We start from the raw sequence: 60948 nt of genomic DNA on the forward strand, positions 1-60948 counted from the left end.
AGTCTATATTAATGCAGAGATTGAGTTTGGAAAAGTGATTTGCTTTGTGGTTTGTTTGCACACTGCACTCTTTACCCACTGCACTGTATTTTCTGCCTGACTAATACATGTCTCACTCCATAACAGTTTGCCTTAGAGTTTCTTGCAGCTGTGTTGGAAGTGGTTTTCGGAGTTGTGTTGTGAGTGTAATTCAATCCAGTGATGGGCCGTGTCTTCTTTATTACCACAGTGAATTACCTGCTCTCGCCCTTTTCCTCCAACATTCAATCAGCTCTGCTGTATAGGTGTTATCTCACCGAGGCACAATAGAACTACGGACACTCATCGGATGTGTGCCCGTGTACCACCACGAGCACATTATGTATGCTCTGAAAAGCATTCAGATTTATTCAGGCAAGTGTGATTTTGAACAAATCGACGATAGAATGCAAAGGTTTGAGTGAGGTGGACCAGTCGCTGTTCTGCTGTAAACAATCGTTTTGGTTTCGTTTTGAGTCCTGAAACTATTCTCATATTAGTAATTAGGCCATTCCACCTTGTCAGCCTGATCCCGTCAGATCTTGGAAGCAGGGTAGGGCCTGGTTGGTACTTGGATGGATGAATGCAGTGTGCGTGTGAGTGAGTGGTTGGTGGTGGTGGTTGATGGTGCAGATTGGCAGCCTAGTTTCTGTCAGTCTATTCCAGGGCAGCTGTGGTTAAATACAGAACTAACCACCACTGAGTATGTGTGAATGAATAATGCACAAAAAATTGTAAAGCAACTTTCTGGAATCTATCTGGAAAAACACTATATGACTCTAATACATTAACTTTCTTTATCATTGTAATTAAAGGTGCATTATGCAACTTTTCATGCAGAAAAAAAGAGTCGATATTTGTGCATATTTGACCTTGTAATAACCCAGTGGCTGTATGTGTGGTCAGCATGTCGACTTTACTTTCGATCACAGTGGTCTCTACAACGCTCCAGGATCAATTGCTTGTAGGTTTTCTGGTGAGAGTCAGTAGCGAAAACCTTCCAAACAATTGATCCTGGAGCGTCCAAGAGACCACTGTGATGGAAAGTAAAGGCACCATGCTGACCGCTCATACAGCCGCTGAGTCATGGTCAAATACACACAAATATTAACTTTTTTTTTCACATAAAAAGTTGTGTAATGCACCTTAAATGTTGGACTACTTAAGAAAATGTGCCTAGATACCAGAGATGTAAAACAATGAGATCACTGACCACTCATTTTCGTTGTCATTGTCTAATATACAGTGTTATTAGATTAGGCTTCATGCTTCACAGACGTATATCTTGCAATCAAGCATATGCTTTAGTATGCAATAACCACCCACACTTTATATTAACATCCCTCGAGTCTTTTTTCTTCTTCTTCCTCTTCTTGCTAAAAGTAGCTGAGTTATTCATATCTCATCTCAAACTTTTTTTTTTTTTAAACCATTCTTTTATCAGTGGAAACTTTGCTCTAATTGCATAAAACATGAGGCATGTTACACGTAGCATTTGGACAAAGTTGGTTTCGGGAAAGTTAAAGCCACGTTTGATCTTCGGACTAGCATAGACACAGACAGAGCTCCCCCTCTGCTTTGCAATGAGTCATGCGGTACATTGAAATTCTATTCACCGCAGTGGCTCTGTAATACAACTGATGAACTGACTGCAGATCCACAAAATGATGGCTTTGACATGTTTAAACCATAACCCTGCAAAAAAAAGGCTCCGAGACCGTACTTCAGCAAGGGCACAGACAAGGATTCACCCACTTCGCAAAGACATTTTCTGTACTCCGGCGGTCAAATCATGTTCTTCTTCTCATCTTAGTCAAATGAACAAAGGCATGAATCCTCTGAAATTATAGTGCTGCGTGTGGTCAGCACATCTTGGCTGCATGGAAATATTATCCCAGAAAGCCATCAAATTAAACAATTCCTAAAATATTCATCACCACCAGCTTACTCTTCATAGTATTATTCATTACCAAGAACGACAACAGTGACAGAAGCAAATTGATGTTTGAAGGCGAACATTGAGGTCATACTGTATATGGGGTTTCAAAGGAGACAACAAGCTGTCAGGCTTTCATCCCTCCATACCTAAAAGATAGAATGAATGGGAAAGAAATGTGCGTGGGCGGGGCACATAAGCAAGAACGCCGAGGAGATGCTGAGGAGAGGGACCCGGAGGTATTTAAAACAGTACTTAAGTAACTTGTTTACCATAGTAAATCCTTTTCGTAGTCCCTCTGGGGGTAATACAAGTGTTAATGGGATTTCTTTCTCTCCCCCTGGTGTCTCTGGCCAGAAAACCACTATTGAACCACCAATAGAATCATGAAGAAGCTAACAGGCTAACGAGCAAAGCTAACTGTGGGCTTGCACCACTTAAACAATATTTACAGCCAAGTTTGTGAGGAAAAAAATATCTCCATTGTTTAATTGGATGTACAATATCCCTCTCTCCCTTTGTCTTTTCTATCAGTGTAGTATTTACTGTCACGGACAAATAATGAGTAAAAAACCACAACATGCTACGACACCTGCAGTGGTGCTTTTGGCCTCTAGGGGCAAGAGTTACTTAGTACTGCTTTTATTTATATTTATAGGAAACAGATCGGAAAGGGCATACATGAGATGGGGTCCTGCTCCCAAACTAAAGATAACACGCAGCTATAGGTCTGTTTTAGACAATATTAGACCTGGTTGGTTCATATCAGCTCTGGAGGTCATGCATACAAAACAATTACCTATGGCCATGCTTTTATGCTTATGGTATGCATTCCAACACACTTCATAATGTATATGCTTGAAAGCACAAGGTCATGAAAAGGTTGTGTCAGATGCTCTTTCAGAAATTCACCGTCTTGTTCTCCTTTGATCTTCAGTAACTACTGGCACCATTTTATATCACCTTTGTTGCATTGAATGTCTCAACGTTGGGAAATAACATTCAAGTGAAGTTCAAAGTGTGCTTTCTGTATAGTGTGTCGGAGCGTACGGTGTGCAGAATAAGCTGAATAGACCAGATGCCAGCTTTAGCTTGAATTACCCTCTCTCTGTTGCATCTCTCCCTTCTGTCCCATTCGAGCAGGTATAAGGCAAGAGAAGAGCAGCGAGCAACAGGCAAATTGAGTTTTGTGCCGCAAACATAGGAGTATACAGTGGCAGTCTGTTTGTCCCCATAAATCCCGCTGATCCGCCGCAAAATCCAGTCCCCAGCACACGGGCCGGGCCCAAGGCGAGCCCTGACAGGTGGTGCCGTCCCCAGTATTGGCAAGGTGACTGTCTGGAACACAGCGGCTGGGGAGCGGGAGAGTGGGAGGGGAGGGGGGGAACTCCTAAAAATATTACTCTAGAGATCTGCTGCGTGGAATACTGAAAGAGTTCTGTGTCCTCAGCTTTTTTTTTTTTGCCAGATGGAGAGTATAGAATGAGATTGGGTAAGAAAGGATACGCAGCGCAAGTGCAAGGAAATTCACTGTGAAAACTTCTTCTGCGACACACAAAGGCTTTTAAGATACATTTCTCATAACTGAGTTGGCGATGTGACGGCAATGTGCATTTGGGCGGCACTTGTGTTGTTATGGTACAGCACTTTAGGCTTCGACACATTTGGGAAGCACAAAAAGAAATGCAAAAACCAACACAAACATGCAGTGACATTTAAACAAGCAGGAAAAAAAGAAAACCCTCCCAAAACGAACACACTACATTACAGACGTGTTCACAGCTGCGGAGCCTGACCTTTTCTTATTGAGGAGGACCGTTTTAGAGCACAGATACTAGCAGTAGACACACGTGTTTTTCTTAAGTTGCTCAGTTGGTGAGCCGGTTTTACATGAGATCATTTGTTCCCTTATTGACCTTTTAAGGCAGTGTTAAAATATATCCAGCAAAAACAGCAAAAGTTGTGAATAAATAAGCATCTCCTTGATTGGGCCGCGACAAAAGGCACATTGAAGAATGTCATCTATTGTTTGGAATTCACATTTCCAAGGTGGCGTTCATGTGCCGTCATAACCTTCTGAAGACTGCATGGTTGTAAAATTAAGATGGAGGACAGTTAACATTTCTTGGACTTTTAACTCACATTGAAGAGGTTTTGAGCTAAGTAACTCATGCCCCTAGAGGCCAAAAGCACAACTGCAGGTGTCGTAGCATCTTGCGGTTTTTTACTCATTAATTGTCCGTGAGAGTAAATATTACGCTGACAGAAAAGACAAAGGTAGAGAGGGATATTGTACATCCAATTACACAATAGAGACACTTTTTTCACTCAAACTTGGCTATAAATACTGTTTAAGTGGAGCTAGCCCACAGTTAGCATTGCTCGTTAGCCTGTTAGCTTCTTCTTCGTGATTCCATTAGTGTGTTTTGGGGCCTCCGACCCAGTGCAGGGAAAGTTTTGTGGTTTTCTGGCCAGAGACACCGGGGGAGATGAAAGACCCCCCAATCATCCCAATAACACTTGTATTAACCTCAGAGGGACTACGGAAAGGATTTATTAAGGTAAACAAGTTACTTAGTACTGCTTTAATATTACTGATCTACATTAAGCACAAACTGGGATAAACTTCAACGTCTTCATGTCTTTTTGTATGCCACCTAAATGAAGCAAGGTGACTTTTTTCACTATTAAAAAGTAAGACCCAATCACCAATAATAAATAAATAAAGGTTCAACTGTGGGTTTTCTGGATACTGGTTTCCACTTTATGTGTGAGGAGCTGTGACCTGCTTTGACTGCCTGTCTACCTGCTCTGACATGAAGCCTTACAGTGTTTTTTATGGCTTCGTCATTAAACTGCATATAACTCAGAGCCACCTCATCTAAAAGTGTCAGGTGAGGAATACATCATCCTCAACGCTTTCATGTTTATGAAATGATCAAACTGCCCCACAGGAAAATGCGGCGTGTTTTCACTAAATCTTGACACAGCAAAAAAAAAAGTCATATCGCCAAGGCAAGGCTCAGTAACTTGTGCATGTGTGTACCCAATGGCAATGCGCCTTTGACAAGCTTCTGAGAATGGAATATTTCCGCGAGCAGCACCAAAGTTGTACCGATGACGGTGCGTTGTTCCGGTGTGATTCTATGATGATGAATACAATTATTGGAGTCTGTATGTTCTGACAAACTGAATAGTTGTCAATGTCACCTCTGCACCCTGTCCCTCCCTCCATCTCCCCGATCTTGACTTTGCATTGCATGATGGGCTGTCCTGGTTTAAAGTAGAGGAAATAGTTGCCTGCAGTCTTATATTGTTCTGCAAAAATGTTTACTGACCAGTGAAAGGCATGGTTTAAATACCCGACTGGCTTCACGGTGTGATTTTACACCTCCATTGCCGAGGACAAATGCTCTGAAGAGAACTGTTCTGTGCGGAGGTATGGTTCTGTGGAATACGCTACCTGATTCTCTAACAGCATTGGAGTTCAAAAGCTGTTAATAATGGTAAAATAATGGTAAAAAAAAAAAAAAAAAACATTTCCTGAATCATGGGATATAATGTAGAAAACAATAATCTCTGAGGTTAGGTGTATTGAAACATTGTATTATGTATGGGATTTTAAAGGTACTAAATGGAGTTTAAACATGTTAAAATGTTAAAAAGTATTTTCCTCCCCCTACATGTTCCAGCAATGTCCTAATGTGTAGAATGAGCTCAGACCTGTTCACCACAACTGCCTCTAAAATCCTGCACTGTCACTCAAAAAGCTGTTAATTTCGGGTCCAAAGTGCCATCATGCACAAGCTTAATATAGAAACTGCAGTTATGTGTAAGACCTGAGGTGGCAGTAGTGAGTATACAAATTACCAACTTGCAACTAGTCCCTTTAATTGATGTATTTGTATATGTAATAATGATGTTTTGTGATGTTTTAACCTCTTAAAACCCCGCCTAAACCAAGTGCGTATTCTCCAGTTCAGCTTTACCCAAATCGAAAGGTTTACAGCCTATAGGCCAGTGTAACACCTCATTTGAAAGGTAAGACCTACAAAAGCTGATCTTTTTCCTCGCGCTGTTGTCACTTTTTTGGCATTTTTTCGTTGCATTTTCAGCCATTTTTCCCCCCACATTTTCATCGCTCTTTGTCATTTTTCTGTTGCTCTTTTGTGGCATTTTCATCACTTTTTTTAGTCACATATTTGTCACCTTTTCCTCGTTGCATTTTCATCCTTGTTTTTGTCCCATTTGTGTCGCCATTTGGACACTTTTTTCCACAAAGCTTTCTTAGATTTGGGTGAAGCCAAACTGGAGAAAATGTGCTTGGTTCAGGTGTGGGGTTAAGAGGTTAAATGAAGCATTTTCATAGACCCCAGGAAGAAAAGTCTTTACTAATCCATTAATAAACAATAAAACAATAAACAATTGCAATGCTCATTAAAATGCAGTTGCCATGAAGATGTTATGCTTTTACCATACCGTTTGTGTTTCTGATCTGGCCTATAAGAGTGCACTTGGGAGTTCTTCGTTCTGATGACTGGATGTTGCAAACAGTCACTATGTTTTTCTCTGTTCAGACGTGTTGCTTCACAATTCCTTTCAAAAAGCCTCATCACTGACTGAAAAATAAACACTATTAGAAACGTCATAAATACTCAATACCATGTTATGCTTAAATGATTGATAATAATGAACTCATTAATCTCATGGAATACAACAACAAATGCTTACATTACCAGACTTTCACTGTTGTAATGCCTGCCTGTTCTTTCTCTTCACTAGTTCAGTGTAGCAGAAATGTGGTGCAGTCGCCGGCATTAGTCATTATCGCAGTAGAACGACTCTGGCTGCGTCAAGTGTGATAACAGCGACACCCACAGGATAAGGGAGGTACTGACTTCCGTGCAACAAATGCCACCACTGATTACACCCACCGTGCAAGACAGTCCCGGCAAGGTCGAAAATATAAAGGCCCATATTATTCTCAAATAGGCCTCAAGGAAACTTCTCCAACTGACTTTGCTCTGATGTGCGATATTTTGTGACATGAATTCGAAAACACAGCAGTTAATCATAATTTGGATTCAGGGAATATGTTTGAAGGGTACATTATAAAAGAAGTGCATTGTGGGATCGCAGCGTAGCATAATATTTGGTTGTGTTTATATATTGCAGCTGTCTGGGGGGAAAAAACATATTTTTTAGGAGGTCTGTGTGGGAAGCTTGCGCTACTCTCTGGAGACTTGTGCCATCTTTTTAGCATGGAGAAAAATGAAACCAATATGTTGGAGATGCACAAACTTTTTTTGTATGGAGAAGTTCGTATAAATATTAATTACCAGATTATGGCTGATGGCACCACAACTTCTCCATAAGACAATATTTTGCTATTTCACATGAAGCTATAATAATGCTCCTTTTGTTAAAGATGCTCAAACCTTTCTTTTTTCCTCACTATGCCAAGGAAATGTGTATTTAGAATGAAAATTGAGTAATAATTAGATGTGTTATATACATATGTACCTTGATGGTAATAAAACCAATAGTAAAAATCCACAAATGTTTTCTATAGGCTTAATGGGCAAACTATAAGGATGTATTTTGTCTTTGTGCACCTACTTTACTGATTGATTTAAATGCAACTTAGTTAGAGTACAAGTTACTTTATTATTTACATCCAGCAGCCGCCAACCACACCTCCACTGCCACAACACACAATTCAACTGGGTTTTGTTGTTTAAGTTTGTGTCGTGAGTTGTCCTCATGCTGAACTTGTCACATACATTATGTCATTCAGATGCAAGAAGAAAGCAAATATATCTTTTTACTAAGGAAAATGTCACAATAACTTGGATAAGTCATTTGAACCATGGTTTGGAAATAGGGATTAGATTATATGTTATTGAAAAAAGTATAGTTAGATAACTACTGGCATCACTGCTTAAATATCCACAAAGCAGAAGACACTCTCAGACACATATTGTTAAAGTACTTCACTGGGCGAAAGGTTGGAAAAAACTCCCCTACCAAAGCAATAAATATTGGACTTTCTGGATGAAAAGTTAAGCCTAAATAGTGAAGTGAAAAATGGCATTGTGATACACAAACGTTTTACACCCAAATGCCTTCAATGGACTGCAATTTTTGGCACAATATTTGGTGTGTGCTATTTCAGAGTGATGTCTCCCACAGCCCAACAAAACAGAATAAATGAATCACCACTACATGTCCCGGGATCCATCAGTCCACTGCCTACCATTCAGAAAGCACTTTTCAGGTAGCACGCTGTCCCTGTGTCTACCCCATTACAGACATTTGGATTTGACACATCACACAAAAGCAGCACTCTCCCTTTCCCATCATGCCTCTCAATTACCCATGCAGAAAGTGTTGTTGTGTGGCAAATGCCCACCGATGCCAGATATTACTACCACATCTCGCCCGTGCCTGTAGTCCAGCTGCCGCTGGCTTGGCAGGACATGGGGCTTAACTGGTTAAATGGCCGTGTTGTTTGTCGAATCAGATTGGTAAACAACAAGCTTAGGCTCTGTGTTTCTTATTGCACGGCCGAAAGCCTTCTAATGTATAATAAACACTGCTCTATCAGGCTTGAGTTTAATGTTTTTTTATTTGCTGCATTCATTCATATGGCAACAAGGACACATTTTCTGTATTTTAAGTTAAACCAGAACAAGTATTTTAGGAGATCAAAATAAAACTAAATAGACCGGGATACATTAAAGGCTCTGTACCTGATATTGTGTAGCTGTCGAATGAAATAAATTTTGCCTTCCTCCAGTCTCCTGTAAAAGCAGACAGTGTTTTTGTGGACAAAAGAACACTGTGAGCTGTTCACCTAATCCTAAAGCACTATGATTGATTGTGAATTAGCTCGCTGTTGTTAGCATTACCATGACAGTGCGGCTCTGCTTTAGCTATAGGGCCTTCAACATGATTGCACAAACTCATAAACAAAATACAAGAGTGAACAGTAATGTGGACATCGCTCAGTTGGATCAAATAACAAAATATAACATGACATAGTGATGAGTTTTACAAAACATCCCAGTTGACATTTTAACAAAACAATATAAACCAACGCCCAAACTGTTTTCTCTTTGTGTTTCAAGGCCTAACAGAAGGGAAACTTAAATGCTACAAAAAAGGAGTTTGTCAGCTGCAAGTGTCTGTTGTTGCACCTGGATTGGGACCCCTCTTATCTGCACCTCATCATTGCTGTTGGGGCAAGCACCAACTGAAAGCCTGAGGTCACAGCCTTTACCTCAGTGCACACACGACCAGTGTGCCACCTGGGGGTATCAAGAGCTGCGAGCCCATCTGTGATTTCACTTTCTGTGGAAGTCATATGCCAACGTTGGGATCAAATGGTGCAAATGTGAAATTGGCCATTTTTAGGGGGAACTAGAAAACATGTAGGTAAATTGTAGGGCTGGGAGATGAATCAAAATTCTATCGAAGTTGCAATCTTTACTTTGGCCAATCTCAATAATCATCATGAGACTTTATAATTGTTAGGTTTACAGGCATGTCTGTGGCAGGAACAGCACCTAGTTTGGGAGTTTGGACGAGACAAGACTTGTATGGGTTAAATGATAAAGGAGCATTTGTTTATGTTTGAGCTGATCGTTTGTATAAAAGGTGTGGCCAAGTTCATGAATCAGCTACTATAAGCCGACTATAAGTCACACTTTTTTTCATAGTTTGGCTTGGGGTGCGACTTATATATCAAAATATATAATTTCACATGTTTGACATTTTCACACTGACGGCCGCTAGAGGGCGCTTTAGGCTTGTCTACCAGTATCTGCTACTCCTGCACGGTTGTACAATGATAAACAAAGCACTTACTTGTTTACTTACTGTACCATTGAAAATGAAAAAAAAAAAGGAATGTTTGGAGTGAGCGAGAAACTTGTGAGGGAGGTTACTCTTACTGAAATGAAGAAAACAAAAATAAAGCTAGTTGCGGGCTAAAAGCTAGAGCCACAGCTAGAGGAACGAGTTTGCAAATGGGTGCTTGAACAACGTGCTGCCGGGAGAGGCTTGACAATGGTGCACTTACGCCTCCATGCCCAGGTAGTTGCCATGGTTGGTGCGACTTATACTCCGGAGCGACTTACAGTCTGGAAAATACGGTACTTTTATTGTGGAAAAATAAAATCAAAATCGATCTATTTGAGAAGAAAAACACTGTGTGATTATCCTTTTTTGCAATATCGTCCAGCCCTAGTAAATAGTGTTTGTAGTATGCTTAAAAAACTACGGTGTAAAGGTACAGTGTGTCTCTTAAATTGAACACACTTTCCATGCAGTGACAAATGACGTCATCTTACTTTGTTTGTACAAATCGGAGGTGTTTTTCTGAGTTTCATCTGTCTGATTAGTGAGGCACAACATACTAACGTACTGATTGTCTTCACACAGAGACCGACATCTCTGAAACAGCAACACGAGCCCCGCTGTGCTCCACGCATGTGCGAGAACATGTCACATCCATTTGATGAAGTAACTGAGGCTGCCACATGAGGAGATTTAATTGCCTCCAGACAGGCAAAAATGTGCAGAGACAAAACCATTAAGTCTTTCCAGCATTTCCCCATCTTCCAGTTGGATGCGCCGGTGGATTGGCCTGATTCGGAATGACAGCGTGTCCTACCTGAATGCATAAACTCTCCCCAACATTCAACACTCAAAGAAGTCCGGCACTCCACTCTGCACAATTATCCCCTCGCCTTTTGTTTTCTGTGATGATCAAATGCAATTCCGGGGTGTGACAATCACATTAGTGCAAATGAGAGCTGACTTGCTGTTCAATTAAAATGAAACGCCACTTGTTGACAAAGGGCTGGCCTGTCAGCGCGAGCGACTTGCATCGAGATTAAATCATGCAGACAAATGAGTGTTTGTGAAGTGATTATTGTAGTTCTGTGAATATTCATGTACGAAATAACTGTAGACAAAAAAAAGACATCAAAGGAGCGGGGAATAGACGCATGGCGAGACGCTTGGGACATTATGTTCTAAATAAAACATATGTTACATGAAATACATATTCACAATTGTGGTTCTTACTTTTGAATATAGGAGAAAAAAATTTTTTCCAGCATATAGCTCCTGAGTGAAAGAAAACACAGGCTTCTGAAGCAGCCAGTGCCAGAGAGCTCAGCGAGAATTGCATCAAAATGAAAAGGCCTTATTAGCTGTGTCAAATACCAACTTTCACGGAGGGAAAAGTGCGCTGAATACAGATCGTGGCAAAAAGGCAAAGAGAGTGGCATAACAAGAGCTGCAGAAAAGGGCCCAGACAATGAGTGAACAAAAGCATCACTCAAGATGTCTTATCAATGGTAAAGACATTTGTTGCTTTATGAAAATGATTGTACAATGTGCTAACAAAAAAAAAAGAGAGAGAAAGTGACTTGTGATGATCAGAAAGACAAAGTTATCAGATGTTTCGAATTGATTGATTTCTTCCACATGGTCAGAAGGAAGATATAACATTGTGCTGTATGTTGTGAATTCATTTATTTTATTTGATAGGAACAAACACTTAGATAGATAGATAGATAGATAGATAGATAGATAGATAGATAGATAGATAGATAGATAGATAGATAGATAGATAGATAGATAGATAGATAGATAGATAGATAGATAGATAGATAGATAGATAGATAGATAGATAGATAGATAGATAGATAGTTTCTGAATAGTAATCACTTCACATAGTTAGTGCCACATTACTTTATGCACTCTGCTGTGTTTGTAAAGATTTCAATCAGCTTGACAGAGAAAACTGCCTTCAATATTGACAGTGTCTGCCGTCGCTGGTTGAACCCTTGCGTCTCTTTATTTTGGAAATCACAGATCTGATGTTGATCATAATTAAACATGCAGCCCCGAGTTCTCTGAGCTCCTGTTTGTGTTGTTAATCAGGTTAGTAAAATTATCCTCTCCTCAAGATAAAGGAGACTGCTGAGGATGTCACTGCAGTTCGTAAACTAACACGGCACGTCTTTAAATCAGTGGGAGGAGGGAGTTCAAGATGGCAAACTCAGTCTGAAGTGAATCATACAGCTAACCTCCTTGATACATTGTACCAAACCAAGCTTAAATTTAGTACTATGTAATCTGCTATGTCACAATGTGTATACACAATGGAATAATGTGTTTTGTACACAACAGCCAGGGTTAGGGCTTAAGGTTATAGTCATTATGCTATTGCATAGAACATTACATTGTAAGTATGGCAGGTGCAGTGTATCAAGGGTAAAATAAAGTGTTACCCTCAACGTATCTAAAGGAGGCTACACAGAGGTTATTGGTTTTTTTCAGCTTGACGGGTGCTTGCTACTGATAAGGGAGTGTTACATTTCAGTTTATATCAGTCTTCAGATGCCCTAAACCCATTCAAAATAATATTGTAAAATTATTTTAATTCTAGTCTTACAACATATGTAGTGAATTTATACCCAAGACCCATTAAAACAACAAGTGCAACAGTAAGTGTACTAACAACATTCTGTATAAGACTAGTGTATATTGTACTCTATAGTGTCCTGTATGTGGCTGTACCACCTGCAGCTGGCCACAAAACCCTGTTTTTACACAAGTGCCACAGGCCTGTGGGTGATGGATGGTGCCATGATCAGCCCAGTATAGTATATGCACTTCTTCACCTTAAAGCACACAAGCGCTCTGTATTGTTGGTCTCTCTTGTCACTCCTCCTGATGAGCTGTCTACACTAAAAATTGCTCCCACTATGCTGCAAAGAACACAAACACCAAACAAGAAAAACTATGTTTGATTTATTTATCAATCCCGTTAGTTTTGCTGGCTATGCTCTTATCAGTGCTTTAAAAACATGACACACCCAAGATGCATTTATCATTCAAGACTATCATCTTAAAATCAGCAAAGACAATGAGTCGGTGACATCCATCCTGCCAAGGGGGAATTAATAATGTCAGAAAAAGGAGGAATATATATATAAGGAATGTGTCACATGCCTCCTCTAAAGCTTCCCTCATCATCTATTACAGCTGTGGAAATGAGATGAAGTTATTTGAGAAACTTCTTTCCCCCAGCATTCACGGTGAGGCCATTAGGATGATCGATGGCCGATGTGGCCTAACAAGGCCCCTATAAATCTAGTGCTTTGTCATAATATAAATTTGCCAAAAATACATTTTTGCATGAAAATGAGCTTTTTAATTTGGCCTGTCACATTGAACAATAGAAGGATGAGGCGATGACGGAGGGCTGTGTTAGGAAGTACTGGGTCCAAAAATGTGGTTTCTATTCAGGCTGCAGTATATTCCGTGTCCATCATGAACTGTGGTCTGATTGTGTAAAACAGAGGTAGGCAAGTTTGCTTGGTGGATGGACGATTTTATTAATTGTAAAAAGACCAAGGGCCAGTGTTATACATAATACTATATACCTAACTGGGTGTTCTGTTTGGGATTTTGAAGTCATTGACAGTATTTCTCACATTTTTGAGTATTATAACTACAAAAATGTTAAAGGAGCAGATGGATTTGATTATGCAGGATTACTTAAACGTGAAAGAAAGAAAGAAAGAAAGAAAGAAAGAAAGAAAGAAAGAAAGAAAGAAAGAAAGAAAGAAAGAAAGAAAGAAAGAAAGAAAGAAAGAAAGAAAGAAAGACTCCGGGAGTATTAACATAGTTCCACAAAAGAGAAGAAGTTGACTTTGAACAATTATAGTACCTTTAAGGTGACGTCACAGCGAACAGTCCACCAGCACCTGGTCAACCCCTGGTGTACAAGATCCATCCAGGCAGAGTCTTCCAGATGCCACACTGTCATCCATCTTGTGCCGGAGGTAATTACGAGCTGCTCTGTGTCACCGAGACATCACAACTTTCCTCTACAACTGTGTTCGCTCTGATTTACGCTTACCCAGCACATTCATAATTACACATGCTAATCAAGGTGCGGGTTCACAGTAGGCCGTTCCTATATGTCAGCAGACAAATCACTACAGCCCTGTCAGGCACAAAGTACAAAGGAATACAGATGTTCTCAATATCAAAATGGGAATATAAGATGAACTTAAATGACAAAAGATAAGCAAGACACCACTGTAGATGTTAGTATTACTGTAACATTGCACCTGTTGTGCCTTATAAAAACAGTATACATTATACATTTTATCTATTTGTCTATTCATTCAGAATGGCATTGTGGACCACAAAGTTAAATCAATACTAATGCTAAAGACTAATACTGCCACTTTGTGCCAACAAGTTCATTCTGGACATGTCTCATGACCATGGCAACTGGTTGACATCATGGAGATTTAACCCCAGAGCTTCTAGCTGTGAAGCCTGAGGATGGGTTAATATAACTCTATGAGAAGTAACTACAGAGAACACATCTTCTTCTAAAAATCTAAACTGATCTGTATACATGTTCAACATGCCCTGTGTGGAGTTTTGTGTGAGTGTCGTGTAAAGTCTGGTTGCTTTTTTCTTATGCCTCGTCAATGTCAAGCTAATCCTTCTACGTATGTCTACTGACAAAGATTTAGTCTAAGCAGCCAAGAGAACTATACAAAGTCCAGGGCCTTGTCTCATGATCTCTGACTCTTGATTACTGACAAGCGGATTAGAAACACATGATCCATCCATATCAAAATTAACATAGCACCTTACAAGTACCAAGAAATGTGTGATCACAGTGAGCAAGAATCGCACAGAGGCTTGAGAAACAGTGTGGACATTTGCCAAATCAACCGGCAAAGCAGTAAACACATTGGACGTTTGAGTGACAAATTACAAATGTATATAGTTGATTGGATTGGCCTTAAATGTTTGGGAGAAATGATTTACCGTGAGCCAGGTCCATCTGAGGCTCATCACGCTGACAAAGATCATGGCCTCAGGTCTCACAGAGGGAGGGCACAGCGCAGCTATCACCCACTGTTTCTGCATGTACTTAGTGAGCACACTCCGGCCTTTACATCTACCACAAAGTGTCTTTGTCATGGAAGCCAACCAGATAAGGCCGCACAATTTGCATGTTGATTATGCATTAAAATGATAATGGCTGTTATTTAAAAGGAAATCACTCCCTTAATCGCATGCATAATGTTATCTATAAGTCAGTAAATTACAAGTGGACACAAAAATGTCTCTCAGTGCCCGGCTTCCTATGTTTGACTTTTATTGAGTTTTCCATTCTTTTCTCTTTTGCACAAATTGTTCAAACTGGGTGAACATAATTTACTGTCAGAGTCTCGATTAAAGGAATCATTCTCCGTGAAATAGCACTGCGGCCAACTCAAAGCCTCCTGTCAATACGCCGTGCAAAAATTCTACTTCTTTAATTTCAGCGTAATCGGGGGAAAATAAGGATAAATGAGCGTAAATGAAGATCCATATGAGCAATTATCCCGTCCTATTATGTAATAACAAGAATACCTCTAATGTGTTTTCTGTACACCGTATAACTTGCCTTAGAATAGATTCCAGCAAGACAAGGTTAGGGAGGATGTTCATTATAAAGGCAGAAAAAATCTTTAAACCACATGTCCTTATTCAACACATCCATTAGGTTAATAAGGTCTAGAGGTCCCATACAGCATGTTGAACTGTCTTTCTATTGGGAACCATGCTATAAGAGAAAAATTGCTTTGTTTGACGCACCCGTCTGTAATCCGACATATTCAGCCTGCATCCCTCTCACGAGTTCATAACTCTTTGTTCCACCAGGTAATGTCATGAGGTGATGGCCTTTCTCCCCTTGCGCTTTTAAAGACACCCTCATCAGAGTCATTTTGATCTCCATGGAGCTAAAATTGCTTTCATTACAAGGCTTTGCTAATAGTGTTTTTTATCATTATTCCTCTCCAAGTTGTATTCAAGAACTGCTTCACTAGAATAAGGTTGAACTCCGTACTTTTTCCCCTTAAATACTCCCCACGTTGAAACTATAAAAAAAACACTTGCTGCTATCACGGACCAGCAGAATAAAGATTACCTACATGGTCAAAAGTTTGTACCAATGAAAACTGATTAGATCTTACATTTGATAACAGTTACAGTTCAGTCAGACATATCTGCAATGTGTTGAAGTAATTAAAAATAGTAATTTTCAAAAGCAGAAACATTCCACTAGAGTAAGAGGCCCTGAATATCAAGTGGTGTTGTTGACAGATGTTGTTGCTAATACCAAACTCTTGCTCCAAATAGTTTCAACTAGGACTTGTGCTCATTCAAGTGCCCTTTCATTTTTGAACATATAATCTGCCATGTGTTTGTGTTTGATTAAAATTTAAATGCGGCTGTTGCGCACGCGTTACTCTCACAGTGCACTTCACTGATGTACGGCATCGATTGTAGCCGAGAGCCCTCTAATCAGAATCATGGTCTAATCAATAGTTAGCATCTCCGGAGGTCCTGTGCATGCTCCACCGTTCACATCTCAAGTCAACTCAACTGTACTGCAGTACCACTGCTTGTTCAATACAGCGTCAAGCTGCCTGTGACCTACAGCAGGGATCGTACAGAACTGGGAAGGAAATTGATCTAATTTAGCCAAGCTTATAGTGAGGCGCGAATCGCGTGATTGAGGCAAATGACCGCTGAATGGCAGGACAGACGCACATGGAGACCGTCTGGGTCAGTTGTGCTCAGTCATATTATGTCCTTATGTTTAAATGTGCCGATTACGTGACATATGCCTAAGATGTTACGCAAAGCCATGCAGAAGGGGAACATACAGTATAGTGGATGATCAGGCTGAACTTGTGCATATAGGCCTATGATAAAACGACATATCAAAGTGACTGTAGATAGATAACAAACATAACGGATTGTGGTATTTTGCAGCTGTATTGCTCGGTGTGCCATCACTGTGCTCTCCTCAAATTTAAAGTCAGGGCTGGGTTTAGGATTAGGAATGAGGTTGGGATCGCAGGCAGTGTGAATGGGTGAGTGGTTCCTTGATGCTAAGTGCTTTGAGTGCCTAATGAAGGTAGTAAAGCGTTATATAAATGTGATCATTTCCTTCGAGTTCCCAAATATAATAATAATAGTAATGCATTGGTTTTATATAGCGTTTTTCTGGACACTCAAAGACGCTTTACATTGCATTATTCATTCACTCCATACTTGGTGGTGGTGGTGGTAGACTGAGGTAACTGAGGCAACCAGTCGTCGCCATCGACCCCTTCAACCACCACCAACCGCACTAGTCACTCACTCACTCACTCACTCACTCACTCACTACATTAGGCTTCCTGGTGTTACTTAAGGATCTCCCATCCAAGTACCGACCAGGCCCTTGCCTGCTTAGCTTCCAAGGTCTGACGGGATCGGGCATAGCAAAGGCGGTATGGCCATGGTATAAGGTCAATGTGGTATCAGAGATAATTGAGCTAACCCCATGACTGGTACTCCCCTGGTACTGGTAGGTGAGCCTGTGTTAAAAGTACACACCTTATTCTGGAAGTTCCCGTGGGTGCCACCATGAATTGTGCCCGTGCCTTCACTAGTATTAGTTAACATAGGACTGCAGACGTCAAGAGAAAATCAGTTACTACACGGACACAAAGCTGTTAACTTCTCGCTTTACAGGAAGTGTCAATACAACGGAAGTGGAAGAAAAAAGAGGCAAAAGGGGACGGGGCGCAATAAGGTGAATCATGTCTTCCCCTCACTTTTCCAGAACATCGCCTGCTCTTTGACAGATCTTACTGATGTCCACCAATTCATTCACTGCCAAGCACTTCGACTTGAGAGACAGGGCAGCCAGAATACATACAGTGGGCACTTATTGGCTTACAACTTATCTTTGTGTTGGTATTACAACATGCCGGCCACAGTCCATGAACTGTGACATTGGCTGAACCAAATTGGGGTGACCTAAAATGGCCGCTGAGGAGATTTGCTGAAGTGCTCAGGGATTTTCACATTTGCTGTATAGAGCCAAGCTAGAAGAGTCAGGCTGCACCTTTGGCTCTGTGCCACTCAACCAAGCTCCCAAATCCTCAGCTCACCTCCACACAGCAAGGACGACAAAAGAACAGCATTTTCTAAAGAACAATGGCGCAAAGAGGAAACTGGATTTGAGGCTATGTAGCTCTGAACACGATCCCCTTTCTCCTTCCTTCTTTTATATTCCTCCAATTCTGCTTTTTTTCTTTGTATTATTTATTCTAGCTTTACTTGGATTACAGTAAAATGTGTCTCTGTGTAAATATCCTGCCAGAAGTCACACGGAGAGGACGCAAGGCAAATGACTCTGGCAACAAAACAAAGATTTGGCAACCCGTTTCAATTTGTTTGGTGTAAGCTACTGCGAGACTGAGGGGAGAGCAGCGAGGAGCCACAGAGCTAATGCACAGTGGATTTATTACAACATTTTCAGTGAAATCAGGAGCCTGCTGTGAGCGCAAATAAGGCTGAGGAGGTTAGTTTAAGCCAGCTCAAAGACAGATGAAATAAAACTGCGGCTCTTCTCAGTAATATTAACAATATAGGTCTGGGTCAATCTGATTTCCATTAGTCTTTGTTCCAGGGCCCCCTGTTCAAACCAACAATCTCATTTTTGAGTGCAGCAGTGGCTCACTTGGAAGCGATTTCACTCATTGACCCTAAAGTCAGAGGATTCATCTTGGCTCATTTCAGTGCATGCTGTTGTTTCGGTTCAGTCTATACTGGACAGGCTTGTTATAACATTTTTGTCTGCCTGGTTTTGAAGGTGAATTCATACGTCAGAACTACTGTAGTCACACACATTTTCGAGTGTTTTCCATCCCAGATTGTGGAACGTGGTGGTTACGCTGCTCTTTGGGCTTGTAGTCAGATGTTGCAAAGCATTGTGTCCATGGCACAACACACACTAAATCCAACTTGGCTCCAGTTTCTGTATACACTAGTGCAGCCATTCCCAAAGCATGACACGCTGCGGACCCCTTCATTGATCCGAACATCTCTCGGGGGACCCCAAATAGTAATATATTTACTCTATTTTGATGAATTTGTTTTTGTTTTATAGGTCGAATTACATAAAAAACAACATTTAGCCATGACTGTATATGGCTAAATACTTAAATACTTGTTTAAAGTAGTATAATATAGCAAAGAAATATACCTCCTGTATTTCCATTTCCTTTTTTTCCAGTGTATTTGTTTTGTAGACAAACTTTGGGAACCACTGCACTGGTGAATGGAATTAACGTGTGGCAAGAATAGCCTTCCCTGATAACCTCACAGATAGATGTGTCCCAATTGGTTTTGCCAACAAATGAACAAATACATGTGTACAGAGGCTAAACACAAAAGGGCTGCAACTAACAACTGTTATTCAAAGTAATGGTCAGTATTTTTTTGATTAGTTAAGTCACATTTTCTTAAGGTGTAACAATTTGCATGGACAATTTGATCAGGAATATTCATCTATGCAGTGTTTTTCTTCATAAAAAAGTACTGAGAGCATAATTAAGTAAGTGTTTGCAAATGTCACCCAGAGAGGTACAAAAAGCAGGCGCAGTTGAAATTATTGTCCCTCTTAAGTGCTAAGAGGCCACAGCGCAAACTCGTGTATATATCAAATTTGCGGCACCAATAAAACAAACAGTTTGATAGAATAAGGTGCAATGTGCTACAAAAAGACATGAGCTAATGTTAAGTAGTACTTGCATCTGTCTCAATTTTTAACCAATTAGTCATTGCACCCTGCCTACACTGACACAATAGACTCCCAACAATGACTTTTTGTTTCAAGTGACCGTTATATCACCTCGACCACATATTTGGTTTTGTTTCACTCAGGAGTCCTGCAACAGCGCAAATGCATTATACATTCTTAGCATCGTGGCTCAGATTCTGACAGCTGCAGAAAGTGTAGTTTATTTCCCAACATAGAATTTATTGCTCTGTATTTATATTTAATGGTCCTACTGTGCAGCTATTATTCATGAGCGCACAAAGCAGCGTTTCAGATCAAGTACAATAAGTCGCCCAGATTCTGTGAACCGACACACTCCCCTTCAGTGGGCTCTGTGATCGCGCATTCTGCAGTTATCTACACACAATCTCCAGTGAAAGTAGATTTGAGGAAGCCGGCTGGATGCAAACGCTCAGACACTGTTGGGAAATGAGCCACTGCGGTCTCTGTGGTGACAATGAGCTACTTGTCACACACTGAAAACTAAAGATGCGATATTTTTCAAACCCGTGTCAGAACTGCCTCACTGGCTTTAGCAGTGAGGGGAGCCGTTAGCCCAGCATTAAATCGATTTGGTTTTGACACCTTTTCATGGAATCAGATAGGAATCACTTTGAGACATGGGCATGGTCTTAAACTTCTGTGCCTCAAAACAAACTTACCCTCAGTTGATAAACTACAATGGGTTTGCACTTTGCTGTGACCTTTTGGAATGGATTATTTCCCACTTATTTGACCTGGACATGGTGGCTTGGACTTGCAGAAATTATGGCGACTCAACGTGGACATTTAATTGTTTCCATTAATTCAGACCAGTGATTCCCAATCTCAATACTTCACAGTGGCTCCCCAGAGCTTCTTGGTCCAAACGATAGGTTAATAAACTTGTAAAGTGGGGGGTATACGATTTTACATTGATGATTGTTATTCTGTAGAGTATTATTCAACCATTCAAATTAATAAAACTTAACTTTTAACTAAAATGGAAGTCAAGTTGTGAAATATTGGTAAGGTCACCAGTGCATCCTTTGGTATAACGGGGATCACGGAAAGAAAAGGGCTGGGAATCACTGATTAAAGACTATTGAATTTATTTGGAAAGCATTATTTAGTTTAGGCTATCTATGTAAAGTCAGTGGGCTGCATTAGTCAATGTGAGATATTCAGCAAATTGTCGGAGCTGGGGCTCAAACTTATAATGCTGTGTCAAAGTGCCCTGGATGTGATGCAGCACAACTTTACAGTAGATGGGTTCAAGTGCTTAGGTCAAAACACAATTTTCACTTTCAACCTGGAAACATTCAGGTGCAGTGGGAGGAAAATGTATGTGAACGCTTTGGGATATCTCACATTTCTCCCTAAATTGGTCATACAATGTGGTCTGATCTTCATCAAAATCATAAGAATGAGTAAACAGTGTCTGCTTAAACTAAAACCGGCCAAACATTTACATTTTATCATGTTGCATTGGCCATAACATGTAAATATACCCAGGACTGCGTGGAATAAGTAAGTGAACCTAGGAAACTCGCTGAACTGCAACATTTTGGTAAAGCAGAATGGTCCAAGATTCATCCTGATCGTTGAGGCAAGGCATGTTTATGTATACCGCGCATTTCGTACACAAGGCAACTCAAACTTTCCTGTAGTTGCAGATTAGACGCTCTCAACGATCAGGATGAATCTTGGACCATTCCTCTTTACAAAACTGCTGCAGTTCAGATTCCTGGGTTCACTTACCTTTTCCATCCGTCCTGTGTATGTTTATATGCTATGGCCAATGAAAATATACATGTAATTGTTTGGGTAGTATTAGTTTAAGCAGACACTGTTTACTCATTCTTATGGTTTTGATGACGATCAGACCACATTTTATGACCAATTTGGGCAATTTGGGTAGTATTCTTCACATCATTTACATAAAACGTGATTGTGCAGTTCTGTCTATCATGGCACATTGATGCCCAAAAGCAAGTTAATAATTGTGTACAGAATTATGCACATGTCCACTTTAATAAATCCCATGCTTGCGCTTCAACACAAAACGAACTGACTTGATTTGTATGTTTTTGTCACTGCTCGGAGTAGCGCTTGATCACCGAAGACTCAACGACGGCTTACTTCCTCGCACAATAACATCTACAAGTGCTGCAATATTAACCAGAAGTGCATTGGAACTGGCCCATTGGCATTATGTTACCAATTACCACAAGGGGAGCAATTAGCTTGGCATTAAATAGTGATAAAGACGAGTGCACAGCGATGATCCCCAACATCAGAGCTGTCAGTGCGTCATTCATCAAACACAAGCTTCGGGGCGCCAACAGTCAGGTAGTCATACATTACTGCAGATAGGAACAGGTGCCGCGCTACATCATAATGACTTTGTTCTATCAATTATGTAGAGACCCGGGGTCCAACACACAGCAGCCCCCCCCCCCCCCCCCCCAATGCATTGTCCCAGCTGTGTCTTTAAAGAAGCTTTATCGAATGCCTCAGGATTTGTTTTTTAATCATTTTATATGGAGGAAATATTATACACATTCATGCATGTTTTTTATACACAGGTGGCATGTGTAACGGTCTTCCAGGCACTTGTGGTTTGTGCGCTGAGACACTGTGCTGGTGATGAGAGAAGATGCATCTGTTCAGACGTGTTTGTATGTTGGAGAGAGAAAAGTACAATGTTGCTTTTAATCAGGTGAAAGTTTTAAACAAAGACGTGGAGTTAACAAGTTTCTCTGTTGTGTTGTTTTTTTGTAATAGAATTGCTCACACATTATGTATTTGGAGGTATCAGGAGAGTTTGCCAGATTCTTGCATGGAGTTTGTTGCTGAGAGAAAACTTTTGCTGCATAATGACCGTATGTTTATGTGAGAATAAGTTCTCAGAAGATACACACATACAGGAGACAGTTGAAATATACAAATGCTACTTGTTTTCAAACCTTTTTTTTTCTATTGATCCAGTAACATCATGCATAGCAATAGCACAAAGAATGCATTATATTGTTGTTAGGCTTTTTAGTGTTATCAGCTAGTTTAAAGCAGTACTAAGTAACTCATGCCCCTAGAGGCCTTCATCGCCACTGCAGGTGTCGTAGCATGTTGCATTTTTTTTTACTCATTAATTGTCTGTGAGAGTAAATACTACACTGACAGAAAAGACAAAGGGAGAGAGGGATATTGTACATCCAATTACACAATGAAGATTATTTTTTTCACTCAAACTTTGCTGTAAATACTGTTTAAGTGGCGCTAGCCCGCAGCTAGCTTTGGCAATTAGCCTGTTAGCTTCTTCGTGATTCCATTAGTGTGTATTGGTGACTCCGACCCGGTGGCAGTGAAGTTGCAATTGCAGGTTTCTGGCCAGAGACACCGGGGGAGATGAAAGATCCCCCAGTCATCCCATTAACGCATGTATCACCCCCAGAGAGGTAAACAAGGTAAACAAGTTACTTAGTACCAGTGTCAATTTCGTCGACTAAAATATTTAGTCTTAATTTTAGACAAAGTGTTATTTTTGACGACTAAAATTGGACTATAACTAAATTAAAAGTTGTTCATGAGACTAAAACTATGACTAAAATGTCCAGATATTTTAGTCGACTAAAATAAGACTGAATGAGACTAAAATCATCCAATCTTCTATTGACCGTCTGAAAGAGCCTCAGATCATTTACAATCACTGCTAAAGGAGCAGCTCTGAGCTTTGTTCATGTGGAGCAGCTCCATGAAGTCGAGGAACAAGATTAAATATGATTATAATAAATATTATGAATGCAAAGTCGACTAAATTAGTCTTAAATTTAGTCGACTAAAACTAGACTAAAATTGAAACGATTTTTTTGACTGAATCTCGACTAAAATTAAATTACATTTTAGTCAAAAGACTAAGACTAAAACTAAATTAAAATATGTTGTCAAAATTAACACTGCTTAGTACTGCTTTAACATGGACATACGCAAAATTGTGGCTTAGAAACTTGCTGGCAACTCAGCCTCAATTTAATGTTTGTGTATGGAAATTTTATGAACAAAGATTGTTCTTTAATGATCTTGTGGTTGCGTCAATGAATAAGAATGTTACTGCAAGTATGTTTTCGGTGAAGGTACAACGTAGTAATATGGCTAAATTCTCAAAAATGTCCGCTCTGCATCCCTTTTGAGTGAGCTGCTGAGGTGAGCTGGGCATGCGCTTTTTGTGGGGATCACATTCGGAGACAGATGCTCACAAACAATCTCTCTCTCACAGAAATATAAGACTCACTCAAAGTGCAACCAGGTGAATCTAGCAAGCACCACTACCCTCATGATCTTTGACGTTTTATTGTAATCCCGGTTCATCCAAAAACTGTATTAATAGTTGAACTCTCACTCTGGCCCCGGTATCTCCTGAGTTACAAGTGATTGTGGCTGATCTCATTGATGTGACTCTGAAGGCACCGAGGCGGCACCTGCCACTAAGCTGCAGTCACACACAGTTAACCTCAAAGTCTGGAAGTGTTTGTGAAGCACCCAAGCCTTACAAATTCTCCCACTGTCTTCCTTTGTTAGAGTGAAGCCACACAGCAGTCACTCGTAAACCATCCACGCTCCCACTCTGGCCTCGAGGTAAGCAAACAGAACATTTCAAACAATCTATTTCTATTAATTTTAATGTTTTGAGTTGTCTAAAACCGAGTGCTTGGCTAGAAATGATGTCAAACACAGATTGTATTGGACTCAGAGGCTAATGAGGCTGTAACTGTCAATGCAATGCCGTTGTGCAAGTTGGCGAGCATAATAATAATGGCAGAACAAATGAAAAGGAGCAGATAGGGCAAATTGCTCAATATGGAAAATGCATTTAGTAATCTACTTTGACAAATAGCGTTTATTCATTTTTTTTGTGTCCTCGGGGGGAACGGCATTTTTGTTGTAGATCAGACTCAAAAGGCTGCTCAAAAGCATGTGCATATTTGTTTGTTAGTGCTATAATACTTTAATGGAGTGGCACATTTTACCTTTTCACTTTCTGAGAGCATATTATTCCTTCCAGCGGACGTCTGTATATGTGTCCAATTATGATGTGCATGGTGTGCTGCGAGTTCAACAAATCTATAGTCTAATCATTAGAAGCGCTGTTTTGCACTAAAGCTTTGCTGCCCCTTATACATTCTGGTAGATTTTACAACTCCCAGTGTCAAAATTCAATGTATTCCAGCCTTTACGTTGGTGGTTTTAAAAAGTACTGATGCTACTGGCCAAAGTGTTTGCCCCTCCCTTAGGAATTGTCACCCGTAGCACCAAAGTGGTAGATCTGTCCCTGACTCTGAAACTATCACAAACAACAAGGCAAACTGAAGCCTAACATTACGCTCAATGTTTTCCTTCTCCTGTGGCCATAACAGGAAGTCAACATTTCAAAGCCCCCCCTCTTGAAAACACTCTCCAGCTGACTGACAAGTGTTGTTTTGTTGCAGGCACCTGGCGCACTATGACTCTACAGCCATTAACTCCAGTCAACTGTGCCGGCCTATTACAACCAGGCTGCTCTCTGCTGCAGCTGGACGGCGAGTTGCTGTTGTTTGGTCAAAAAGGCTGGCCCAAACGCTCATGCCCAACCGGGATCTTCAGCATTCGATTCAAAAGTGGGGAGATGAAGCTAAGACCGATCGCCTTCTCCAATGACTCCTGCTATCTGCCCCCTTTGCGCTGCCCTGCCGTCTGCCGCCTTGACCCTTACGATGGCCTGCCCGAAAGCTATGTTATCCACGGCGGCCGCACCCCAAACAACGAGATCTCCTCGAGCTTGTACGTCCTAAGTGTAGATAGCCGCGGGTGCAATCGGAAACTGACATTGAGATGCAAGGAAAAGGAATTGGTCGGCGAAGTTCCCAGCGCAAGATACGGTCATACCCTCAACGTAGTGCAAAGTCGGGGCAAAACAGCTTATGTTTTATTCGGCGGCAGATCATACATGCCAGGAGTGGAGCGCACTACGGAAAACTGGAACAGCGTTGTTGATTGTCCACCACAAGTCTTCCTATTCGAATTAGAGTTTGGTTGCGTTTCAGCTTATTCCTTGCCAGAACTTCATGAGGGCCAGTCCTTCCATCTCTCAATTGCAAGAGAAGACTGCATCTACTTCATCGGCGGTCACTCAATTACTTCTGATTCTAGACCTCCAAGACTTTGTCGATTGAAAATAGAACTTTTGCAAGGAAGCCCACTGCTTACTTGCCAAGCTTTTGACAATGGTGTTTCCATTTCTAGCGCCATCATCACTCGCACAGGTCATTTGCATAAGTACATTGTCTTGGGGGGTTACAAGTCTGATTCGCAAAAGAGAATGGAGTGCAGTGAAGTGACTTTGGATGAAAAGGGAATCCATTTTGAAGCTCTGGAAGCACCAAAGTGGACGGCAGATATTAGTCACAGCCGCACGTGGTTCGGTGGCAGCGCTGGGGAGGGTAAAGCTTTGCTAGCAGTGCCGACAGAAGGAAAAGGGTCCCAAAGTGAAACACACTGCCTTTATCAAGTGAGTTTTCAAACGCAAGATGATGCAGATGGGAAAGAACAAGATGCGATCCAAGGTTGCAGTCAAGAGTCAACAGATTTTGACGATTCTCCTCCGCTTGAAGATTCAGAAGAGCTGTACTTTGGACGGGAACCACATGAGCTCGAAGACAGCAGCGACGAAGTGTCTGACAAGTATAATGAGGATGATGAAGAGGATGAATCTCAAACAGGATACTGGATCAAATGCTGTCTCGGTTGTCAGATAGATCCAAACACCTGGGAGCCGTACTACTCCACCGAGCTACATCGTCCTGCCATGATCTTCTGCTCGCGGGGAGAGGAGGGGCACTGGGTCCACGCTCAGTGCATGGAGCTTTCAGAGAACCTGCTGTTGAAATTATCCCAGGGCAGTATGAAGTACTTTTGCCAGGACCATGGAGGGCTGCCCCACCAAGAGGAAACTCCGCCACGGCATAACTTGTCCATAAGGAGGACGCCCGTGAAAGTGAAGCTCCGGAGAACACCGCACACTATCAATATGACACCAGCCACAAAGAGCTTCTGCAAAAGACTATTCCATGACTAGTTTGATGTACTGTGAAGATGCATTTTGAAAGATGGAGTTTGTTATGTATGAATACCAATGTAGATACCATTTTTTATTTACAGGGATGAGTATTGAGTATTTACATTGTGATAAAGGTTGTTTCATTCCCCAGACGTAATGAGTAATAAAATACATATAGGCTATAGATATATTTGTGGGGATTATCTACTGATAATATTTTTGATATTTGCCATTTTCATATATTGTGCATGTCAATGATATGTTACTTGTTCAGATAAAAATTCCCTCTTAATAAAACCAATTCACAATTGTTTTTGTATTTTTTCTTCTTCCTTTGCCTTGAAATCATAACTCGTGTTTTTATTGGGAAAATTGAATACACAAACAAGTTCTTAGAGACGTCTAACAGAAATGTTAAAATGCATCCAAGCCATACACATTTTTTACACACTGAAGATGGATGCTGATGTAGACATGTTTATTGATTTTTCAGGGAAAAGGAAATTATTTACTGTACGAGTGGTATGCATAAGTATGGGCCCCCTTTTAACTTTTTTAACTGTACTTAACCTAACCCAGCTTTACACTTCTAAACAACTTTACCCCAGACCTGTCTGGTGTGTTCTTGGACTTCATGATGCTGTCTGCTCCCCAATAGTCTCTTAACAGACCTCTGAGACCATCACAGAGCAGCTGTATTTGAATTGACTTTAGATTATACACAGGCAGACTCTATTTAGTCATTAGGTCAAAATGTGATCATTCAGAAATCCCCACTGCTGAAGGAAATTAGTTGCACGAAAAGGAAAGGGTGCCTGTACTTTTGCACATCACACTTTTCAGTTTTTTAATTTATAAAAAAAAACTCTAAATCATATATAAAGTTCATTTCACTTCATGATTATGTATCACTTGTCTTTCACATAAAAATGAAAATAAATGAATAATGAATGAAATATATTCATGTTTATGGTCCATAGTATGGCAAAATGTCGAAAAGTTAAAGGGGGACTCGTACTTATGCATACCACTGTATATGAGTGCAGCCACAGCTAAAAGGAAAGCTTATTTCATTGGCCAAATTTATACTTGGCATGAAAGTATGTGAGACTTATGTCTGAATTTTGTACCATAAGTCTTTAACACTTTCAACTCGCTGCAACAATTTCTCTACAATGACTATTATGCGTGCTGCTTATCTTCCTCCTCCGATCCTCCTCCGATGTGCATCAGATAATAAAATGAGACAAGACGAATGAACCCAGCAGTTTGTTGTCAAAATTATTATTTAAGAAACATCTTCCTTGACTCTCCAACTCATGTTTAATTCAACAAAAATGCCTTTAATGTGGCATGATTTGATGAAAGCACAGATTAATGGCAGTACGGTTTATGAGAGCAACAGACAGAAATTGGTGGAAGAATCTGTTAAATGGTGGGAACATCTGAAAGTAAAATAATGTTTTCTTTAACAAAATAAAAAACCTCTATCAAGTGTATGTGGCAACTGGCAACACAAAATGAGGCAATAGGCAATTCCCACCAAATGCTCTTCTTGATGCTTCCAGCTTTCCATTTTTTATTTACAGGGATGAGTATTGAGTATTTACATTGTGATAAAGGTTGTTTCATTCCCCAGACGTAATGAGTAATAAAATATATAGGCAATAGATATATTTGTGGGGATTATCTACTGATAATATTTTTGATATTTGCCATTAATATATTGTACATGTCAATGATATGTTACTTGTTCAGATAAAAATTCCCTCTTAATAAAACAAATTCACAATTGTTTTTGTATGTTTTCTTCTTCCTTTGCCTTGAAATCATAACTCGTATTTTTATTGGGAAAATTGAATACACAAACAAGTTCTTAGAGACGTCTAACAGAAATGTTAAAATGCATCCAAGCCATACACATTTTTTTACACACTGAAGATGGATGCTGATGTAGACATGTTTATTGATTTTTCAGGGAAAAGGAAATTATTTACTGTTCGAGTGGTATGCATAAGTATGGGCCCCCTTTTAACTTTTTTAACTGTACTTTGAGAGATGTTCAAAGCTTTCGAATTTTTTTAATAACCTAACCTAGCTTTACACTTCTAAACAACTTTATCCCAGACCTGTCTGGTGTGTTCTTGGACTTCATGATGCTGTCTGCTCCCCAATAGTCTCTTAACAGACCTCTGAGACCATCACAGAGCAGCTGTATTTGAACTGACATTAGATTATTCACAGGCAGACTCTATTTAGTCATTAGGTCAAAATGTGATCATTCAGAAATTCCCACTGCTGAAGGAAATTAGTTGCACAAAAAGGAAAGGGTGCCTGTACTTTTGCACATCACACTTTTCAGTTTTTCAATTTATAAAAAAAAATCTAAATCATATATAAAGTTCACTTCACTTCATGATTATGTATCACTTGTCTTTCACATAAAAATGAAAATAAATGAATAATGAATGAAATATATTTATGTTTATGGTCCATAGTATGGCAAAATGTCGAAAAGTTAAAGGGGGACCCGTACTTATGCATACCACTGTATATGAGTGCAGCCACAGCTAAAAGGAAAGCTTATTTCATTGGCCAAATTTATACTTGGCATGAAAGTATGTGAGACTTATGTCTGAATTTTGTATCATAAGTCTTTAACACTTTCAACTCGCTGCAACAATTTCTCTACAATGACTATTATTGCTGCTTATCTTCCTCCTCCGATCCTCCTCCGATGTGCATCAGATAATAAAATGAGACAAGATGAATGAACCCAGCAGTTTGTTGTCAAAATTATTTATTTAAGAAACATCTTCCTTGACTCTCCAACTCATGTTTAATTCAACAAAAATGCCTTTAATGTGGCATGATTTGATGAAAGCACAGATTAATGGCAGTACAATTTATGAGAGCAACAGACAGAAATTGGTGGAAGAATCTGTTAAATGGTGGGAACATCTGAAAGTAAAAAAAATGTTTTCTTTAACAAAATAAAAAACCTCTATCAAGTGTATGTGGCAACTGGCAACACAAAATGAGGCAATAGACGTCAGGAAGTGAAAGAGTGAGTCATCCATCAACATTCAACAACTAGATACAAAACTTGCTGCAATCCCAAACATGCAGTTATTATGGGGAGGGCCTCCGCCGCAAAATGAATTTCACTGCTGTCGTGTGTGTTAAATTATGACAGTACAATAAAATAAAACATTCCATCAAATACTGAATACAAAATTGCCTGTCACAGATGGAAATGGCGAGGGCAGAGGCAAAGACAATACAATCAATCAATCAATTCCGTTTAAATCGCGTCTTTGGAGTTGCAGCTCATCCCTCTTTCTGTCAGGCCTCCACAAGAAAGAAATCAAACAAGCCAGGTTAGAGGAAACAATGGTCTGTGTGGCCGCATTAATAGCGCTCCCTTTAAGTTTTATCATATCAATAAAAAGGTCATTAGATTTGTTCACCATACAGAATACAAAGCATCAGTCTTCCACGGTGCAAAACCCCAAAAAGAGATAAAAATTGGTTCAGTTACCTAACATCACCCCTCAGGGATTCTCCGATAAAGCACTAAAGTAATCTTCTTCTGAGGGCACTCGCAAAACAAAGAACATTCAGGTCTCTGTGATTGCATTTCGTCTGGAGCTCAAATGATATATTAATACAGTGGCCGCAAATGTGCTCTTTTTAACACAATTTCCCCCACTATGACTTACAGCGCTTTCATAAATATCCCCCGCACATATAAATTCGTAAATGTGTCAAATTGTTGCAATACAATAAACTGTGTCATATTTCACCAAAAAAGTCTTGCTACTGAGGCTGGGAGAAAGAGCTCTGTGTTGCTCTCTCTAAAGTAAGTTAACTGAGCTTAATAGCGCAGTTTTGCTTGAAAGAAACAATAAAGAAATGTCTTTATTTTCATGAAATAAGAAAATATACATCTGTTCAGAAAAACCGAACATAAGATTATTGCACGGGTCTCGGTGTTGTGCTATGCCACCTACACAATTGCAAACAACACCTGTAGTTCAAGTTCTATGCACAAAAATACAGCCATTGATTCAGCAGGAGCTATTGTAGAAAAAAACAATGCTATATCTAACTAAGGATATTTTCAGATGCAAGTTATAGCACTTTAAAAGTCCATGACATCCAAAGACGCATTCTCTTCATTTCTAACATCCTCTGGGTCAATGACAGCCTCCAGAGCTTTGGCTGAGTCCTTATGCGCTTCCATAAACTTCTGCAAGTACTTGGATGTGTACAACCAGTGATGCTTCAACACATCCTCCAGCTCAAACACTTTAGACTGACGTGCGTTCATTTTCCTGAACCTCCTGAACAGTTTGTTTGCCGACTCATTCCCCTCGCTGGCCCATGCCCCAATGGACCCATCTCTCTCGATAATCTCCGGGACGTGGGCCAAGGTTTTGTGCAGGTAATTGGTAATCTTTCCGTTGTACCTGTATTTGAAGGTGGAGGAGAGGAGGTCGGCGAATTTCTGGGAGTTGAAGCTGTATCGGCACAGCTGGTCGGGGCACTCCTTTGATGGGCAGGTGGCTCTCCAGACGGGCTTCATCTGGATATACAGCCTCATGAGCTCCCTGAGGGCCTCCCTCCGCTCCTCAGTGGGCACCAGCTCGCACACGGCCTCCGCGGCCTCCTGGGTCATCAGCTTGCGGGCATAGTTCCCATTCATCCTCATTACAGGCTTGAGCCGCAGCTTCTGCCGCAACTGTTTATCCAGGGCCGTTCTCCAGCTGCGCCGCTCCTCCCGACTGGGGTTCACCTTCGAGTACACCTCCCCGATCTCATCCTGGAAGATTTTGTAGAACTCAGTGGCGTTGCCGATGTCGCAGTGCAAAGCGTCTAGCGTGGGTTGGGTCTCCATGAATGGCTTAGCGGAGACGCCTTTGACCCTGTCGCGAAGCTCATCTACAGATTCTGAGTATGGGTTTTTTCTCCAGATTTCATAGCGCTCTAGGTTCTCCTCATGGCTGCGGGTGATGGAGTGCAGAACCATGTTTTGAGACGCCTCCGCCCGAGTGGTGTCGCAAAGTGTGCAGACGTAAGTGGAGCCGGACGCCTCTAGCCCCTCCATTTCGCGGACCATCTTCTCGTCGTAGCCTGTCCCCCTAAAGTGGAAGCGGAACGAGCGAGGTAGGCCGCCAATGGACAGGATCAATCTGCTGTTCTTCATGGCATTGCGTTCTGCCACTATGGGACTCAAGACGGCTGTAAGGGTCTCGTGGTCGGATTCATCCACAAACATGAGGCAGAGGGGCTTACAAGACAGCTCTGAGTTTGGCTTGGGTTCCGTGAAGATGGTCACCTCCCCCTCCTTGTCATCCTGCACCAAAGTCACTGACATGATGGTGAAGGAGAAACGGACTGCTTTTTCGGGGAGAGCGGGCCCTCCGCCGTGTTTCTCGCTGACATCGCCCATGCCATCGCACGACTCCTTGATCATTACACTGAAGCCCGAGGTGCACACGCTGTCATCCAGTCCGCTGTCTCTCAGCCCCTCCACAATGTCCTCCTCGAGATCTTTGAGCGCCGACACCAGCGCCACATCATAGCGGAAGCGTCGAGTGATGGTGTCAGCAGGGGCGTCATCCAGCGCAGACGTCCATCCCGAGAGTCCGTTAATAATGCCTACGTTGCAACACGGGGAGACGTTTTTGAGAGCCGGCTGCCACTCAAAGCCGTGGAAGCCGGGTAAGAGCTCCTTCTCGGCAGCTCGGAGAGAGTGCAGAGGCTGGAAGATCTGGCGCCCGCTGGTGGCTTTGACGGTGCGGTACATTTTGTGGTACTGGCTGCAGCTCAGGAACGTGTTGACCCGAATGGCCAGGCAAACAGCAGGGTGCAGACTGAAGCCTCTGCCTGGAGAGAGAGAACAAACATACATATTATTTAAATCCCAACCAAAGAACACCATTAGAGCCAAACTTTCAGACACAGGGTTTGTATATTTTGTCCATTTTGGTGCTTCTAAATGATTAAGAATGGCTAGTGAAACTGCACATGATGAATGAAGAGTCTTACTTGCAGTACAAACTACCAGAAGAATATGGAGTAACACACTGTATACTGTATATCAAAATACATTGACTGTATTACAAAATGTGTTTGTTTTTTCACATAATTAAGATGAGATCGTCTTACATTTTGAACTATTACATAATGCAGTGTTCAAAATGTGGCATAACAAAGCACAGGATAGAGACGTGGAGAGAATTATTTATCACAGAACAACAACAACAGCAGCAGCGGGAACTCAGCGCTTTTGCTTTGAAACAATCCAAGGCATCTTTTTTTGCGATATCACACTTTCAAATTCACAAATGCATTGAGGCAGAGAGATTTCCAGATTTTAACACCCCATCGCGAATATATCATTGTCAGAAGCCTGTGATTACAAAATCCAATATTTCCTAATTTCGAAATGTTATAAGGGGAAAGAGGGGTGAATCGTGATGCTGGCAAAAGTGATGTATTGGCTGGAGATGAAAACAGACAGCAGCTGGCTTCTATTCCCCAGAGAGGCCCATGCCGCTGTCTGTGTAATTTGCAGATACAAGCATGGCTGATGTTGTTTTGATTCTAACAGGCCCTTCACTAGAGTTGTTATTGTGCATTAAAGGGGGTGTGAGAAAGAGAGAGTGATAGACAGGCAGCAAGACAGCCACAGTGGGTAGAAAGAAAGAAGAGGGTGAACGGAGGAGGGGGGCTAGGCTGCTCACAGGAAAAAGGAGGCATGGACAACAATAAAATGCTTTTCAATACAGAGAAAAGTTTCTCATCTCGTCAAAGAAGGAAACTTTTTCAGCTCAGTGTATTTTCCGAGATTAAATTCTATAAAAATCAATGAGGAAATGTGTGTTTGATTTTTTTTTTTCTTCTTTATTATGATAATGATCTCACCTTGCATCAGGGCCTCCAGCTCATCAGCCTTCCTGTGCTCATTGCCAGATCGCAAAGCCAGCAGGAACAATGTCAGGCACACAGCCTTCACGTCACCTCCTTCCTCTTTATCCGCGAACGCCTTCACTTGGTTCTTTAGCTCCTTCAGTCGATGCTTCTGTGCGCGTCGAGTTAGCGACAGCAGGTGTTGCCGAGGTCTCCCCCCCTTATTGATCAGCAGGTAGTCCGCTTCTGACGGCTTCTCCTTCTGATCTCCCAGTTCGTGGCCCAGGCAGTGTGTTTTAAACGAGTCCAGGCTCACATGCTCGCTACAGCCTCGGGGGCAGAGCAGAGGCAGAGAATGCAGAGCTGATAAGAAGCTCTTGGCAGGTGAGGTGAGGTCATCAGAGGTACAGGATGAGTTGCAGGCCGGGCAGCGGGGTCCAAGCGCGTGAGTGTATTTTGTGATGCAGCTGCGGCAGAAGAGGTGCCCGCAGGGAGACTGGAGCGGGTCAGAGAGCAGGTGGTCACATACCGCGCAGGTAAAAGCGAAAAGGAAGTCAACCGGAAGGCCCTCGGAGACTAGCTTGGCACTCAGGTGGTCCCTCTGACAGTGGGTGATATTCCGCACCCATTCCTCTCTCTGGACACTGGATTTTTTACAGTCCCTGAGCACTGAGCTGTGGTTGTGCTCGCCAAATGGTTTCAAAACTCGCCTCTCACCAATTACAATGCTGTCACTGTACTCCCACCTGGTCCGTTTGGGCAAGCTGTGAGCCCGAGGGAGCCCTCTTTTCCTCTTCCTTCCAGTCCGCTGGAACGAAGACTTCCTGGGGGAACAGAGGTTGCAGGAGGAGGAGTGGGGCTTCCATTCAGGGACACTGGTCCGGGAAAAGCTGCAAAAACCGCCCCCACGTATGACGACCATCCAGCAGCGATGGCAGAAAGACAGAGGGTGCACTGATTCGATATCCTCAGTCACGTCCACTTTAAAGACTTTGTGGATGACCTCTGGCCAGGTGGCGAACCGGCAGCCCATTTTACGGAGGCTAGTTCTGCTCACACTATCCAGATCACCTTGGACATCGTGTGCCGGGCCTTTGACTTTCCTCAGAGCGGTCCCACACAGGCGACACAGGTACCTAGGGAAAAAAAGGACAAAAGAACAAATTTAAGATACATTGATATTGAAATACAATGCATGCTGACTAATTGACTCTGTGCATCATTTAAAATCATAGCAACGCCGCCCCAAGAATTGACTTCCTGTTTCGATCCAGCACACCGTCTCATTGATTAGTTCAGCAGGTACTTGCAACATTACAAGAATATAAGAATATAATTTTGTCTGTTAGTAGTTGAACTAATGAACTGCTGAACTAGTGAATAAGTGTGCTTTTATTTTGGTGTGCTGGATCGAAACAGGAAGTCCCTTCTTGGGCAGCGTTGTTGTGATCTGAAGTTATGCACAGAGTGTTTGCAACTGTTTGATGATTTCTTGATAAAGTATTGAAAAAGTGTCCTTGAGATATATTCAAAAGCAAGCGCAAATAAATTAATCCATGTGACTAATTTTACATTAAGTACTTATCAAAGAAATGATTTCTGAAATGATTTGTTTAATGTTATTTTCATTCCTTCCATTCCATTATTGTTAAAGCCTTGGACTGTTTTTAATCATTATTGACTGTTGCCACTTTTAATGGAGCAAGTGTAGCACTATTAAGTGTTACTTCATGTGCTTCATTCAGCTTCTCCGAATGATCCATGCAGAAAGGATTGTATAATAGATTTGTAGAAAACATACTACTTCTTCCACAAGTAAAAGAAAAATCATTTCACATTGGCGTCCCCGTGCCAGGCAGCAAAACACACACACAAGACTACACACAGCACTTCCTAATGGTCTTCTGTGCGGAGCTGTGTCACTGTGATTACCTGAGGTGGCGCATGTGGGTGTCCATCTCCTGCAGCTTCCGATCCACCCTCTGGCCGGGCCCCTCCACGTTCTCCTTACTCTTCCCTCCGAGACACAGCCTCATAACGCTGCCGGCACTCAGGCCATTATCTATATTTGGATCTGCAGACGGAGAGTTCCCCGACAACTCCTCTTTATCCGAATGCGTCTCCACGGGCAGGGGGGCTTTCTCAATGGACCTCACCCTAAACAGTTTAAGCTTCCACTGAGAATACTCGGATTGGGGATGGGACAGCTCATCGGGAACGGAGGATCTCGGGCCATCTGTCTCATGGTCCCAGTCCGTCATCTTGGGAGCTTATATATTTGATCCTGTATTAAAGAAGAATAAAAGGACGTTAAGGGCAAAAAAAAAGGGAAAAAAAGTCATTTCCAACTCCTCACTGTGTCCCTAGTGCCTTTTTGCAGCTAAGCCCAAGATACAATTTCTATTGAGTTTTCGCACTAATTCTCGACAGTGGCCCAGGTGTGCTCTGACAAGAGTGCTCTGTTGTTGTGTCATTGGGCAAGACAGGATTCTGATTCCTGAGGCAGTATATTTGGGGTCAATAACAAATTCTAATCTTTTTTTTTTAATGATGATGTATAACTAAACTATTGTACATATAAGGATATGGCCACTCTAAACAAATGTAAGTGCACAGAATGATAACATTTGTTCAGTTACGATTTAAAATGTTCTTAACCTCTTAACCCCCGCCCTAACTCTCCAGTCCAGCTTTACCCAAATCCATAAAGTTACAGCCTATAGGCAAGTGTAACACTTCATTTGAAAGCTAAGACCGACTCATCTAAATGTATCTTTTATCTTTTCTGTTACTCTTTGTGGGCCTTTTTTTTTTTTTTTTCAATTTTTTTCAATTTTTTGTCAAGTTTCTGTTGCTCTTTTGACACTTTTTGATACAGGTGGGGGTTAAGAGATTAAAGGCCCTGTGCCTGATTTTTTAATTGCAAACAATGGGAAGCCACTAAATGAAAATGTTAGCTGTGGTCCAAACTCATTCGAAACTTTCCTAATATATATTTGTTGCAGGGACAAGTTTAGTGGCACATTTCACAATTTGCAGTGTCACTTTTCAGGGTCACTTTCACAAAAAGGCGAGAAAAATTGCCTGAAAGTTGCCTGAAATTGATATAAATGTTCTACAATTTGACGCACACTGTTTTCTCCCACAAACATTATAAATTCCATTCCATTTCTTGAAGTAAAATCAGGCATCGCTCCTTTAAAGTCTTAACCTCTTACCCCCTTGCTTAACCGAGTGCATTTTCTCCATTTTCTTCGGCTTTGCCCAAATCTAAAAGCTTCTCGACTGGAGAGCAACAGTGTAGATTGGATTCTGGTAAAGCTCAGTTTAGGCAGGGGGTAATAGGTTGAGGAGAAAACTGAGAGGCCCCTCTATGCTCTTCCAGAATGGACATATGGCCAGTCCGCCTCCGGCCACATAGGCAGGCGCTTTTCTTTCAGACAGCCTCAGGGCAACTGCAGCTACAAAAGAAGCTATTTAGAAATGGCTTATCACAACTAAATGTGTGGAGTGAATTGATAACACAAAGGGATGTGCTTTGGGTATCTTTAAAAGCCCAGAAAAAAAAAATCTAAGGTATAACTATTTCAAATCCCAAAAAGGCTCAGACCTGGAGTGCTCTGTGATATTAGCATTTAGATGTAGTGTGCAATGCATAAGACAAGAATTGGGAATCAATACCTCCGCCAAAACCTTCATTTCAGTGTGACTTTTCTGCAGCCCTGAGTTTGCTAAACGGGAAACCGGCTCCTTCTCAAGCTGTCAATCATTTTTATTAGTCTTTTTTCCTGGCTCCAGATCAAATTGATGCCCAGGGAAGACAGACACACTAGAATTTCACAATAATACGCCTCTATTGACGTAAAGAAAAACATCAAATTGAGTAAGGGTCGCAAAGAATTATTTTAAACACAGCCCATTTTTATTTACAAGTCATTTTTCAGCCGACAAGTGCCCTGATATGGAGCGGCTGAGATCAATGATAGGAGCGCGGCAGAACTTATTTCATCTCCTCCAATACTATCTCACTTCCATTATCAACTCAAACAATAAAGCACCGGCGCAATCTAACAAGAGTATTACATCTATTGTCAAAGCTTCCTATTGCAAACCCACAGAGGGGGGAGGAAAAGTATTGCGTTGGGAAATCTGTCAAACACACAGAAAGAAAATTCACTGTGGAAAAGTAAACACCATTGAAAATGTATTAACAAAGCGGATTAGATTTAGAACTGGCATGAAGGGACAAGGTATAGCAATGCAAAGCTGAGTGCCAGTCCCAAGCCCAAATGATATGAGGGGGTAAGCAAAATCAATGTCACTTATCATTCATTCCCTTCTGAGTCAAGCCACTTTATACATAAGGTGTTGTGACTGAAGAGTCCAATCTAAGGACATAATGGCAGGGTCCTATTCTTTCACATATTGAAGAGGCATTCTCAGTAAGTACCCCAACCCTAAACAAGTGGAGACCATTTATCATTATGAATATTAAAGCAGTTCTAAGTAACTTGTTTACCATAATAAATCCTTTCCGTAGTCCCTCTGGAGGTAATAAGTGTTAATGGGATTATTAGTGGGTCTTTCATCTCCCTCCCTTCATCTCTGGCTAGAAAACCACAATTGCAACTTCGCTACCACCGGGTCAGAGTCACCAATCACACTAATGGAATCACAAAGAAGAAGCTAACAGGCTAACGGGTAAAGCTTTTGCCACTTAAACAGTATTTACAGCCAAGTTTGAGTGAAAAAAAATCTCAATTGTGTAATGGATGTACAATATCCCTCTCTCCCTTTGTCTGTTCTGTCAGCATAGTATTTATTCTCACGGACAATTAATGAGTAAAAAAACGCAACATGCTACGACACCTGCAGTGGCGTTCATGGCCTCAAGGGCATGAGTTACTTAGTACTGCTTTAATCACAATGGGTTTTGGGTCGAGGCATGACAGCTTGAAGACCAACCCCTGAGCAACACCAGTTGAGAACCACTGACTTTGACAAACTTATAAAGCCATTACATCTATTGTCAAGCCTTACCATTGCACACCCATCAGGCGCCCAACGAACACGCTTCCATCTCTCCATCTTTCTTCCCCTCAAAACGTCAAAAATCCCAGACTGCAACATAGCCTGGCAGCGTCTTTACCCCTGATGTTCCCTTTAAAACTAACAGCTGAGCCTTTGTGCATGCTTGTCAGCTGGCTTCTCACCTTGTTTTTCTGTCTCAGCTGGCGTCCCCTCCCTCGGGGACCTTTCTCTGCATGGGAGCACAGGGGAAGCCCAGAAGTCAGGCCGCAGAGCACACGCTGACACACATAAGCCAGATATGTGGATGCCGCTGGCAAACTTTTGGAGATGTTGTTCCATAAGTGTCAAATCGCCTGTATTTATACCCTTGCACCAATGGGATCAACAGTCAACCCCAGCCACCTGAGAGAAGCAGCTGATTTGTAGGGAGAGGGGAAAAACAAGGTCAAACCGTAACAGTGGTTGACACTTGTGTATGTATTGAATCCATTACACTCAAAAACAAAAAACCCACAGAACTCCTCAGCTGGAGAGGCTTTTATCTCACCGCTCTCCCATCCATCTGCAGGTTGACCTCATCCAGGTGGCTCACCCGGCCTGAGGAGCCGTTAGACTTACTGACAAGGCTGCATCACAAGCACGGTTGAAAATACAGTTGTGAGTGCAAGGGTGAAGAGTGAGGTTAGAGTCAGGCATAGAATGTGTAATACGCAATATGAATTTATATTAACGCCAGACTGCTGTGTGCGATCGAATCATTTCGAACTGCACAGCAGCCTGGGGACCATGGCCGAAATTTTCGCATGGATTTGGGAACCAATCACAGAACGAGGAGGGACAGCAAGATGATGACGAGCTATTCGATATACGGAAGCTTGTAGTTTATTTACAGATTCAAAAAAAGATATATATTTACGAATCAAACATGACAGCAGCAGACACAACGCTATTTTTCGATCAAACTTAAGGCCGTGTTCTAAATAGTTTAGCTCGAAAGTTTACAGCGGGTACGTCATACGTCATCGGATACGATTGGCTGTGGCTACGTGCAGACACATGACAGACATTCGTAGCGCCCAATAAACGACTGTGGACGATCGTAAACCACACCTCTGAAAAAATGAATTGGCGGTCCCCAGACTAAATATCACTTGTGATTTTAGTCTGCCGTTAGCCAGGCTTACTCTGACCACGACTTTTAATACTATATTGGTGTAGGCTTTCTGTCACTGCTGCTTGCTACTACTAGTGGAAAGATGAAAGGTCCACTATGCTAAACAACCAGATGACGATTTAAACAACATTACTCTTTTCTTTCTTCATCTCAAACAATAAAGCACTGGGACAAACTTACAGTATGACAGCATTATAGAGTCAAGAAATTCCTTTATATTGCAAACGCAGAGGTTTGCGTAAGGAAATCAATGTTCAGAAGGTATATAAACATGCAATAACAAAGCAACTTAAAGGTGCATTATGCAACTTTTTATATGGAAAATAAAGTTGATATTTGACATTGTTGTGACCCAGGGGCTGTATGAGTGGTCAGCATGGTGCCTTTACTTTCTGTCACAGTGACACAGTGTCTCTAGGACGCTTCAGGATCAATTGTTTAGAGGGTTTTTACTGCTGACGAACCCTCTCCCCAGAAAACCTACAAAACAATTTGTCTTGGAGAGACCACCATGATCAAAAGTAAAGGCGCCATGCTAACCACTCATACTCATACACTGGGTCACTAAGGTCAAATACGCACAAATATCAACTTTTATTTCCACATAAAAAGTTGCATAATGCACCTTTAATCATTTACATGTAATAGTGGCACAACTGCACAACAACTATGAAATTAAATAGTGGGTAGTCATCCATTTTTTTTATGTTGAGTAAATCTATAATACAACTACTGTTTCCTTTCTTTTTCAAAGGATTTTTTGGCCCATAGGCTCTAACCAACGGGACAGCACAGGGTGGAAGGGCGCTAAGAGCAGCGAGAGACATTCAGCAAATTGTCATCAACTCATGAAGCTGAAGACAAAACAATGTTCTGACATAAGTGCAACAGCCTCTTGACTATTAGCTGCACAATTCTTTTCCTTTCTTACTCACAACTATTCATTTAGATATCCCTCTTCCCACTTTCAAATGTTTCAATTATTTTGAACGCACTCAGAAATCCCACACAATCTCAGCTCGAGATGTTAAGTCAGATACTGTCAAAAGAAATACAAATCCAACTACAGCCCATATTCTTTCCTCCCGACGCAAAAGGTACATTGCTTTCCTTGTGACTCCCCTATAGGTGGATACGTGTCGGTTCTATTTCCGTGCCAGTCTATGGGGCTAGCACCATGGATCAAGTTGTTGTGGTGAGATTAAATTTATTGGAGTCATGCCGTGGCTATTACTGTTTGATGCCTGTCATGAGAACAGCGTAAACAGCGCTCCGTACCCCGGAGTGACATTTATGCCTCATGGACATCGCATCAACCACACCAACTGAGCACAAGACAATGACGTGGCAGGTTAGGAAAAATAAACCACCAGCCTATCTCAGCCTATCTCTTCTCCTGTCCGTGCCGGGGTGTACTTATAGGAAGCAAACTTCGAAATCTGTCATCAAAATATAAGAGTTCGATAGCAGGAAGCACATACAAGGAATGAGATGTGCACCTGAAATAATGTTTGTACGAGCTCTCAGTCATACAGAAGTTTTGTGCTCACATTCGGTCCACTTGAAATGAACTATGGCGCACTTCCAGGGAAAATGTGTTTTTGCTTGGAGCTCACCTGACCCTTGTTTGCACCAACAGTTTTGGACAAACTCGAGGACTAATGGAAGCAAATTGACAAAAATGACCAAAAAATGACCAAAATACACAGTGCACATGGGAGTAGAAATAATGTGGGGCTATTATTAACCTCATAAGCCCCGCCTTAACTGAGCTACCCAAATGTAAAAGCTTCTGGACTGGAGCCTACAGACTACAGGCCAGAGTAATGCCTCATTTGAAAGAAAGACCGAAGAAAGTCTTGTCACCACATTTTTCCTCACTTCTTTGCTGCGTTTTGTCACCTACATTTTTGCGCGTTTTTGTAGCTTTGTCATCACTTTTTGTTGCCTGTTTTGTCGCTTTTTCATCACTTTTTTGTCACTTTTTCATTGCCTGTTTTGTTTCTTTTTCATCACTTTTTAGTTGCCTCTGGTTCTTTTTCATCACATTTTTGTCACTTTACCATCACATTTTTTTTTTTCACTTTTTCATTACATTTCTGTAACCTTTTCATTACTTTTTCATCACTTTGTTGCCTGTTTTGTTTCTTTTTGATCACTTGTTTTGCCACTTTTTCATCACATTTTTGTCACTTTTTTGTCACTTTTTTATCACTTTTTTGTTGCCTGTTTTGTTTCTTTTTCATCACTTTTTTTGCCACTTTTTCATCACATTTTCATCACATTTTTGTCACTTTTTTGTCACTTTTTCATCACTTTTTTGTTGCCTATTTTGTTTCTTTTTCATCACTTTTTTTTGCCACTTTTTCATCACATTTTTGTCACTTTTTTGTCACTTTTTCATCACTTTTTTGTTGCCTGTTTTGTTTCTTTTTCATCACCTTTTAGTTGCCTCTGGTTCTTTTTCATCACATTTTTGTCACTTTATCATCACATTTTTTTTCACTTTTTCATTGCCTGTTTTGTTTCTTTTTCATCACATTTTTGTCACTTTACCATCACATTTTTTTCACTTTTTCATCACATTTCTGTAACCTTTTCATTACTTTTTCATCACTTTGTTGCCTGTTTTGTTTCTTTTTATCACTTTTTTTGCCACTTTTTCATCACATTTTTGTCACTTTTTCATTGCCTGTTTTGTTTCTTTTTCACCACTTTGTAGTTGCCTCTGGTTCTTTTTCAACACATTTTTGTCACTTTATCATCACATTTTTTTTTCACTTTTTCATCACATTTTTGTCACTTTTTTGTCACTTTTTCATCACTTTTTTGTTGCCTGTTTTGTTTCTTTTTCATCACCTTTTAGTTGCCTCTGGTTCTTTTTCATCACATTTTTGTCACTTTATCATCACATTTTTTTTCACTTTTTCATTGCCTGTTTTGTTTCTTTTTCATCACATTTTTGTCACTTTACCATCACATTTTTTTCACTTTTTCATCACATTTCTGTAACCTTTTCATTACTTTTTCATCACTTTGTTGCCTGTTTTGTTTCTTTTTATCACTTTTTTTGCCACTTTTTCATCACATTTTTGTCACTTTTTCATTGCCTGTTTTGTTTCTTTTTCACCACTTTGTAGTTGCCTCTGGTTCTTTTTCAACACATTTTTGTCACTTTATCATCACATTTTTTTTTCACTTTTTCATCACATTTTTGTAACCTTTTCATTACTTTTTCATCACTTTTTTGTTGCCTGTCTTGTTTCTTATTCATCACTTTTTTTGTTGCCTGTTTTGTCACTTTTTCATCACATTTTTGTCACTTTTCCATCACTTTTGTGTCGCCTGTTTTTGTTCGTTTTGGATGTGTTTTTGTTGCGTTTTGTCCCTCGTTCATCACATTTTATATGCCTTTTCTGCTGCGTTTTGATCCAAGTTGAACTGGACAAAATGTGCTCGGTTATGGCGGGGGTTAAGAGGTTAATTAACATATAGAATTTTAGACAGCACATAATTCAGCATCTTTCACACAGTGTCTCGAGATCTCTGCAGCTGTCATAGTTCTCACTGAGCTACTTGTAAAACCTGTTGCCTTGAACACATAGCAACACGCCTTTCTATTTCTCGTCCGAACCTTCCCTTTTGCTTCAGCGCGAGTTTTAATTAGAATGCGGTATTTGCTGTGATTTCTCAGTAGGTACGCGGCGTATTTGCCCAAGCTCTTTCTTGTTAGTAATTATCCAGGGGAATAATCTTCTGTAGTCACTGCAGGAAACCGCTTGCTGTTGCGTTGGATTTGCCACCCAAGTCATTAGACACACAGTCAGCGGGCACCAACACAACAGTTGGGCCTCTCCCACTCATTCCAACCCACCAAAGCAGCACAAGAACGGCCGCCAAGGCGTTTATGTTTGGTGAGGTTATGTGTGTGACCTTGCTTTGCAGTTTTAGAAGAACATATTGTTCCCATGTACAGCAAGAATGAGCCAATACTCTTTCCCGAACCTTTAGAAACAGCTGTGGGATTTGGGACACTGCTTATTATGTTGGTGCTAAAATAAGCCAGAATTGCATGGAGGAGACGTTTCAGGTCTATTTTGACTCTCCGTACAGTGTCGACGTTTGCATTTAAGTGTTTCTTTGGAAATTATCTGAGCATGAGGTTAGTGTAAATTGAAATTAAAGGAACAGGCCATCGTTTTTCCATCCTGAGATACCTGAGCTTAGACGAGTTGATGTGCACCTGTCTGGTCTTTGTACGTGTGCCTAAATAGGCTAAATACTAACAACATCTTTGGTCTTTTTGCATGACTGAGTGCACACATGAAGACCAGACAGGTACGCACAGTGGCGCAGCAAGGATACCAAGGGGCCCAAAGGCCGAAAGTCGGTAGGGGGCCCTCTGGTGGCCGCTCTGTGTACTGCACAGTGGGAGAGAGGATGTCACGGGACAGGAGCTGGTTACCTGACAACACCCACAATGCAGTTCTCTGCATACGTTTCCCTCAGAACAGAAGGATGAGTTTCTAGGTCATGATGAGTGTTACAATAAGCTGGTCTCACTATTAGAAAATATAAGCTGGTGGAACAATGAGTAAAAAAGTCTGACCACTGCAGGGAACCATGGCTCACTAAAGCATGCAGCAGGATGGGGATAAACAGCGCTAAAGCACTTTAGTGGTGAAATGGTGTAACTGCAATGCCATAGTAAATAGGAAACCTGTGAATATCCAGCGTTTGCTATGGGCCAATGAATAATCCCTGAAACTTTTGAACGCGGAAAAGGACAGGAGGATCACTTCGCTGGAAAACAGAGTGGCTGATCTAGAGCAATACAGCAGAATGAATGACATTATCATCACTGGCTTCAAACCAAAGCCACGCTCTTATGCCAGAGCAGTGGCGATGGCGAAAGGTGAGGAGCCTGATGATTTGGATATTGAATCTGTGGAGCAACAAGTGACGTCTTTCCTACAGTCCAAAGGGATCGTAGTGGACATCAATAACATCGAGGCCTGTCATTCTTTGCCCCAGAGAAACAAAGTGAGCAAGCCAGCCGTAATAATGCGATTTACAAATAGAAAGTATAAGATTGGGCTCTTAAAGCAGGGGCGGCTGCTGAAGTGAACGGATGTTTACTTAAATGAACATCTGACCAAAAGAAATGCCGACATTGCGAAGGAAGCGCGACTACTGAGGAAACAGAGAAAAATACAAGCCACATGGACTGCAAGCTGCAAAATCTTCATTAAACTCAACGGTGACACGCCAGAAGAAGCCAAAGTTCTCCTGATAAGGAGCCAGGAGGAGCTTGAAAAATTCCAATAAAGACAACGCTTGGACACAAGGTAAAACAATGGACACAAATATTGCAACTCAAGTAATGACAATTACTATATCACTAGTGATTACTATCTGTTTGGACATTACATGATGTCATCAACTGATGAACACGCATCATCATTTGGTGCATCATATACGGACTATAAAAGTATTGACTCAGAAGCAAACATTGATCCTGATAATAATTTCTTTGTGAATTTCGATAATAATTGTGATTACTACTCAGAAAAGGAATTCAATAAATCAATCACATCTGTAGGAAGTATCTCCATAATACACTTTAATTGTAGTCTTTATGCCAATTTCCACAAAATCAAAGAATATGTGAAACCCTTTTCAAACCCTTTTGACATCATTGCAGTATCAGAGACCTGGCTGAACACTGCTAAAGGGGTGGATTTTGAGATGGAGGGGTATGATCTTTACTATAAAAATAGAGAGAGAAAAAGGTCCGGGGGAGTGGCAATATATGTAGACAAAAGATTGATTCACAAAAGAGTGGAGGATATGACCATAGCTCTTGATGACTTAATGGAATGTATTACAATTGAAGTTTCAATGGAAAACAACAAAAAATTATCTTGAGTTGTATATACAGAACACCAGGATCGAACGTCGATGTCTTCACTGAATGGATAGAAAATATTTTCTCAAACTCTAAAAAACAAATGTTTATTTGCGGAGATTATAATATTGATCTATTAAGTAAGCATAAGTCAACCGAGGAATTTAGCAATGCAATGTATAGCATGGGTTTATTACCCAAAATCACCAAACCAAGTAGAATTACTACAAGTAGTGCAACGTTAATTGATAATATCTTTTCTAATGTCACAGAAAGTCGTACTGTGAGTGGACTGCTTTACGCCGATATAAGCGACCATCTGCCCGTGTTCACCGTTTATCAATGTGGATATAAGAAACAGAGTGAAACAAATTATTTTAAAAATGTACGCATAAAATCAGAGGCAGCTATTGATCAATTAAAAATGGATTTACAGAATCAAGAGTGGAAAGAAGTCCTAGAAGCTAATGACCTTGATTCAGCATATGACCAGTTCCTCAAAGTATTTACCTGTTTATTTGACAAGAACTGCCCTGTTACTAAATGTAGGATTCATAAGAAGAATATACAAAGCCCATGGATGACAAAGGGGCTCATTAAGTCATGTAAAAAGAAAAATGCGTTGTATAGACAATACATAAAAAGCAGATCTCCGGAAAAAGAGTATAAATATAAAACCTATAGTAATAAGCTGACCAAAGTTATGCGGAAGTGTAAAAAGGACTACTATAATGAACAATTAACAACTAGTTGGAACAATACAAAAAATACTTGGAAATTATTAAACGATATCATTGGAAATAAATCGAGGGCTAATGTTTATCCTAACTATTTCATTGATGAGGACAAAAGTATAACTGACATGAATACAGTGGTCAACGGTTTTAACAAATTCTTTATAAATGTTGGTCCAAATCTTGCCAGTAAAATAGTGTCACCTAAAGAAACCATGATCTTCGAATCTGAGGAAACCATCAAATCTTCAATGTTTTTAAGCCCTGTAGTTGAAGAAGAAGTCCTAGAAATAGTGCATGATTTTAAGAATAAAACATCAGTAGACTGGAATGATCTGGACATGGTAACGGTCAAGAAGGTCATTAGGGAAATTGTTAAACCACTGACTCACATCTTTAACCTGTCTCTTTGCTCAGGACAGTTCCCTAACAAAATGAAGTTTGCCAAGGTCATACCGTTATTTAAAAACGGGGACAAACACAATTACACCAATTACAGACCAATGTCTATATTACCACAGTTCTCTAAAATATTAGAAAAACTGTTTTCTAAAAGACTTAACAACTTTATAGAAAGCCACCATATTCTCACCAACAGTCAGTATGGTTTTAGAACACATAGATCAACGACAACGGCACTTATGGAATTAATAGAAGAAATAACAGATTGCATTGACAATAAACGGATTGCAGCTGGTATATTTATTGACCTCAAAAAGGCATTTGATACCATTGATCATAATATTCTATATGGCAAACTCGAAAGATATGGTATCAGGGGAATTAGTCTAGATTGGGTTAAGAGTTATTTAAGGAACAGGCCGCAATTTGTTCAAATTGGTCATTATAAATCCTCTTATCTGGAATTAAGCTGTGGACTACCACAAGGTTCAGTAATAGCGCCTTATTTATTCCTATTGTATATTAATGATATTGTCAAAGTTTCAAAATTTTTCAAATGTATCCTCTTTGCGGATGACACCAATATACTATGTTCTAGCGAAAGTGTGCTGCAGCTGCAAAGTCTAATCACGTCAGAAATGAATAAATTGAAACAATGGTTTGAGCTGAACAAACTGTCCTTAAACCTAAGCAAAACAAAACTAATGATCTTTGGAAACTGTAAAGAAATACCCCAAGTAAATGTAAAAATCAATAATACAATAATTGAGCAAGTATGTTTGAATAAATTTCTGGGTGTGATTGTTGACAGCAGAATCTGCTGGAAGCCACACATCAACTATATTAAAACAAAAATCGCTAAAAGTATTGGAATTTTAAGCAAAACAAGAAGTGTACTGGATCAAAGAACTCTGCTCACCCTGTATAATACAATGATTCTTCCATATCTGACTTATTGTTGTGAGATTTGGGGAAACACGTATAAGAGTACTTTACTACCTTTATTCATCTTACAAAAAAAGGCACTAAGAATAGTGCACAAGGTTGGCTATAGAGAGCATACAAACCCTTTATTTCATAAAAGCCACATTTTGAAACTTGAGGATTTAGTCAAATTTAGGACAGCACAAGTCATTTTTAAAGCAAGACAAAAAGCGCTCCCAGAAAATGTTCAAATAAGGTTCAAAGATAGAGATGGTGCATATTATTTAAGAGGTAAATGGAAATTTAAATACCCAAAAGTAGATTCAACAAAAAAGAGTATGTGTATAACAGTCTGTGGTGTAAAACTATGGAATAAACTGGATGAAAAGCTAAAAGAATGTGCGACTATTAAGCACTTTAAATGTATGTACAAAAACCTACTTGTTCAAGAATACACTAAGAATTGAAAGTGTCAGGGCTGCAGTTGTTATCGCCTCTTGTCTGCTTTCCCATGTGACCGTCCTTGTTACCTTCCACTCTCCTACCTAAATAAATATATCAAATACATACAGCAAAATATTAGGGCAAGCAAGAGGTAACCGGTACTCGAGTGGGACCACCCTGGTACCGGGTCGCCAAAATCTTGCTCTTTTAATGCACAGACCAGGACACCCAAAGGCTCCTCCAAATGTACAATGAAGAACAGGTTGAGCAGGAGGTGGGCTGGTGCTCGAAGGCGCCCCCTTTTGGCAACAGCTTCCCAAATCTTGCTTCTTTTAACGCATAGACCAGGACACACTGAAATGTACTCACAGATGACAAATATTTAAAACACACAAGAAGGAAACCATATGTTTATATATGCACGTACTGTACATGTACAGGTGTATATAAATATAGCAATGATGGTTCTATATGGGGCAGCATCAGACGGCAGCAACAACCTGTCACCATTCCATTCCATACTTAAGAATTATCTTATAGTACATACTTAAGAATGTACTATAAGACAGTATTCCTGTTACTGTACCAAAGACAATATAAACTTATTTCCTATGTTATTTCCTATTCTGTACCAAAGACAATGTAAACTTATTTCCTATGTTTGTACCTTAATTGTACCATAATGAGCTGGTCTCAGAGAGTAAAAGAACGGCAGTTGTAAAGTTTGTAAATACGTTTAAAGGGGTAGGCATAAATAAGCATTGTTTGTTTCAGCCTACTCCCTTTTGGGCATTATTGTGTTTCTTTTCTTTTGTAAAAACTTGGAACTTGAAATTGCTCAAATAAACTAAACTAAAGTAAAGTAAAGTAAATAATGGGCAAGAATAAGATCATGGGGGTCATTGACTTTTGACTTTTTTCTTATGGCAAACTACGCCTCTGGGTCCACATCAACTCGTCTAAGCTCAGGTAAGAAATATCTCAGTATGGAAAAACGGTGGCCATTCATGTTGTATAGTATTGTGCAGTGCTTCCAAAGTGTACTTTTTAATATTTAGCTATTACTATCCCTGTAGTATATTCTATGGCCTCGCTGCCTCTGTTCTATGGCCATGTAACCAGCAAACCAAAGTTTTGGGAAAACAATTTCAAGAAATTTACAGAAAGTGTGAAAAATCTATCTAATGATGTATCAGTGTATGTGGACAGGTATAACCAATCAAACACGGCATTCCTGAAGGGTGAAGACAAGGACTTAGAGTACCAAACCATCCCACACTGGCCTTACCTGCACCGCACCAGTCTGAGTCTAATGATGCACACAACTCACTCCGGAGCCAAGTGAAGCGGCGACGCCACAGATGTCTGCCTGACAAACAAGCACTGACCCCCAGAGACCGGCATCTCTCCGCGCCTGCTAATTGACTTGTTATTGATCAACTCAAAGACAGCGTGATTTATGTGGAAGGGGACCCGCGAAGACAGCCACCTGGCATGGAGCGGTGCGTTATGAATGGGACAGGGGTGTCTCGGGGGACCACGGAGAGGCTGCAGTTTAGGGGGACATGGAGGAGATGCACCTCTGAATAGACAGCCCTCTGCAGCACGGGGCTGAGTGAGCAGCAGCAGCCAAATCTAAAAGCTTCTTTTTGTTTTAAAACTTCAAAGAAGTGGCAAGAAAATCTGACAAAAGCGACAAAAAATGGAACAAAAACGTGACGAAAAAGCTACAAAATAGCAACAAAAAAGTGACGAAAAAAAGCGACTAAAGTTGTCAAAAATGTGACAAAAAGCCACAAAAAAGTGACAAAATTGTGACAAAAACGCAAAACAAAATTGTGACAAAAAATAGACAAAAACATGATGAAAAAGTGACGAAATGCAACAAAAAAGTGACAAAAAGCAACAAAAACGTGGCGAAAAAGCTACAAAACACATCAAAAAAGTGACAAAAAAGCGACAAAAACTTGACAAAAATATGACGAAAAAGCCACTAAAAAGTGACAAAAAAGTGACAAAAACATGATGAAAAAGTGACAAAATGCAACAAAAAAGTGGCAAAAAAGCAACAAAAACATGCCAAAAATGTGACAAAAAAGCCACAAAATAGCAACAAAAAAGTGATGAAAACGTGACGAAAGGCCACAAAAAGTGGCATACATAAAATAAAAGGGGAAAAAAAGTTTTCAAATCTGAGGAAAAAGATCCGTTTTGTAGGTCTTGGCTTTCAAAGGAGGTGTTGCCCTTGGCCTAGAGGCTGCGAACTCTCCAGTCGAGGGGCTTTCAGATATAGGTAAAGCTGAACTAAAGTGGGGGTTAAGAATAAAACGCAACTTTAGTGTGTGGCGTAAGTGTAGTGCATTATCATCATTGTATTCGATTCGTCTGCGTTGAATCCGGCACACAGAATGTGAGAGCGGGTGAAGGTGCAGAGGTGGAGATTAAGACAAGGCAGATACAGCACTCCTGAGTACGGGAGTGGCGCTGGATAACAGGCTTAACTCACAGTCAAGAACACAAAGGGGCTTAGGCCTGATTGCAAGCTGTGACAAGGAAAGAGGGAAAGAGATCAACGCTGCCAGGCAGAACTACGTAAAGCTAAAGGTCCGGGCCAACGCAGAGCCAGCCACTGTTCATGACACAGCAGCTCGAGGAAGAAAGAAATGGACAATGGGAAAATTCACTTCACTAGATGGATGTTGTGCAGGGGGAAATGTCAACAGTGTCTGCATTTGGATAAACCAGCCGATCCTGAATGTTTGAAAAATGTCTTGAAGGATTATATCAATGAATTCAGGGCATGACTTTGAAATGTATTCAAATGCTACTCCTATGAACGCCGCTTTTACCTTTTCTCCAATGAAAGCATGATGTTGTAAACTGTGTAAAACGACGCATTTTTTGAGGCAACAAGTCATACTATTGCGAGATCGATTCATTGCCTTGAGAGTGGTCAGCATTTTTCCAACAAAGCAACCACAGTGTGCGCAATCCTTTTTCCCGCCCGGGTTTGTTGATGAGCGCCAGGAGTCCCTTCACTCCCCGCCAACTGTACAAATTGCGGTCTGTAATGTTGTCTTTAGATGTCACCAAAAAAACCACTGTTGCTGCTTTAATTTCACGTGCGCTTATCCAAACTCATGCTGCTTTTGTCCCAGCTTGATCCCGTACACCCTCTCATGCTGCCACCCCCTTCCATCCCTCATCTTGGATTTGCCAGATTAATACTCAAGCTTCATTTTAGAGCTATTTGTCAAAGCGAGCTGCCAGCACACGGGCTCTACCCCACTTCTCACACGGGCCGCATTCATCTCTGCCTGTCTGTCACCCTCAAGCTCATGTTCCTCTGCCCCAGTCACTCTCGCAGCTCGGCTTTGGCTAATAATCAATTATGTGATTATTCCAACGAGCGGAATAATTATCGCTCCCTCTGCCTGTCGCGGTGCAGGTTAACTTGTTTATAATGGCGCGGTGACAGCCTGGCTTTGGCCTGGTATGACCCCATGAGATTGCCGTCTTGTGGTTTTTGACTGATGGCACCGCACAGAAAGTACGGACACAACTCAGAATAACAGCTTTGGTGAAGAGCCTAGATCTGCAGACAGGTCGACCCAAGAGTATCTTACATTATCAGAGCATGGGCTTCTTAGATGAGGCTTTTGGGGTATCAGTTGATTTGTGCGGCACAGCGGAGGGGGTTAGCAATAATGTCTCGCAGCAAGGTTTGATTGTCATACCGTGCAGTTCCCCAAGGTGTAATTTCGTGAGTTCCCTGTTTTGAATTTGGAAAAAACATGTACAATCTTCAGTTTACCGTACATGAGGTCTGGAACAAGTGTAAACAACCCTCTAAAAATCAAAGCCTGTTCTTGCGCAGACAGTCTCGATGAATGTGGTTCCACTTGTGTATTAGCTAATGAAATTAAGGTCTAATCTGGATTCAGGGGCACTAGAGTGAAGTGGAGATTCAATCACAACAACAATGCTGGTTAATGCTTTGATAATTAAATGTACGCTTCCCTGATTGAGGAGCGGCCCCGGGTATAAAGACACATAAACATACTCTTAATGTGTTGAAGTAGTATATAACACGTGCACTGTGGGTGACAGTGACAGCACAGATGAAGTGGGTTGTCTTAAAACCAGAAGGTTAGTGGTTTGAATACTGAGGTGCACACTGTCACTGTGTCCTTTGGCAAGAAACGTTACCCTCCTGTGTCTCGTCCAGACCCACTTGCCACGGCTACATCTCTCAGTCAAATCACTGTTTGTCATGTTAAGGAGAGACACTACAGGCAAAACTCAATTTTTTCAGTTTTCAGGTTTTGGGCCAAATTGGTCTCTGAACATACAAGCTTTCACCCGGAAACCAAAATTATACCTAATCCTCACAAAAACATGTTTAAATATTGCGCTGATTCAATGTTCCCCCATAGACTTATATGGGACAATGCAATTTCAAGGGCCTTTTTCTCAAAACACATTTTTCTGACACGCTTTCTGTGGCGACACTATGTCCACGTCAGTCGGACCTAAAGACTTCAAATTTTCCAGCCTCGGACTGAACAATACTTGGAAGATTTTTTCAGAGGGATTTTTTATTATCTAATCCCTAGCCCCATTTATTGAGTTTTGAATGTCAAAAAATAAGGCGAAAATTACATTTTTACAAATTTTTCCACAAAAAAACAGCTTATTTTAAAACTAAATAAGAAATCCAAAGTCCCCTCTGAAAAAGTCTTGGCAACTCATTTATCAATAAAATGAAACCATAAATTTGAATGTAGCTCTATCCATTATTCAGATTTCGTCGCCGAAAAGATTTGGGGCATTTTTGGGCATAAAGCACCTTGTTCTTGTATGAAAAGATAAAATAACAGAAAACTTGCCATGTATTTTTTTCTCACATTTATGCCAGTGATCGACAGCAAAAGTTTGAAATTGATATCTGTAAATATACATAAATTTCCCTATTCACCTGCAGTGTCTCGCCTTAATCGACACAGGCTAAATCTGATTTCTGATCTCTCTCAGCCTCCCCTAAACTTAGCCACACATAACACCAAAGTGGAGCAGTAGGCCTACCACACCTACCTCCTCCACTTCAGGTCAGAGCAGACAATTTTCCCCCATAATCCCCGCGAGGCGCGAGTGATTCTCCACTCGTGTCCAAGCTCTCTCGTTCGGCAGTCTCCCGTGTCTCAGTTGGTGATTGCCTCATGTTTTCTCCGCGATGCACAAAAAATGCCGACAAGGGCTGCTTAGACCAAACACTGATTAAGCTATCTCCTCGTTGTGTCTAGCAGAGGACAGTGCCATGTAGACAATAGTTTGGCTGATAGAACTGAGCAAAGCGGCTGTAATTGTCTCAAGAGTTGATTCCAGCGGGTCTGGGATGAGAGTAGCCTAGTTACTTTCAGTAACTGCTCGCGTAGTCAGGTGCAAGTTTCAGTCGGTTTTAAAGCAGTGGCTGTTCATTCGCTGCAGTTGCAAATAGAAATGTGGTGTGAAGTTAAAGCAGTGGTAAGTAACTTGTTTACCTTAATAAATCCTTTTCGTAGTCCCTCTGGGGTAAGTGTTGATGGGATGATTGGGGGATCTTTCATCTCCCCCTGGTGACTCTGGCCAGAAAACTGCTTTCCTGCAGCTTTCCTGCACCGGATCGGAGTCACCAATGCACACGAATCACAAAGAAGAAGCTAACAACAAGCTAACTTTTTCACTGCGGGCGCTGATCTCCATTGTTTAATTGGATGTACAATATCCCTCTCTCCCTTTGTCTTTTCTGTCAGCGTAGTATTTACTCTCACAGACAATTAATGAGGAAACAACCGTAACATGCTACAATGCCTGCAGTGGCCACTAGGGGCATGAGTTATTAGTACTACTTTAAGGTTAAGGTGTACTTGCTTTAACGTTGTTTCATAAATCTGTTTTATAGATGTTTTTTTTTCTTCTCCTGCTGTTTTATTCTATTGTACTGTAATTGACACATTTCAGGTTAAACAAAACCTAAACCTACTTTATTGTTCCTGTAGGGAAATCTGTCCTCTGCATTTGACCCATCCTTTGATGCCACTGGGGCAACCCATCAGGAGCAGTGGGCGACCACATTGCAGTGCCCAGGGACCCATCTCCATATGTGGAGCAAGGCTGATGGTCCAAGGCTGGTGGGGGAATTGGGAGCACCTGGAGGAATCCCATCCACATGTGGAGAGAAAGAAAGTCCGCACGGCCTGGGAATCAAACCCAGGACCCTGTTGCTGGGAGGCAAGAGCACTAAGTGCTCAGCCACCGCACTGCTAACTGTCAACACAATAGGTGAATCCTCAAGCCAGGTGATACTGACTATTAGCCCACATCTGGAGATGAGTCCTATATTGAATGAATCTGTGCTGTGATTGGCTAAAACAAGGACTGTAGGATCCAATCAGCACTTTGTACCAAAGTTTGTCATCTTCCCAAATGCTTTAAGCTGTGGAACCAAATTGAGCAAACTTACTGCATTAATGAAGCGGAGAACAACTCAAGGTATGTTTTTGATGAAGAACATAATAACATGGTTTAAAGGGATATTTCAGTGTTTTTGCCATAGGGCCTCATTTCCTAGTTATCCAGAGTGTTGCTAATTTCTGGAGATATTTTTTTTGTAATTTATGCAGTTCTTCTGTTTGGAGAGTTACGTGGCGCTAGGCTAATCCAAGGTTAGCACATTTCTACAATATCAGCTTGCCTGCATTAAAAACACACTTCACAGTGCACCTGAGGCAAATCACTGATAACGCCAGACTAACCATATAAATGTCTGTGTCTATAGAGTAACTTTAACCATTTTGCATTTAAAATACCTTATATTTGAGCAGCATCTGCTTCGTGGTTGTATAAGCTACGCGGCGGCGGAGTGATCTGCTAGAAAATAGTCCCTCAAAATGCAATCATTCATGTGATGCAAGGTCAGTTATATTCCAAAAAGGATTCTATCGATACAGACATTTATATGGTTAGTCTGGCGTTACAAGTGATTTGCCTCAGGTGCACTGTGGAGTGCGTAAGCTGATACCATAGAGATGCGTTAGCCTTGCACTAGCCTAGCACCACGGAACTCTTCAAATATAAGAACTGCATTAATAACAACAACAAAAAATATCTCCAGAAATCAGCAACACTCTGGATAACTAGGAAATGAGGCCCTATGTCAAAAATCCTGAAATATCCCTTTAAGGCTCAAAAGAGTCGATTTTGCATAATGTCCCTTTAAATAGACCCTGGAACAATGAAAAGTCAGTGCATTTCTGATAATGATGTCTCTCTATCTTCTGCAAGACGCCTGTTGTACTGTGCCGGCAATTAAAAAATAGATGTATGTAATCAGTGTAATTTTGTCAGGGGAAAAAAAGTAAAAATGCACTTCCAGTGAGAGGTTAAATATAGTCTTTAGTTGTCGTATCTAAGTCGTCAAAGACATCCAGAGTGGATTATGCATAGAAGAAAATATCAATTAGTTTTCCATGGCTTTACATTTTTGTTGTGTTTATTATTTCTCCTTGGACAAAAGAAGGGAAATATGTAGAAGTAGAATTTTCTTAACTGCTTTATGTTATGAAATCAAGTCTACATACTTTCTAAACAAGTAAATCAAGCATCCAAACAGGGATGTATGCTGGATTGCTGATGCTTCACTGATGCAGCAGCAAAACTGGTAAACTTTCTTACATTGCAGTTAACCTGCCAGATTTTTTCACTTGAGGTGCCACCCGAGGTACAGTATTCGGAAAACATATTTTGGCAAGTAGTTAAGCACTTTTCACCCGAGAGCTACATCAAATATGCCATGAAAAAACGTCCTGCTGCCTACGACTATTTGTCTGCTAAATGGTCACTTCTCCTCTCTCTCTCTTCCTCCCATCCTTTTTCCCCAGTCACCCTCCATCAATGTAATGAGCAAATCATGGCCACCAGGGAGAGATGTAGGGAGAAATTGGTCCTATTATGTGTCAGGCCGTGTGAAAAGAGCAGCGGTGTTGTCTGTCAACTCTTAACCGCCAACTGTCCCTGGCTTTAACCTCCCACCAAACACAAAGGGCTCCTAGATCTGCGTATTATTTCCCTGTCTTTTAACTAAAAAGTCCATTATGGGAAATGCCAGGACAGCCGTGGCCTTTTCTGCACCAGGCAACACTCAGACAATAGAACAATGACCAAAGTCAAACGCTGATTCCTACTGACTGCTTTTAAGGGCTTATCAAGTACAGTAATTATAGGAGGTGACTGGTGGGGTTGGTGGGGGTGTACTGTAGATAAGGTGTTTATTGAGGCGTGGTTAGGGCATGGACGGAGAAAGATGACAAAAGGAAGGTCCACCATTTTTTTAAATACTGATATACGTTCTTACCTTAGCTTAGACGAGTTGATACGTAGCTGTCTGGTCTTTACGCCTCAGTCACGTACACAGAGCACCGACGGCATCAGCATAATAGCCTCTCCTCTTCTCATCTATGGATCCAAACCTGTACACAATCCAAGTATAGTCACACAAAATCGATTTTCTAAGCGGATGGAAAGGGGAGCTATATTGCACGGCGTAATATTACCAGGCCTCGCAATATAGTAGTATAGGCTTAGTAATATTACTACACCTTGCAATATAGTTCCCCTTTTTATCCGCTTACAAAATCGACATGTTTAATTTTGAGTGACTATACTTGGATTGTGTACAGGCTCATGTGACCATATAGGAAACTTCACCTCCGTTTGGATCCACAGATGAGAAGAGGAGAGGGCACGCGTAAAGACCAGACAGCTACATATCAACTCGTCTAAGCTAAGGTGTGAACATATCTTAGTATTTAAAAAATGGTGGCCCATTCCTTTAAGCTTTCCATGAGTCACATTGATGCCACAAGAATGTACTGGGTTCAACTCCCATCGAACACTTTGAATATGGATCCCCGCTGGAGCCAGGAATCCATGGGACATACTTGGTTAAAGCCACACTGCATTGCTTATATTTAATTCCAGATGTTTCCATTGGTGAAAAACACCCCTAAAACATGTGTTGCAGTGTTTGTGTAGCGCCCGGACATGAATAAATAATGCTAGCTGGCGAGGTGCTACATTTGTTCAGTGTGCGATGCCTCAGGAGGTGACTGACAAACAGGTAGCCTCTGCAGTTATAGAGAGAGAGTAAATGAATACTCGCCAACTTCGAATCAACATACTCCCACCTGCTCAGGGGTACTGTGGAGATCCAAAAACATTGATAGAATTTTATATTTACTGTGCTCCATCTGAGTAAATAACTTCCCTGAAAAAAAGTGGACTACAGGAAAAGTCAATGGAGGTCTACAACGGTCAACTTTTTCACTAGCTGGAATCATTTTAATATACAGAGTTGTTTTTTTTTTTTCTTTTGTGAGGCAGAGACGAGGGAGGTGAGTGTTTATTTAGTCAGATGGCCTAACGTGTGTGGAATAGATGTGAGCAGAGCAGGAAGCTGTCAGCACAATAGCACTTGGCAGGAGCCAGTGATACTGGCTCCAAAACCACTTCTCATTCAATGTTTGACTTACAATCCAGGCCTGTCTAAAGTGTTTACTTGAGGGGAATATTTTCAGGTCTGTTGCTTACCCCATTTATTATGAAATACTATTCACAACGGATCTGGAAAGTTTGTGCTTTTAATTACAGCTCCTTTAGTTTACATAACGCCCAAATGTTAAGTGTTGGTTTCAAAATCTGTAAGTGCAAATCAGGCAATGTTTGATAATATAGTGAATACATTACTCTGAAGGGTGGAGCTTAGATATTATATACACCTTTAATATGTTATTATTTTTCCTAAGCTTTAAATACAAGAATCCATCCAAATATTGTATAAGGGATGTGGCAGTACAGATGTAGAATTTGTCTGCGAATCAGAAAGTCAACAGCCCAGTCTGAATCAATGGGCAAGGAAAGCCCTTCTCTTTGATCTCCAAAATGGATTCCAATGGAGATGTTGTAACTCCCAAACAGTGCTTAAAGCTTATTTTTTATTTTTTTCTGAGGGAGTTCAGCTTCCTGATGGCCTTGTGTATGAAACTGTTCTTCAGTCGACTGGAGCTTGCCCGTAGATTCCGCAGTGATGGGTGCGTAGGGTCCCTAGTGATTTTGACGGATTTGCGAGTGAGACGGGTGGAGTACAAGTCCACTGCTCTCACGATGCGCTGGAAACTCCTTCGGCAGGAGGCAGTGCTGGCGCCGTGCCACACAGTGATGCAGCTGGTCAGTACGCTCTCTATAGTCCCTCTGTAGAAGTTGCACGTAACTGGGACTCTGGTTCTTCTCAGCTTGCGGAGAAAGTAAAGACGCTGATTACTTTTCATGACCAGGGATGTTGTGTGCATGGTCCAGGAGAACTTCTCTGTGATGTGCACACTAATGGGGATCCTAATAACAAATAAACAAATAAACACCCAGGAACATAGTGCTGGTCACCCTCTCCACTGCAGCACCGTTGATTGTTAGAGGAGCATGCTGGACCCGCGCTCTTCGAAAGTCCACAACAAATCTCTTTTGTCTTCCCCACATTTAGAGAGAGATTGTTCTGTGTGCACCACATGGCCAGACTTCTCACCTCACTCCTGTAGTTTGACTCGTCTTTGTTGCTGATGAGATGCACCACTGTTGTGTTGTCTACAAATTTGATGAAGAGGTTTGAGTCATACTGTGGAGTGCAGTCATGGGTCAGCAGAGTGAACAGGAGGGGGCTCAGCACACAGCCTTAGGGAGCCCCCATGTTCAGTGTGATGGTTCTGGAGGACTTGTCACCGACACGTACAGCCTGTGGTCTCCCCGTCAGAAAGTCCAGTGTGCCAGTTGCACAGTGATGTGTTGATCCCCAGGAGGAACAGTTTGTGTATTAGCTGCTGTGGGATTATAGTGTTGAATGCTGAGTTTAAAGGGGCTAGATGCAAGTTTGTCATTTTATGCTCACTACTGCCACCTCAGGTCACATGTAACTGCACCTTCTATATTAAGCACGTGCATGACGACACTTCAACAACTTTTTGACTGCAGGATTTTAGAGGCAGTTGTGGTGAATAGATCTGGCCTCATTCTACACCTTAGGACATTGCTGGAACATGAAGGGGAGGAAAACTGCATTCTAACGTAGGAGTCCTTTGTTTCAAGGTGAGTGAGGGCTGTATGAAGCGCAGTGGAGATGGCATCTTCAGTTGAGCGATTGGACCGGTAAGCAAACTGGTATGGGTCCAGGGTGGGAGGGAGAACAGACTTGATGTGGTCCATGACGATCTGCTTGAAGCACTTCATAAGAATTGGAGTGAGTGCTACTGGGCTGTTGTCAGGTGGGTGGTGACTTCTTTGGTACAGGAGTGATGGTGGTTGCTTTGAGGCATGTTGGGGCCACAGCCTGCTGCAGAGATGAGTTAAAAATGTCTGTGAAGACTTCAGTGAGTTCATCAGCACAACCTTTCAGCACACGACCTGGTATGTTGTCTGGACCCGGTGCTTTGCGTATGTTAATCCTGCTCAGAGATCTTTTCACACTCTCTGGAGAGAGCTTCAGCACCTGGTCCTCTGGAGGGGGTGCTGATTTTTGTGCCGGGGTTCTGTTGAGTGCCTCGTAGCGAGCAAAAAATTAATTTAGAGCGTCCAACAGAGAGGTGTCACTGTCACAGGTTTGTCGAGGAGTTTTATAGTCTGTGATAGTCTTTATCCCCTCCCACAGACTCCGAGTGTCTCTGCTGGCTCTAAAGTGATCAGTTATCTTTTTGGAGTAATGCTTCTTGGCTTTTTAGATGCTGCAGGACAGGTTGGCCCTAGCTGTCCGCAGTTTCTCCTTGTTACCTGATTGGAAGGCAGCATCCCGGACCCTCATGAGCCTGAGGACTTCACTTGTAATCCAAGGTTTTTGGTTGGACCTGATAATGATGGTCTTAGAGTCTGTAACATCATTAGTGCACTTGGTGATGTAGGCAGTGACAGTCTCTGTATATTCCTGAAAATCATTTATATTGTTGTGAGTGGCAGCCTGCTTGAACATATCCCAATCCGTTGTGTGAAAGCAGTCTTTGAGTTTCTCTAAAGAGTCTTTACTCCACACTCGAATCAAACACCACATTCACACAGGGAATGTGCTAACACTGTTGTTGCACCAGGCGGAATTTCGTGTTTGCTTGTGAAGATTAGAACTGGCAACCTCCCGGTTAACAAGGCGACCTTCGGTAACCATCTAAGCTTTTGGCGACAAAGGCATTGACCTTTGTGCCAAGTTGTGTTTCATGTGGATGGATATTAAATTAACAATAAACTAGGTCATAACATCCAGGCCTACATTTTGACAGTAAAGGAAAATTCCACCTTACAATTCTGACCTGTCCTCCACCTCAACATTAACATAGTCATGTGTTGCAGAGTGATAAAATATGAACACTGTTGCCGTAGATATAATTAGTGGCCAAAAATTCTCAAAATTGCATCCATTAAAGGAAAAAACATGTGACTGAAACCCATCCATAGGCATTTTGGGCTTAGCGTGGGTGCAAATAGGGCCTTCTTGTCGTTCAAGCAGAACTTGGTAACACTTGATTTGATGTTCCTTTGTTTCATTATAATTGAATTGCTGGAAGGTTTCCTGGAGAGAGGCATATCGTTTGCCACTAATT

The 60948-nt window shown here is 41.1% G+C and overlaps 2 protein-coding genes across 2 annotated transcripts; one reads left to right on the forward strand and one right to left on the reverse strand.

The window, feature by feature from the left end:
- Positions 1 to 24164: 24164 nt before the first annotated feature.
- rag2 (recombination activating gene 2) lies at positions 24165 to 26815 on the forward strand. The gene is made up of 2 exons (XM_079567339.1): positions 24165 to 24287; positions 25139 to 26815. Exon 2 carries the CDS (start codon positions 25153 to 25155, stop codon positions 26761 to 26763), a length of 1611 nt encoding a protein of 536 aa, XP_079423465.1. The 5' UTR covers positions 24165 to 24287; positions 25139 to 25152; the 3' UTR covers positions 26764 to 26815.
- Positions 26816 to 30889: 4074 nt separating this feature from the next.
- Positions 30890 to 38800, reverse strand: rag1 (recombination activating 1; the record flags this gene model as incomplete). Its single annotated transcript, XM_079568372.1, has 4 exons — positions 38704 to 38800; positions 35596 to 35947; positions 33679 to 34799; positions 30890 to 32637 (listed from the first exon to the last, which is right to left on the reverse strand). Exons 2-4 carry the CDS (start codon positions 35922 to 35924, stop codon positions 30890 to 30892), a joined length of 3198 nt encoding a protein of 1065 aa, XP_079424498.1. The 5' UTR covers positions 35925 to 35947; positions 38704 to 38800.
- Between the last annotated feature and the right edge of the window lie 22148 nt (positions 38801 to 60948).

Source organism: Gobius niger, assembly GCF_951799975.1.
Source record: "Gobius niger genome assembly, chromosome: 12".
NCBI lineage: Eukaryota > Metazoa > Chordata > Actinopteri > Gobiiformes > Gobiidae > Gobius > Gobius niger.

Bases quoted from the DNA above. Each gene is read 5' to 3' on its own strand.
- rag2 (XM_079567339.1), top strand. From the start codon at position 25,153: ATGACTCTACAGCCATTAACTCCAGTCAACTGTGCCGGCCTATTACAA.